Genomic DNA, 72089 nt, shown 5'->3' on the forward strand with positions numbered 1-72089 from the left:
CTGCGATCAAGGATCGCCTAAGTACAAACTTTCTACGAGTGTGCACTAAACGTCGCACTCGGGGACTTAGCTGCGATCAAGAATCGCCTAAGTACAAACTTTCTCCGAGTGTGCACTAAACGTCGCACTGGGGGACTTAGCTGCGATCAAGAATCGCCTAAGTACAAACTTTCTCCGAGTGTGCACTAAACGTCGCACTCGGGGACTTAGCTGTGATCAAGAATCGCCTAAGTACAAACTTTCTCCGAGTGTGCAATAAACGTCGCACTCGGGGACTTAGCTGCGATCAAGAATCGCCTAAGTACAAACTTTCTCCGAGTGTGCACTAAACGTCGCACTCGGGGACTTAGCTGCGATCAAGAATCGCCTAAGCACAAACTTTCTCCGAGTGTGCACTAAACGTCGCACTCGGGGACTTAGCTGCGATCAAGAATCGCCTAAGTGCAAAAATTTTCCGAGTGTGCACCAAATGTCTCACTCGGGGACTTAACTGCGATCAAGAATCGCCTAAGTACAAACTTTCTCCGAGTGTGCACTAAACGTTGCACTCGGGGGCTTAGCTGCGATCAAGAATCGCCTAAGTACAAACTTTCTTTGAGTGTGCACTAAACGTCGCACTCGGGGACTTAGACGTGATCCAGAATCACCTAAGTGCTAACTTTCTCCGAATGTACACTAAACGTCGCACTCGGAGACTTGTCTACGATCAAGAATCGCCTAAATAGAAAGCTTCCTTCGAGTGTATCTTACAGATCCACTCGGAGGCTTAGCAGACCCTCATTGAGGCTCATGTAGATGTCAAGACAACTGACAATTACATGAGTAGCAGAACCTCATTGAAGCTCATGTAGATGTCAAGACAACTGACAATTACATGAGTAACAACTCGCTCCGAGTACGACCTTACAGTCGCACTCGAAGACTTAGCCGCGATCACGAATCGCCTAAGTACACAATCGCATTCGAGTGTATCCTACAGATCCACTCGGAGACTCAGCAGACCCTCATTGAGACTCATGTAGATGTCAAGACAACTCACAAATACATGAGTACCAGAACCTCATTGAGCCTCACGTAGATGTCAATACAACTGACAATTACATGAGTAACAACTCGCTCAGAGTACGACCTTACAGTCGCACTCGAAGACTTAGCCGCGATCACGAATCGCCTAAGTACACAATTGCCTTTGAGTGTATCCTACAGATTCACGCGGAGACTCAGCAGACCCTCAGTGAGGCTCATGCAGATGTCAAGACAACTGACAATTACATGCTCTGCATGTTTGCCATTGGCTTCACCAAGAAACGCCAAACAAAAACCACGAGCCAAAATCGTGTCAACAACTCTTTGGCAAAGGATGAGCAAAAGATTCGATTAAAATTCGAAGTTCGTCTAAAGGTAGTTGGTTCGGTGTAGATCCAGCTTATCCACACCGAACCACGAATTTGATGGCCAACAACAGTGCCAAAGTTTGATACAACTACCACTCGGCATACCGAGGTAAAAGTTTTCTCAAGCGTCATCAGGACTGGCACTGGGACTGGCAGGCTCCACGAAAGTGTCCAGGTCGATCCCGTCTGCGATGCGAGTGGTGCTCTCAAGGAAGGTCTCCATGAAATCTTCGAATCGAAGCTTTTTGGTGTTGGCGACTTGCAACGCCTTCAGCTTCTCTTCGTGAGCCTCCTTGCAGTGCACTCGGACCAGCGAGAGCGCCACGTCCGCACCACAGCAAGCCGCAGAGTTCTTCCACGCCTGCACTCGGTTCGGGACCTCCTTGAGCCGAGTCATCAATCCTTCCATCTCTTGCCGAGATTCGTCTTCGGGCCACAGCTCCTTGTCGATTCAGCCGATGACCACTCTTAGTCGACCGATGAAAGTTACCACTTTGCCTAGGCGAATGTGCGCTCGGAGCATGTCTCGATTGGCGTCCTCGCCGAGTGGAACGTTCGGAAGAATCGACCGCTCAACGTCAGCTGCTTCAGCCTCAGCGTCCATGCAAAAATATGCAAAGACACGACGAGCAAAAAGTAAGCACAGAATGAAATACACAATCAAGAAGCACTCGGAAAAGTACAGAATTTACCACCAAGAAGCGCAATCATCTTCCTTGCCCAGTCACTCACGTAATTCTCCTGTGCTATGCACCGCCTGTTCAACACCTGCATCTGTCCCATCAGCTCGGTTCTTTGTTTCCCCATTTTCTCCACTTCGGCCGCCAATGCCTTGTTTGCCTCACGGGACTCCTCCAAGGACTTCTCTCGTTCAGCCAGAACACCCTTCAGACCAGCCAACGCAAGCATTGCTGCATCCAGTTCCGCAGCAAACTGAATCTTTTCAGCCTTCAGAGTGTCATACGCTGCTCCCATCTCGCAGGTCTTCTGCAAGTCAGTGCCAAGAGACGATCAGCCACATTCAACAAGGACAATAATAAAAACTCAAAGTTCTTCAGACCGCTGCTGACGCAAGCAGTCGACAGCGGTCTCGGGGACTACACCCAGTAGGTTCACTGAGAGTGACCCCACTCGCATGAAGCTCAAACAGGTCCGCCCTATTGAGATACATAACAAAAAACAAGCCTATGAGGTTACTACTACCCGACCTCAGTAAAATTACTCTCGGGGACTCATCCAGTAGATGCACTCGGAGTGCCCCCACCGATAACATTCGAACAGATTAGTTTTGATCTGATCAAGTTAAAGAAAATGTATATAAAGACAACTGCCGGTGCAAGCACTCGACAGAAGTCTCGGGGACTACACCCACTAGGTTCACTAAGAGTGAACCCACTGCAAAATAATCATACTAGATCCGAGTACTTTGCTTAAACACCCAGTGGGTTACCAGAGGAAATTAAATACTTACTAGCTCACTTACTCGGATATCACCCCGGATTTCCAAGCTTCGCTTGTACACAGACAAGATGGAGTCGTACGCTCTCTTGGCATCACAAGCCATCAACTCCGCCTGCACCACGGCCCCCTTAGCAGCTCCCACCTGATCTTCCGGGAGGCGCTGGGCATCGTACTGGACGGTCGATGGACCTGGCACCACAAGAGACTCCTTGGGCATCCCAAGTCCTGCTCCAGTCGGTTCAGCAGCGATGAGCGCCGTTTCAGTCGACGGCATCGTCTCGGCTGGCGGCGCGTCCATGGCGGGAGTAGTAACAGACGGAACAGCCTCAAGGACAGGCGCCGTAGCTTGCTCGGACCTCTTCTGGTCGTCATCCTCCAGATGAATCTCCTTTGAAGGAAGCCCAACCAAACGACGTGAGACCACAGGAAAAAGGGCAAGATCAAAGACAGAATTCGTGAAACAATAGTGTAAACCCTCGGAGTCGCTACGACGTACCTTGCTGGGACGTGACAACGTTGTCTGTATCCATGGGATCGTCTTCCTGGCGCGGCGGAGAAGTGGCGGATGTGGCAGCTCTGTCGAGTAAAATTCACTCGACCAATAAGCATGAGTTCAATCAAATGCTGTAAGAAGATAGAAGAACAATGCACTTACGTTGAGGTGACGGGAACGGTGACCCTCATCCACGGCAAAGCCTTCCGAGGCTTGGATCCACTCGGTTTGGCCACCTTAGAGGGCTGGCCCGCGGGTTCAGCAATAGAGTCCCTAGTCCTGTTTGTGCTCTGAGCACTCGAAACCACATAGGTGGATGGCAAGGCAGTCGGAACCACAGGAGCAACTGGCGGGGAACTCGAGGCCGTTGGAGGAGCCGACAGACCCACGGGTTCGTGATGGCGTTTAGTTCGAGGCTCTGGTGGTGGGGGTGGCGAGCTCTGTTCCTCATCTTCCCCTTCTTCTTCTCCAGACTCCTCCTCCGTCTCCCCACTGTCGGAGACGTACTCGACGCTCTCCACGCGGCCCTCCTGGCTACCATCCTCTTCCTCTGCCGGATTCCCGTTCGAGACACGAGAAAACCAGTTGGTCCACGCCTGCACGAGATACAGTCGACAACATCAGACGTCAGACAGTGATACAAGAAAAAGTGATACATCTAAGACAATTGTGTGCACTCGACAAGTTATACTCACCTCATTCGGAGGAGGGTTGTCCGTGCGGAAGGGCTTCACTCGCCGGGCTCCTCTAGGGTTATCTCAAGCGCCTGTGATGTTGAGAACTCACGACGCCACCAGCTCCCCGGTCACGCACTCGGGGTTAGTCCAAGTGGAGTCCTCAGGCCCCATGTAGTGCCACATGGCGTGGTGTCGAGCTTGCAAAGGCTGGATACGCCGACCCAGAAAAATCTCCAGCAAATCTATGCCAGTGACTCCCTTGCGGACGACCTCTACCAGCGCATCGACGAGAGGCTGGATCTCGATCTTCTCCGCCTTCGTCAACGCAAGTTGCCTAGGCGGGGGCGGTCGGTCTAGGCTGAAGGGTGGCAGTCCAGTCGCGACATTCGGGCAAGCAACATCCTGGCAGTAGAACCAAGTCGACTGCCAGTTCCTAACGGATTCAGACAACTGGAGAGCGGGATAGCTACTTTTACCTTTCTTTTGGAAGCCTAAGCCTCCGTAGAGCAGGAGGAGGTGAGTTTTGTCATCCGACTGGCTATGTCTTTTGATAGTTTGAGATCTAGCAGAGAAGATGTGCTTAAAAAGCCCCCAATGGGGAGGACAGCCGATAAAACACTCGCACAGCACGACGAAGGCAGAGAGATGAGCTATTGCGTTGGGAGGAAAATGGTGGAGCTGCGCCCCGAAGTGGTTCATTATACCTCTGAAGAAGGGATGAGGAGGCAGAGAGAAGCCTCGGTGCACATGACTGAGCAGCAAGACACGCTCCCCCTCCTGGGGCGCCGGCTCGGTCTCGCCCTCCGCCGGCAACCTCCACGTCTTGTGCTCGATCATGCCGTGCTCCACCAACTCCACCATGTCCTCCTCCGTCACCGTGGAGGGGAGGAAATCCCCTTGGATCCAAACCCGCCGGTAGTGCTCGCTGCCGCTGCTGAGCAGGAGCCGCCGCCTTCCCCTTCTTCTTCCGCGCCTCGAGCTTGCTAGTCTGCACCTTTGTCATGGCGGAGGCTGCAGATCCGCGAGGGAGAAGGAGAAGGAAGGAGCTTGAGATGCGCAGGAGGTGACGAGAGAAGCGGGGCAAGTGCGAGCTATCAGGCGAGTGCAACGAAAAACCCTCGCTGTAGAGGTTTAAATAAGGTTCCGACTGGGTCACTAGCAGGTGGCCCCAAAATCTTATCCCCCGACCGGTTGCTGCGGTATTAGTGGAGAAGATGAAGGCGCAGAAATCGAGGCAGCAGATACTACTCAATTACGATGTCGTCACTCCCGCTGAGCGCGCGGCAACCGAAATTTGAGGATCCCGGAAAATCCGTCATTGTCAGTTGACTGGTCACGTCAAAAGATACCACGGAAGCACTCGGTCCCTGACGGTTCGTTTCACAAATACATCCACTCGGATCACTGGTCAAGAGGATAAAATGGATCGAGGCAAACAACGCCAAAGTCGCATCTGTACCAGTCGGATCTGTACTCCAAGCATCGCTTTGTCATTCCAAACCCAATCCATTCGGGGACTAACGATGGGGTTATAGTCCTAGGGTAGGGTCATAGGCCTGCCCTATGGGTCCTACCCAAGGACTACCCTTCATAAGGGATAAGTCCCTTAGTTAGTTCCGACTGAATTAAGGACTTCCCATCATCCAGTCGGTGACGATTCCTCCATCATCCAGTCGGAGATGAGCATTCGGAGCGTATCAAACTTACCGACTGGATTCCACTCTGTGCATCGTAACCCCCTGGAGGGCAACGGTCATACGTTTCCATGTACCTTTATTAGCATTTAAGACATATGTTACCTGTAACGTACGCATTTATTCGCCACTACTCCACCCCTGTGCACCGAACCGTTGTGAAGGGCAGCGCACTCTATATAAGCCGCCCTTCCCCACTGGTGCAGGGGTTAGCAATTCACTGTAATCCATATTCCACTCGACAACAAGCTCCCAAGAGCACTGAGACGTAGGGCTTTTACCTCCACCGTAGAGGGGCCTGAACTCATACAACTTCGTTGTAGCTAAGGCTCTGCCCATCCTTTTGTACCCTACACATCTACTGTCAGACTTATACCCACGACAACAGTGGAAATCATCAACACATAATATGAGGAATATAAAGAGTTGAGGAATTAGAACCCGTTTCACAGCGAAGACAGTAGTCGATGACCCAGTTCCAACTGTTGTGACAGTTGTAAATCTGGTTTGGAGCGGCTTGGTATTGAAAACAAATGACACACAGTCCCTACCGTATTATCCTTGGGCTAAGAACACACAGTCCTCGCCCAATACTCGTGGTACGTCTTCAGGGCAGACTTCCAAACCCTCTCAGACTTGGTCACCCGGCGATCCACAATTGACTGGTGGATTGCTCTAGACCATGATGCCTAACCGTCTAGAGGATGGACAGTCCTCAAAGGTAAAAGGCTTCAGTCCCACTACAGGAACAACTTCTTCAGTGATGCTCAATCACTTGGTTCTCGGTTTGTGGTTTGGTGTTTGGGGTATTTCCTCACTGAAGAATTACTCTCAAAGACTCTGAGGAATTGGGTTGCTCTTATGACAAGTGTCAGTTTCTAACTGAGCAGCCAACCCGCTAATGGTTGTGGGGGGCGGCTATTTGTAGCCTGGGACCATCCAAACATGATTTGACACTAATGCCCTTAAATAATATGACCGTTGGTGTGGATAAGACCAATGATGTGGCGTGGCTATCGAAACGGTCGAAACCCTCAACTGTGAGAGTCCTCATGTCACTCATATTCCTCGCTTGAGGCTTTTGGTAGGATTAGGCTTGGGTTGAGCATCGTGAGGAAATTCATTCCAAAGTGCAACTTCGACCCCCTTTAACAGTACGGTGTTCCTATTACTCAAGTGTGAAGAAAACAAAACAGAACGAGTAAATCTTCATGCTTCAAAGTCTTCAGAATGATTTTCTTCAGGACACACCGAATTCTTCAATTTCAATATCTTCATGAGGAATATCAATTTCATCGCAGATTCTTCGCGATTCAATTCTTCAGCTTGAGACCAATTTCTTCAACCGAAGATATACATTTTTAGGCGTCGATATTCATCAAATATTTCAAACTCCTCAGCGACTTATAGATCATGTGTACACTCGGGAACACATTAGATACTTATCCTATAAGTCTTCAAACCACCAAAATCACTAAGGAGCACTTGATGCACTTACAAGTTTCCATAGTGACAAGTGACAATAAATTTCAGCACAGTATAAAAATGTTTCCTTACCAATTTCCACTTACCAAAGGCGCTTCACTCCCCGACAACGGCGCTAGAAAAGATCTTGATGACCCACAAGTATAGGGGAACAATCGTAGTCCTTTTGATAAGTAAGAGTGTCGAACCCAACAAGGAGCAGAAGGCTCTGATAAATGGTTGTCAGCAAGGTAATAACTGCAAGCACTGAAAGTAGCGGTAACAAGTGATGGTGTAGCGAGATGAAACGTAGCAAGCAAAGAGTAACAAGTAACAAGTAGTAGAAACGGTGCAGCAAGTGGCCCAATCCCTTTTGCAGCAAGGGACAAGCCCGAACAAAGTCTTATAGGAGGAAAAACGCTCCCGAGGACACACGGGAATTTCCGTCATGCTAGTTTCATCATGTTCATATGATTCGCGTTCGTTACTTTGATAGTTTGATATGTGGGTGGACCGGCGCTTGGTTACTGCCCTTACTTGGACAAGCATCCCACTTATGATTAACCCCTCTCGCAAGCATCCGCAACTACAAAAGAAGAATTAAGACAACGTCTAACCATAGCATTAATCTAGTGGATCCAAATCAGCCCCTTACGAAGCAACGCATAGACTAGGGTTTAAGCTTCTGTCACTCCAGCAACCCATCATCTACTTACTACTCCCCAATGTCTTCCACTAGGCCCAATTATGGTGAAGTGTTATGTAGTCGACGTTCACATAACACCACTAGAGGAAAAACAACATAAAACATATCAAAATACCGAACGGATATCAAATTCACATGACTATTATTAACATGACTTATCCCATGTCCTCATGAACAAAAGTAACTAATCACAAAGCATAATCATAATCATGATCAGATGTGTAATGAATAACATCAAGGATCTGAACATAAACTCTTCCACCAAGTAATCCAACTAGCATCAACTACAAAGAGTAATGAACACTACTAGCAACCTTACAAGTACCAATAGGAGTCGTGAGACGGAGATTGTTTACAAGAGATGAACTAGGGATTGGAGAGGAGATCGTGCTGATGAAGATGTTCATGAACATGCCTCCCCTCCGACGAGAGGAGTGTTGGTGATGAGGATGGCGAGGATTTCCCCCTCCGAGAGGGAAGTTTCCCCGGCAGGATCGTCCTATCAGAGCTCTAGATTGGATCTGCTCAAGTTCCGCCTCGTGGCGGCGGCGAAACCACGAAAAAGCTCCCGACTGATTTTTTCTAGAACGAAACCCTTCATATAGCAAAAGAGGGGGGCTAGTGGGTTGTCAGGGAGCCCACAAGCTTGCCCTCCACCACTAGGGGGGTGGCGGTGGCAGGGCTTGTGGCGCCCTGGCGGCCCCCTCTGGTACTTCTTTCACCCAATTTTTTTATATAATCCCAAAAAATTCCACGTAACTTTTCAGGGCATTTGGAGATGTGCAGAATAGTGGACTAAGATTTGCTCCTTTTCCAGTCCAGAATTCCAGCTGCCTGAATTCTCCCTCTTCAATTAAACCTTGCAAAATAAGAGAGAAAAGGCATAAATATGGTAACACAAAGTAATATAACATCCCATAAATCAATAAATATCAACATGAAAGCATGATGCAAAATGGACGTATCAGTGTCAACTTATCCAGTTCAAGCCTATGATAAAGAGAGAGAGGCATAACACTAACTCCGGCTCCAAGGTCACATAAGGCAGTTCTTACGTAGTTTCCTTTAATGGAGCAAGGTATAGTGGGCACTCTGGGATCACCAAGTTTCTTAGGAGTTCCACCTTTGAAAGTGTAATTGGCAAGCATGGTGGAGATCTAAAGATCTGGTATCTTCCGTTTATTGGTCACGATATCTTTCATGTACTTGGAATATGGAGACATTTTGAGCATATCAACTGACCGCATCTGCAGAAAGACGGGTCTTATCATTTCAATAAAGCACTCAAAACCCTCATCATCCTTTTTCTTGGATGGCTTAGGAGGAAAGGGCATAGGTCTCTGAAGCCATGGCTCTCTTTCTTTACCATGCTTCCTAGCAGTGAAGTCATTCTTATCGTATCTCTTAGGCTCTGGGTTATCAGGATTAACAGTAGGTTCAATCTCCACATCCTTATCATTGCTAGGTTGAGCATCATTATGAACATCGCTGTCCATATTGTCACCAGGTTCATGTTCATCACCAAATTGTGTTTTTTGCATCAGACGCAGAAATATCATTTGGTTCTTCAGGTGTGACAGTATTTGGTGAACTAACATGCAGGTTTCTATCATCCTTCTTCTTCTCCTTAGGATGACTGGGTGCATCTACATTAATTCGTTGAGAATCTTGATCAATTCTCTTAGGATGACCTTCAGGATACAAAGTTTCCTGAGTCATTTTGCCTCCTCTAGTAATGACTCTGACAGAGTTGTCATTTAATTCATTGAGCAAGTCATTCTGAGCTTTAAGTACTTGTTCTACCTGCGTAGTAATCATAGAGGCATGTTTACTCAGAATCTTCAGATCATTGACATTTCTGTCTACGCAAGCACTTAAATGATTAAGCATACGAGTAATTTGTTCCAAATGTTTGCTAACATAATCATTGAAACTCTGTTGTTTGGCAACAAAGTTGTCAAATTCATCAAAGCATAGGGTAGCAGGTCTATCAAAAGGAATATCACTCTCATCAAACCTACACATAGAATTTATTTCCACTACGTGTATCGGGTTATCGAGACCGTGGATCTCTTTGATAGGTGGCGGATTTTTGACATCTTCAGATCTAATGCCTTTCTCTTGCATAGATTTCTTGGCTTCTTGCATATCTTTGGGACTGAGGAATAGAATACCTATTTTCTTCGGAGTTGGCTTAGGAGGTGGTTCGGGAATAGTCCAAGCATTTTCGCTAATCAAGATGTTATTCAGTAGAGTCTCAGCTTGTTCTACAGTTCGTTCCCTAAAAACACAACGGGCACAACTATCTAGGTGGTCTTTAGAAGCATCAGTTAGTCCGTTATAGAAGATATTGAGTATCTTGTTCTTCTTAAGAGGGTGATCAGGCAAAGCATTCTGTAGCTGGACGAGCCTCCCCCAAGCTTGTGGGAGACTCTCTTCTTTGGGTTGAGCAAAGTTGTATATTTCCTGCAAGGCAGCTTGCTTCTTATGGGCAGGGAAATATTTCTCACAGAAGTAATATACCATATCCTGGGGACTACTCACACATCCAGGAATAAGAGAAGTGAACCAGGCTTTAGCGTCATCCTTTAGAGAGAAAGGAAACAGCTTAAGGATATAGTAGTGGCGGATCTTCTCCTCACTAGTGAAAAGGGTGGCTATATCGTGTAGTTTGGTAAGATGGGCTACGACCGTCTCAGACTCATAATCGTGGAAAGGATCAGATTCGACTAGAGAGATTATCTCAGGATCGATAGAGAATTCATAATCCTTATCGGTGATAACGATAGGTGAAGTGGCAAACTTCGGGTCGTATTTCATCCTAGCTTTCAGAGATTTTTCCTTCCACTTGAGAAATAATTTCTCAGCGTCATAGGCATCCTTACACGTAAGAAAATCCTCAGCTATCTCTCCCTCCATAACATAACCCTCGGGTATATCACGCAATTCATATCTAGGAGAGCTAGATCTAGCAGGAGCAAAAGCAGGTTCTATCTCAATAGTATCGGCAGTTTCAGAAGCATCACGAGCATTGGCAGTAACTCTAGCAATATGAGCATCAAGGAATACCCCTAGTGGCATATCAGATTAGTATCTTTAGCAGTATCAAGCATAGTATCATCAGGCATAGCATCTGTAGCATCATCAGGCAAAGCAATATCAAGCATAGCATCTCTAGTAGTATCAGGCATACAATCATCAGGCATAGTATCAAGCATAGCATCTCTAGCAGTATCAGGCATAGTAGCATCATAAGCATCATGGAGCACAGGCGACATATCAAGATTTCTACCAGGAGGTGATGTCGTAGACTTACTCATAACGGAAGGTGAATCAAGTGCAGAGCTAGATGACAGTTCCTTACCTCCCCTCGTAGTTGAGGGCAATACTTTGGTTTTTGGATCTTTTAGATTCTTCATAGTGATCAGCAGATATAAATCCCACGTGACTCAGAGAATATAGCAATACCTCCCTGGCAACGGCGCCAGAAAAAATGCTGCTAGCAGTCCCCAGCAACGGCACTAGAAGAATGTTGTTGTCGAGTCCCTGACTTGATGCCTTCACGACAACAGAGCCATAACTGCTCCTAGTTGCTCAACAATTAGCAATTGTCTTGCAATGGCCCACCAGCGCGTGGATTCGCGGCAGTTTTCGAGGGTAGAGTATGCGACCCAAATTTGTTGATTCGCTAGTCAGGAGGTGAGAGAATATTCTTGAGTATTAGCAGCTGAATGTATCAGATTCAACCACACCTGAAAGATTAGTATCTGCAAGCAAAGTATCAGCAGCAAAGTAATATGATAACAACGGTGTCAGAAACGATCTGTTGATGGCAGACTATTCCTAACTGTCGTATCAATGGCGCTAGAAGTTGCCCGTTGACGGAAATTGTCTTTTCCCGTCAACACCGAGCGAACCAGAATTGTAGCAGGTAGCAGCAGTGTAACAAGTAACAACAGTGGCAAGGAACAACAGTAGTGACAACGGTAGCAAGTAGCAACAATAGCAAGTAACAGCGGTAGCAAGTAACAGCAGCAGCAAAAGTAGTAACAACAGTAGCAGCAGAGCAAGACAAGTACCAACAGAAGTGGGACAACTCGTAGGCAATGGGTCGGTGATTCGTTTGGATGATATTCATCATGCAACAATTATAACATGGAGAGATATGTGGCTAGCTCCCGTTCGTCAATGTGATGTAGGCATGCATTCCGTGTGTAGTCATACGTGCTTAGGGAAAAGAACTTGCATGACATCTATTGTCCATCCCTCCCGTGGCAGCGGGGTCCAAAAGGATACTACGGGATATTAAGGTTCTCCTTTTAATAAAGAACCGGAACAACGCATTAGCACTTGGTGAACACATGAACTCCTCAAACTATGGTCATCACCGGGAGTTGTTCCGGTTATTGTCACTCCGGGGTTGCCGGGTCATAACACATAGTAGGTAACTACAACTTGCAAGATTGGATCTAAAACACACATATATTGGTGACCACATAATAATTTCAGATCTGAAATCATGACACTCGGGCCCTAGTGACAAGCATTAAGCATGGCAATGTAGTAGCAACATCAATCTCAGAACATAGTAGATACTAGGGATCAATCCCCATCAAAACTAATTCGATTACATGATAGATCTCATCCTACTCATCACCGCCCAGCGAGCCTATGAATAGATTACTCACGAACGATGAAGAGCTTCATGGAACAGGAGAGGGAAGAAGGTTGATGATGATGATGATGGCGACGATTTCCCCTCTTCGGAGCCCAAAACGGACTCCAGATCTGTCCTCCAGATGAAGAACAGGATGTGGCGGCGCCTCCGTATCGCAAACGCGACGAAATCTTCTTTTCTCATTTTTTTCTGGGCGAAAGTGAATTTATAGAGCTGAGTTTGGGGGCGGCAGAGCCACGTGGGCCCCACAAGCTTGGTTGCTGTGGCCAGGGGGGTGGCCGCAGCAACAGGGCTTGTGGCCCACTGGCCCATCCCCTCCGGTGGATCTTTGCGTAGGTATTTTTCATATTTTCCAGAAAAATTCTCCGTAAATTTTCAGGACGTTCCGAGATCTTTCATTTCTGCACAAAAACAACACCATGGCAATTCTGCTGAAAACAGCGTCAGTCCGGGTTAGTTCCATTCAAATCATGCAAATTAGAGTCCAAAACAAGGGCAAAAGAGTTTGGAAAAGTAGATACGACGGAGACGTATCAGTATCCTGAGTAAGCGTCCAAGAAGCATAGACGTTCGCAACCCGCCGTCGAATCAATGATTTGATCAATGCGAGGAAGGGCGAACGGATCCTTTGGGCATGCTCTATTAAGGCCCGTATAGTCGATGAACATACGGAAAGTGCCGTTCTTCTTGAGTACCAAGACCGGGTTATCCAGCCACTCTGGGTGAAAAACCTCGATGATGAACCCAGCGGCAAGGAGTCGGGCCACTTCTTCTCCAATCGACTTATGGCGCTGTTCGTTAAACCGGCGGAGGTACTGCCGCACCGGCTTAACCTTGGGGTCAGTATTGAGATGGTGCTCAGGGAATTCTCTCGGCACACCCGGCATGTCAGAAGGTTTCCATGCAAAGATGTCCCGATTCTCACGGATGAATTAGATGAGCGTGCTTTCCTATTTGCGGTCAAGACCCACCCAATAGTGAACTGCTTGGTTGAGTCGCCCGGCGTAAAATCAATGACCTTGGTGTCGTCTGCTGGTTTGAACTTGAGGGGCGGCTCAGAATCGATAGTCGGCTTTTTGAGCGGCGTCATGTCTGCCGGGTCAACGCGGGATTGGTGAAACTTAAGCTCCTCGGCCGCGCAAGCTGACTCGGTATAGGTGGTATCTCCTTCCTCGCATTCTTGGGTTATTTTTCTGTCGCCGTGGACGGTGATGGGACCCTTGTGTCCAGGCATCTTGAGCTTGAGATAAACATAACATCGGCGGGCCATGAACTTGGCGTAAGCCGGTCTTCTGAATAGTGCATGGTAGGGGCTTTTGATCTTGACCACCTCGAACAAGAGAGACTCGCTCATGTAGTTTGACTCCCTGCCAAAAGCCACATTAAGTTTGATCCGCCCAATGGGCTATGCCGACTTACCAGGCACAATATCGTGGAAGACCGTGGATGATGGCATCAGGTCCTTCTCGAGGAGGTTCATCCGCCGGAAAGTGTCGAAGTATAAGATGTTGATGCTGCTGCCCCCATCCATAAGGACTTTGGAGAGGGTGTATCCTCCGACTTGAGGAGCCATGACCAGGGCTAAGTCGCCAGGGTTGTCGACCCGGGGCGGATGGTCCTCCCGGCTCCAGGTTATGGATTGTTCTGACCAATGAAGGTATCGAGGAAGCGCCGGCTCAGCTACGAAAATTTTGTGCTTTACCTTGCGATCCCATTTACAAGTGTTAGTGGTGAACACGTGGTACTGCCCGCTATTCAACTGCTTGGGGTTGTTTTGGAACCCGCCCCGGTCCTCCTGTCGCTGGGGGTCTCCTTGCGGGTGAGGTTGTTGGAATATTCCCGGTGGGTGATATTGCTGGTTATGAACTTGGTATTGACCGGCATTATGTTGTGACCCGCCATGTGGTCCTTGGTTGGGGAAACCCCCGAAGGTGGCCTGTCGTGACCCGGACGGGCCGGGTTGCTCCTGCCGCTGACCCTGCTCGCCGCCTTGGCTTCTTTTGAGCGCCTCAGCCCGGAACTCTTGCATCACATAGCAATCCTCCCATGAGTGACTCGACGGTCCATCAGCTTTTGCGTGCTGCGGGCAAGGGACCTTAAGCATTTCATGGTAGTTACGCGGTTTCTTCCCACTGAAGCCCTGTTTCTTCTGACACGGGTTTGAATTGCCAGTATTAGTATTTGCTACAAACTCTACAGGACCCCCCCCCTGCTGCCGCTTCTTGCCATGCTCGCCATGATGGTTATTCCCCCGGTTCTGGAACTGGGATTGGCCCTTTTGGAACTCACCCTTGCGGGTAGCCCAGGCTTGGCCCTTTTGCAACCCGCCCTTGCGGGTAGCCCCGGCTTTGTCGTCGCCCTCCCCGGGATCCTTATTGTCATCCGACTCAGCATATCTGGTAAGGGCGTCCATCAGGTCGCCCATGACCTGTACCTTTCACTTGAGTCTCCCAAGTTTTAGTACCAGAGGTTCGTAGTGGCCATTTTTCTCCAGGATCAACACCGCCTGAGCCGCCGAAATGCCTTCCTACGAATGAATAACTTCCGCAACTCGTCGGGTCCAGTGGTGGGCCGACTCATCCGGCCGCTGAACGCAGTGATGTAAGTCGATGATGGTCATCGGGCGTTTGCAGGTCCCTGTGAAGTTCTTGATGAAGCAATCCTTCAGTTCCGCACAGGTGTTGATAGAGTTAGGAGGCAGATTTTTCAACCAAGTGTGTGCCGTCCCTTCGAGCATCATGGTGAAGTACTTAGCGCAGACCGCCTGGCTAACGTCCAGCATATCCATCACGAGCTCATAGCTCTCGATCCATGACCCGAGATCGAGATCTGGCGAGTAATTGGGAACCTTCCTGGGTCCTTTGAAGTCCTTTGGCATGCGCTCGTTGCGCAAAGCCGGCGCGAGACACGACACTCCAATGTGCTTGCCTCGACCATCTAGGGGCGTCGGTGGTACGCAGGCTGGATAGACCTGACCCGCCATGGCCGTTGGCTCCATGTGCCGCGCGGCTCATGCTGCGTCCACAATGTCTTGGGCTCGTGTGTCAGGCATCCCAAGCAGATCATGTTGGGGGAGCCGTCGCGGCCCGCTGGTCACTACGGGGGAATCCTCATGGCGACTTCTGGTGTGATTCGCCTGAGGCGTAGAGTGGAGACGGTCAAGGCTATGGGAATACTGCGCGTGCTGGACCATGGCTGTTTTTAGCATCTCGATGGCGTTTCTAGCTTCTATCTCGGCCGGGGTGTTTCCGTAAATTGGAAGAGACTCTAGGTGGCGGGTTGCGGCCAGCACGTTATCGACGGGGTTTGAGAAGTGACCCCGCGGGGTCCGGAATCGTGTTGCGTGAACGTCCATAGGCTTATCCGGCGGCAGATTGGATGGTGGAATCGTTCCTCCCCTCACTGCGGCTTGCAACGGGCGATCTGGACCTGCCCCAGGGGTGCAAGGGGTGTCGAAGAGGCGAGTCGAGTGTAAGTCGGCCGGGACGCGCCCGCCGTGTCTTCTTTGGTGGACGGCGTCGGACGCGCGTTGCTTTATCCCGAGCCGCCAGCCTTCGGTGTTCAGCCGATCGGTCTCTGCAGCGACTGCAGCCCGCTGTGTCTCGATCCTGGTGGCTTCTGCTTCCATGTCGCGATGTTCTTTGTTCATTGCCTCCCGCAGCTTGGCCAACTCAACGTTGACCGACTCCTGATTCTCAGACGTGATCGGGGTTGCCATAAGGTTGGCTATCTTCGCTGCCAGTTCTGTCATGGTCTACGCGGGAGGTTTGGACGTTCCTCGAGTCTCGTTGTTACCAGCCGGGTTCTGAGGAGGTTGTGCTGATCCCGCCATGTAGATGGCGATTTGCCGGTGAGATCTCTCGAGGACTCCGGGATCCAACGCCAGTGATAGCCCCCCGAGGTACCCTTCCTCAAGGGGGTGGATCGACGCCGTCTCGCCCATGGAAGACTTGCCATCAGAATTGACGGGGGTGACGTCCTGGCCTGCCCCTTCGTCTTGCGAGCCGCTTCCCTGCGTAAAGCCGACAAAAACCTGGCGGCTCTTGTTCCGCCGTGTGACGGGGAGGACGTACCTGGCCGGCTCGACAATGTCGATGGAGGTGTCCGGCTCAGGAACAGGGGTCTCGATCATGCCAATGACGATGTTGATCTTGCTGAAGGGGACTCGGTAGCCAGATTTGACGGAATTGGCCTCCGATTCCCATTGTGAGTTGTCGATGTAGTACTTCCCATGGAGACTCTTGGTCATGATGCCGACAGCCTAGCTTTCTAACCCTGATAGGGCTCCCTTCGAAAACTCAACTCCACCGTGCGCATGCCCCACGGTGGGCCCAACTTTCGTGGTTTTGTCACGGCAGATGTCCTCGTGAAAGGAGATAAAGATGGAGCCATCGCACCTTGGTAGCGACTCAAAGGGGGTGAGCGAAAGCGAGACTCAGATTTACCCAGGTTCGGCCCCTCGTGAGGAGGTAAAAGCCTACGCCCTGCTTTGTGTAGATTGATGATGGTTTCGATTACAAGGAGGGCATAAGTCGCCTGATCTAGCTCTCGATTCCCTCTAACTCGCGTGACCTTTCCCTGGGACTCACCTTTATATACAAGTCGAGGCCCTCGGGTTTTACAAAGTCCTACTGTCCTACACTTGGTAACTTTCCTTATCTCTAAGTCGTTGTGCTCCTCACGACTCAAAGCTTCCTCGACGTTCCATCATCTGTATGGTCTTCTTGAACCACCCTACAACTCCTGGGCCACTGGACACATGGCCGAAGGTGAGTCGCCCCTTTGGTGACCCGGCCCATTAAGGGCGGGTTACCAACAGGTAACATCCCCAACAGAAAGCAAGCGAAAGAAAATGGCGAAGGAAAAAAGGCAAATATTTTTGTAAATTTTTGTTTTTCAGAAGTGGGGGAGAGGAAATCGTGAGGAAAAAAAGTAAATGCAAGAGATGATTTTGCGACACTTACTTGGATAAGCTTCACTTGATGCTCCCCGGCAACGGCGCTAGAAATTGGCACGTTGATGGGAGACTATTCTTGACTTGATCATCCTCACCGGCAACAGCGCTAGAAATTCTTCTTGTTACCTCTTGAGCTTGCGTTGGATTTTACCCTTGAAGAGGAAAGGGTGATGCAACAGAGTAGCAGTAAGTATTTCCCTCAGTTTTGAGAACCAAGGTATCAATCCAGTAGGAGTATCAAGATGAAGCACCGATGTACCTGCGCAAAAACAGCAAACTTACACCCAACGCTACAAAGGGGTTGTCAATCCCTTCACGATTGATTGCAAGGTGAGATATGAAGGCAGAAAGTGCAACAAAGTAAAAGTGTAGGGCGGAAAATATGATGTGAAGTAGACTCGGGGGCCATAGTGTTCACTACAGGCTTCTCTCAAAATAGCAAATTTTACGGTGGTTGCACGAATTACTGTCGAGCAATTGATAGAACCGCGCAAATTCATGACGACATCTAAGACAATGATCATACATATAGGCATCACGTCTGAGACAAGTAGACCGATACTTTCTACATCTACTACTATTACTCCACACATCGACCGCTATCCAGCATGCATCTAGTGTATTGAGTTCATGACGAACAAATTAACGCCTTAAGCAAGATGACATGATGTAGAGGGATAAATACATGCAACAGATATAAACCCCATCTATTTACCCTTGGTGGAACACTATGCGTGCCTCACTACCCCTTCTGTCACTGGGTGAGGTCACCGCAGGGTATGAACCCAAAACCAAACACTTCTCCCATTCCAAGAATCATAGGTCAAGTTGTCCAAACAAAACCCACAACTCAAAGAGAATTACAAGGATATGAAATCATGCAAATAAGATTACAAGAGAGAAAATCATAAATCCACAATTCATCGGATCTCGACAAACACACCGCAAAAGAAGATTACATCGGATAGATCTCCATGAAGATCATGGAGAACTTTGTATTGAAGATCGAACAAAGAGAATAAGCCATCTAGCTACTAGCTATGGACCCGAAGGTCTATGGTGAACTACTCACACATCATCGGAGAGGCAATGGTGTTGATGAAGAAGACCTTCATATCCGAATCCCCCCTCCGGTAGGGCACGAGAACGTGCCCCAGATGGGATCTTGCGGAGACAGAAGCTTGCGGCGGCGGAAAAGTATTTTCGTGGATCTCTCTCGTGGTTTTGGATTTTTCGGGGATTTATAGGCGGAAGAAGTAGGGAAGACGAGCCACATGGGGCCCACAAGCCTGCTAGGCGCGGGCCCCCCTGGCTGCGCCTACGGGGCTTGTGGCCTCCCGTGGTGGCATGTGCCTTGGTTCTCACGCCCCCTGCGTATCTTCTGTTCCGAAAAAAAATCTTTTCGGAGGTTTTATTCCGTTTGGACTCCGTTTAATATTCTCCCCTGAAAAGGGTCAAAAACACGGAAAAAACAGGAACTCACACTTGGCACTGAGTTAATAAGTTAGTCCCAAAAAAGATAAAGAAGGCATACAAAACATCCAAAGTTTGACAAGATAATAGCATGGAACCATCAAAAATTATAGATACGTTGGAGACGTATCAGGCATCAGAAACTATGATCTCTAAGTTGTCATTGCAAATATGTTTTTCTCATAACAATGCTGAATTAGGAATGATGAGCTAGTCATATTTACAAAAACAAAATAGGTCGAGTTCGTACCAGCTTTTCCAGGCTCAGTCACTTCATCATATATCATCATTATTGCCTTTCACTTGCACGACCGAATGATGTGAATAATAATGAGAGTGTTCATGCATTGGACTAAGCTGGAATCTGCAAGCAAACACAGAGTAGAAGACAAAGTAATATGAGCTCTGTGACGGATAAACAATAATGCATATGAGAGCCACTAAACATTTTAATCATGGTCTTCTGCCTTGACCCAAAGGAAAAGAAAACTATTTACACGGGAAAGCTCCCATCAAGCAAACGAAGAACGAGAAATCTTTTTGGGTTTTCCTTTTAATTACCACTAAGCAAGCTAGAAAGTAAACTTACAACAAATATTTTTTGTTTTTCTCAATTTAAACAAACACACGAGAATAAAGCGAGAAAAATAAATAAACTAGCATGGATGATACAATGGCAAAGTGTGAACACCGACTATCAAAGTGAATGTGTGAGCATGAATATAAAGTCGGCGAGAAACACGTACTCCCCCAAGCTTAGGCTTTTGGCCTAAGTCGGTGAGAAACATGTACTCTGACGGCTCATCCGGGCTATATCGAAAATCATAATGGGGATTGTACAGGAACGCGGCAGTTACCGCCTGAATAGCTGCCTCAAGGAGGCGAGCAGCCTTCGCCTCCCTCTCATACTCCTCTGCCTCTCCTCTAGTTATGTAATATCTCCATTTTACCTGAAAGTCAAAGAAGGCAGGAGCGGGAAGGGTAATATGGAAAACACGCTGTCGGTTAAATATTAACCAGTATAGGAGGGATTCATTATCCCTCTCAAGCAACTGATAACGTGTCATAGCGGCGCGATCAAGGAATGCTATATGGAGCGGGGGATCTTTTGTGCGGATGGGTATTCCAAGAAAATTTGCTATGTGAGTGGCATAGATCCCACCAAAGAAATCCCCTTCATTAGCATTATTATTTAGCCTCCTCGCAATTATAGCTCCCATGTTGAAACTTCTATCACCCGTTACTGCACTCTTAAGAATACTAAGGTCAGGAGCGCAGATTTTATTCTTGTCGTTCATGCATCTACCTATGAAGAGGGCAAAATAATGTAAGGCAGGGAAATGAATGCTCCCCATGGTAGCCTGCGTAATATCTCTAGTTTCTCCAACAGTTATACTAGAAATAAAATCTCTAACCGAAGACTTAGGAGGATCACTAGAACTACCCCAATCAGGTATCTTGCAAATTCTATTAAAATCCTCTAAATCCATGGTATACGATTTGTCATAAAGATAAGATCAAACAGTATGCATGTGTCACGACCAACTGAAAATTTGAATCTACGAACAAAAGAGGCACTGAGTGTAGTATATTGTTCGCATTTATAGGAGATGAATTCTTCGAGCTCGGCATCGTGAACAAATGTATCAAACTCGTCCTTGAAACTTGCATCAATCATGAATTCATCGGAAGGCCATTCACATGGTTGTACCTGTGCGTTCCTCGGTTGATAAGGATCGGGCTCCCGAATCGCGAGACGGGGACCCCTTTTGCTTGAGGAACCACCATGATAGGTTTTCCTGAACATCTTCTTTTTCTGAAATTTTTAGTGACTCAAAAGAAAAGTGAACAAGGCTCAACAAAACTCATAGCAACTACTCCTACAAGTGCCTAAAGGCCATAGCATGCATCAAAACTACTTGGGACCAACTAAAATTATTATGCAAAGCTCAAGAACAGGGTCACCAAGGCAGCAAAAATATGCAACGAATAAAGCACTAGAGCAAAAACTAATTGGACCAATGGAGGAGTCACATACCATGGAACAATTCCCCAAAATAGTTTGGTGAATGGGGCTTTGCACAAGGAGATCGAAAAATGCAGCAAGAAGAGCAAGAACGCGGGTTTGAGCTGTGGAATAATTTTTTCTAGAGGTGGAAAAAGGAGATGGGAGCTGGAATAAATGGAGGGGGGCCACGTGGAACCCACAAGCCTGCCAGGCGCGTGCCCGCGCCTCCTGGGCTTGTGGCCCACTAGTGCATCCCCCTGACTAGCGTTCTATCTCAGAAATTTTCAAAAATTCCAGAAAAAGCATACTTGAATTTCAAGGCATTTGAAGAACTTTTATTTTTGGGTCACTTTTCTAAGGGACGGAAAAAGTAGAAAACAGGAAAGAAATAAAGCTAAACTTATCATTTTTCTTCTAAACAACAGCAATTAAAAGTTGGGAGTAGAAGGTTGTGACTTCTAAATTCATCCATCTCATGGTCATCAAAAGAAATCCATCAATGAGGTTGATCAAGTCTCCTTGACAAACTTTTTCCAAATCACATAAAAACAAAGAATTTTCGAATAATCGCTAGGTTACCTCAACGGGAATGTGCATATCCCCAACAAGTAAATCATACTTCATCTTGACAGTAGGTATAGGGCATTCAAAGCTTCCAATAAGAATTGATGAAGATTTCTCAATAGCATTGATGCAATGAACTCGATATTGTTTCTAAGGAAAGTGCATCGTATGCTCATTACCATTAACATGGAAAGTGACATTGCCTTTGTTGCAATCAATAATAGCCCCTGAAGTGTTTAAAAAGGGTCTTCCAAGGATGACCGCCATGGCATCATCCTCGGGAATATCCAGAATAACAATGTCCGTTAAGATAGTAATGTTCGCAACCACAATAGGCACATCCTCGCAAATGCCGATAGGAAAAGCAGTTGATTTGTCGGCCATTTGCAAAGACATTTTAGTAGGTGTCAACTTATCCAATTCAAGTCTATGATATAAAGAGAGAGGCATAACACTAACACCAGCTCCAAGATTGCATAAAGCAGTTCTAACATAATTTCCTTTAATGGAGCAAGGTATAGTGGGCACTCCGGGATGACCTAGTTTCTTAGGAGTCCCACCCTTGAAGGTGTAATTAGCAAGCATGGTGGAAATCTCAACCTCAGGTATCTTCCTTTTATTAGTCACAATATCTTTCATGTACTTAGCATAAGGAGACATTTTAAGCATATCAGTCAAACGCATTTGCAAAAAGAAAGGCTAATCATTTCAACAAAGCGCTCAAAATCCTCATCATCCTTTTTCTTGGATGGTTTGGGAGGAAAGGGCATGGGTTTCTGTACCCATGGTTCTCTTTCTTTACCATGCTTCCTAGCAATAAAATCATTCTTATCATATCTCCTGTTCTTAGGTTGTGGGTTATCAAGATCAACAACAGGTTCAATCTCCACATCCTTATCATTACTAGGTTGACCATCAACATGAACACCACTATCAATATTATCACTAGGCTCATGTTCATCACCAGATTGTGTTTCAGCATCAGAAATAGAGACATCATTTGGATTCTCGGGTGTAACAACAACAGGTTTGCTAGCATGCAAGTTCCTATCATCTTTCTTTTTCTTCCTATTACCAGGATGACTAGGTGCATCAGTGTTAACTCCTTGAGAATCATGTTCAATTCTCTTAGGATGGCCCTCAGGATACAAAGGTTCCTGAGTCATTCTACCACCTCTAGTGACAACTCTAACAGAATTTTCATTCAACTCTTTGAGCAAGTCATTTTGAGCCTTAAGTACTTGTTCTACTTGAGTAGTGACCATAGAAGCATGTTTACTCAAAAGCCTAAGATCATTGACATTTCTATCCACACAAGAACTTATATGATTAATCATACGAGCATTTTCTTCCAATTGTCTGCTAACATAATCATTGAAACTTTTTTGTTTGGCAACAAAGTTATCAAATTCATCTAAGCATAAGCTAGCAGGTTTATCATAAGGAATATCACTCTCATTGAATCTAAGAAGAGAATTTACCTCTACTACATGTGTTGGGTTATCAAGACCATGTATTTCTTCAATAGGTGGTAGATTCTTAACATCTTCAGATTTAATACCTTTCTCTTGCATAGATTTCTTGGCTTCTTGCATATCTTCAGGACTGAGGAATAGAATACCTCTTTTCTTCGGAGTTGGCTCGGAGGTGGTTCGGGAATAGTCCAAGCATTAAATTTGCTCAAGATATTATTCAATAGAATTTCAGCTTGTTCCATAGTTCTTTCCCTGAAAACACAACCAGCACAACTATCTAGGTGGTCCCTAAAAGCATCGGTTAGTCCATTATAAAAGATATCAAGTATTTCATTCTTCTCAAGAGGGTGATCAGGCAAAGCATTAAGTAACTGGACAAGCCTCCCCCAAGCTTGTGGGAGACTCTCTTCTTCAACTTGCACAAAGTTATATATATCCTGCAAGGCAGCTTGTTTCTTATGGGCAGGAAAATATTTCTCAGAGAAGTGGTAAATCATATCCTGGGGACTATGCACAAAACCAGGAGCAAGAGAAGTAAATCAAGTCTTAGCATCACACTTTATTGAGAAAGGAAACAACTTAAGGATATAGTAATGGCGAATTTTTTCCTCATTCGTGAATAGGGTGGCTATATCGTGTAGTATGGCAAGATGGGCTACGACCGTCTCAGACTCATAGCCGTGAAAAGGATCATATTCGACCAGAGAGATTATCTCATGATCGACAGAGAATTCATAATCCTCATCGGTAACAAAGATGGGCGAAGTAGCAAACTTAGGATCATATTTCATTCTAGCATTCAGAGATTTTTCTTTCCACTTGCGCAATAAATTCTCAAGATCATAGCTATCCTTACAAGCAAGAAAGTCTTCAGCTACCTCTCCCTCCATAACATAACCCTTAGGTATATCAGGCAATTCATATCTAGGAGAGCAAGGTCTAACAGGTGTAACAGCAGGTTCCACTTCAATAATTTCATCAGTTTCAGAAGTATCATCACATTCAGCAGTAACTCTAGCAATTTGTGCATCAAGAAATGCACCCAGTGGCATATCATTATCAAGCAAAGCATCATCATAAGCATCATGGATAGTAGATGTAGCATCATCAAGCAAAGGCGACATATCAGAATTACCAATAGGTGGTGGTGTCGCAAATTTACTCATAACTGAAGGTGAATGAAGTGCAGAGCTAGATGGTAGTTCCTTACCTGTCCTCGTAGTTGAGGGCAAGACTTTAGTTTTTGGATCTCTCGGATTCCTCATAGTGATCAACAGACGTAAATCCCAAGTGACTCAGAGAATAGAGTTATGCCTCCCCGGCAATGGCGCCACAAAAAGGTCTTGATAACCCACAAGTATAGGGGATCGCAACAGTGTTCGAGGGTAGAGTATTCAACCCAAATTTATTGATTTGACACAAGGGGAAGACAAAGAATATTCTCGAGTATTAGCAATTGAGTTCTCAATTTAACCACACTTGAAAGACTTAGTATCTGCAGCAAAGTTTCAGTAGCAAAGTAGTGTGATAGTAACGGTAGTAGTGGTAACAGTAGCAGTAGTGACAGCAGTAGCCTAGAATGGACTCCAGATCTGCCCTCCCGAGGAAGAACACGTGGTGGTAGCGGCTGCGTGTCGTGAAACGCGATGAACTCTTCTCTCCTAATTTTTTCTGGGCGAGAGAGAATATATAGAGCTGGAGTTGGATGCTGCGGAGCCACGAGGGCCTCACAAGCCTGCCAGGCGTGACCTAGGGGGGGCGAGCCTCCTAGGCTTGTGGGATCCTCGCTCCGTGCCTCCAGGTAATTCTTGCACCAGTATTTTTTATATATTCCACAAAAAATCCTCGTAAATTTCTAGGTCATTCTGAGAACTTTTATTTCTACGCAAAAACAACACCATGGCAATTCTGCTGAAAACTGCGTCTGTCTGGGTTAGTTCCATTCAAATCATGCAAATTAGAGTCCAAAATAAGGGCAAAAGAGTTTGGAAAAGTAGATACGATGGAGACGTATCACGATAGTTCATGAAATGGCAAACCAGTTGCTGCTCTAGTGAAGAAACCCAAGGTTGAAACCAACCCGAGACTGAGTGCTTTTGTAATGAGGGGAACAGACACTGAAGAGGAACTACCCTAGATAGTTGGTAGATGAGAAGGCTGGCAAAGTCGACAAAAGTATATTGGATATACATGATATTGATGTGTAGTTTACTAGTACTCCTAGTAGCACCAGGGTATTAGATACCTGGTCGGTTGCTAAGTGTTAGTAACTTGAAATAAAAGCTACAGAATAAATCGAGACTAGGTAAAGGCGAGGTGACAATATGCGTTGGAAGTGTTTCCAAGGTTGATGTGATCAAACATCACACGCTCCCTATGTCACCGGGATTAGTGCTAAACCTAAATAATTGTTATTTGGTGTTTGCGTTGAGCATAGACATAATTATATTGTGTTTATCGCAACACGGTTATTCATTTAAAGAGAATAATGGTTACTCTATTTATTTGAATAATACCTTCAATGGTCTTGCACCTAAAATGAATGGTTTGTTGAATCTGGATCGTAGTGATACACATGTTCATAATATTGATGCCAAAAGATACAAATTAGTAATGATAGTACCACTTACTTGTGGCACTACCGCTTGAGTCATATTTGTGTAAAACGCATGAAGAAGCTCTAGACTGATGTCTCTTTGGACTCACTCGTTTTTGAAACGTTTGAGACATGCGGACCATGCATATTGGTATAAACGCATGAAGAAACTCCATGCAGATGGATCGTTTGGACTCACTTTATTTTAAATCACTTCAGACATGCAAATCATACCACATGGGCAAGATGATTGAAGACCTCGTTTTCAAGTGAGATGGAACAAGAAAGTAACTTGTTGGAAGTAATACATTTTGATGTGTGCAGTTCAATGAGTGCTGAGGCACGCAGTGGATATCGTTATGTTCTTACTTCATGAATGATTTGAGAAGATACTAGTATATTTACTTGATGAAACACAATTATGAATTATTGAAAGGTTCAAGTTATTTCAGAGTGAAGTTGAAGATCGTCGTGACAAGAAGATAAAATGTCTATGATATTATCATAGAGATGAATGTGTGAGTTGCGAGTTTGGTATACAATTAAGACATTGTGGAAATTGTTTCACAACTAATGCCACCTGGAACACCATAATGTGATGGTGTGTCCGAACATGGTAGCCGCGCCCTATTGGATATGGTGCATACTATGATGTCTCTTATCGAATTACCACTATCGTTTTGGGTTATGCATTAGAGAGAACCGCATTCGCTTTTAATAGGGCACCACGTAATTCCGTTGATATGGCACCGTATGAACTATGGTTTGGAGAAACCTAAGTTGTCGTTTCTTAAAAGATTGGGGCTGCGACCCTTATGTGAAAAAGTTTCATCCTGATAAGCTCGAACCCATAACAGATAAATGCATCTTCATAGATATCTTAGATCCAGAAGCAAAGTGTTTATTTCTAGAAATGGGTCCTTTCTCGAGGAAAAGTTTCGCTCGAAAGAATTGAATGGGAGGATGGTGGAAACTTGATGAGGTTATGGAACCGTCACTTCAACCAGTGTGTAGCAGGGTGCATGAAATTGTTCCTTTGGCTCCTACACCAATTGAAGTGGAAGCTTGTGATAGTGATCATGAAGCTTCGGATCAATTTACTACAAACCTAGTAGGTCTACAAGGTCGCGTACTGCTCCAGAGTGGTATAGTTACCCTGTCTTGGAGGTCATGTTGTTGGACAACAACGAACCTACAAACTTTGGAGAAAGCGATGGTGGGCCCGGATTGTTGGGAACGTCGCATGGGAAACAAAAAATTTCCTACGCGCACGAAGACCTATCATGGTGATGTACATCTACGAGAGGGGATTTCCGATCTACGTACCCTTGTAGATCGCACAGCAGAAGCGTTAGTGAACGCGGTTGATGTAGTGGAACGTCCTCACGTCCCTCGATCCGCCCCGCGAACCGTCCCACGATCCGTCCCACGATCTAGTGCCGAACGGACGGCACCTCCGCGTTCAGCACACGTACAGCTCGACGATGATCTCGGCCTTCTTGATCCAGCAAGAGAGACGGAGAGGTAGATGAGTTCTCCGGCAGCGTGACGGTGCTCCGGAGGTTGGTGGTGATCTGATCTCGGCAGGGCTCCGCCCGAGCTCCGCAGAAACGCGATCTAGAGGAAAAACCGTGGAGGTATGTGGTCGGGCTGCCGTGGCAAAGTTGTCTCAAATCAGCCCTAAAAGCTCTGTATATATAGGTGGGAGAGGGGGGGCCTTGCCTTGAGGCTCAAGGAGCCCCAAGGGGGTCGGCCGAGCCACAGGGGGAAGTCCTCCCCTTCCAAACCGAATCCAACTAGGTTTGGAAGGTGGAGTCCTTCTCTCTTTTCCCACCTCCCCTTTTTTCTCTTTCTCTTTGATTTCTTATCCTTTGGTGCATAGGGCCTTCTTGGTGCGCCACCCCCAAGGCCTACGGGCTTCCCCGGGGTGCCCCCCCCCCTCAGTGAACACCCGGAACCCATTCGTCATTCCCGGTAACTCCAAAAACCCTCCGGTAATCAAATGAGGTCATCCTATATATCAATCTTCGTTTCCGGACCATTCTGGAAACCCTCTTGACGTCCGTGATCTCATCCGGGACTCCGAACAACATTTGGTATGTTGGAATTTTGCCCTAGAGGCAATAATAAATATAGTTATTATTATAATTCCTGTATGAAGATAATCGTTTATTATCCATCCTATAATTGTATTGAATGAAGACTTATATACATGTGTGGATACATAGAAAAAACACTGTCCCTAGCAAGCCTCTAGTTGGCTAGCCAGTTGATCAAAGATAGTCAGGGTCTTCTGATTATGAACAAGGTGTTGTTGCTTGATGACTGGATCACGTCATTAGGAGAATCACGTGATGGACTAGACCCAAACTAATAGACGTAGCATGTTGATCGTGTCATTTTGTTGCTACTGTTTTCTGCGTGTCAAGTATTTGTTCCTATGACCATGAGATCATATAACTCACTGACACCGAAGGAACACTTTGTGTGTATCAAATGTTGCAACGTAACTGGTGACTATAAAGATGCTCTAGAGGTATCTCCGAAGGTGTTCGTTGAGTTAGTATGGATCGAGACTGGGATTTGTCACTCCGTGTGACGGAGAGGTATCTCGGGGCCCACTCGGTAATACAACATCACACACAAGCCTTGCAAACAATGTGACTTAGTGTAAGTTGCGGGATCTTGTATTACGGAACGAGTAAGGAGACTTGCCGGTAAACGAGATTGAAATAGGTATGCGGATACTGACGATCGAATCTCGGGCAAGTAACATACCGAAGGACAAAGGGAATGACATACGGGATTATATGAATCCTTGGCACTGAGGTTCAAACGATAAGATCTTCGTAGAATATGTAGGATCCAATATGGGCATCCAGGTCCCGCTATTGGATATTGACCGAGGAGTTTCTCGGTTCATGTCTACATAGTTCTCGAACCCGCAGGGTCTGCACACTTAAGGTTCGACGTTGTTTTATGCGTATTTGAGTTATATGGTTGGTTACCGAATGTTGTTCCGAGTCCCGGATGAGATCATGGACGTCACAAGGGTTTCCGGAATGGTCCGGAAACGAAGATTGATATATAGGATGACCTCATTTGATTACCGGAAGGTTTTCGGAGTTACCGGGAATGTACCGGGAATGACGAATGGGTTCCGGGTGTTCACCGGGGGGCAACCCACCCCGGGGAAGCCCATAGGCCTTGGGGGTGGCGCACCAGCCCTTAGTGGGCTGGTGGGACAGCCCAAGAAGGCCCTATGCGCCATAGGAAGAAAATGAAAGAGAAAAAAAAAGAGGAGGTGGGAAAAGGGGGAAGGACTCCTCCTTCCAAACCTAGTTGGACTCGGTTTGGAACGGGAGGGTTCCGCCCTTGGCGCGGCCGAACCCCTTGGGGTTCCTTGGACCCCAAGGCAAGGCTCCCCCTCTTCCCCCTATATATACGGAGGTTTTAGGGCTGATTTGACACAACTTTGCCACGGCAGCCCGACCACATATCTCCACGGTTTTACCTCTAGATCGCGTTTCTGCGGAGCTCGGGCGGAACCCTGCTGAGATAAGATCATCACCAACCTCCGGAGCACCGTCACGCTGCAGGAGAACTCATCTACCTCTCCGTCTCTCTTGCTGGATCAAGAAGGCCGAGATCATCGTCGAGCTGTACGTGTGCTGAACGCGGAGGTGCCGTCCGTTTGGCACTAGATCGTGGGACTGATCGCGGGACGGTTCACGGGGCGGATCGAGGGACGTGAGGACGTTCCACTACATCAACCGTGTTTATTAACGCTTCTGCTGTGCGGTCTACAAGGGTACATAGATCGAATATCCCCTCTCGTAGATGGACATCACCATGATAGGTCTTCGTGCGCATAGGAAATTTTTTGTTTCCCATGCAACGTTCCCCAACAGTGGCATCATGAGCCAGGTTCACGCATAGATGTCTTCTCGAGTAGAACACAAAAGTTTTTGTGGGCGGTGATGTGCGTTTTGCTGCCCTCCTTAGTCTTTTCTTGATTCCGCGGTATTGTTGGATTGATGCGGCTTGGACCGACATTACTCATATGCTTACGAGAGACTAGTTTCGTCGCTACGAGTAACCCCGTTGCTCAAAGATGACTGGCAAGTGTCAGTTTCTCCAACTTTAGTTGAATCGGATTTGACCGAGGAGGTCCTTGGATGAGGTTAAATAGCAACTCATATATCTCCGTTGTGGTGTTTTCGTAAGTAAGATGCGATCCAACTAGATACCCATGGTCACCACGTAAAACATGCAACAACAAAATTAGAGGACGTCTAACTTGTTTTTGCGGGGTATGCTTGTGATGTGATATGGCCAACGATGTGATGTGATCTATTGGATGTATGAGATGATCTTGTTGTAATAGATAATATCGACTTGCACGTCGATGGTACGGCAACCAGCAGGAGCCATAGGGTTGTCTTTATACTAACGTTTGTGCTTGCAGATGCGTTTACTATTTTGCTAGGATGTAGCTTTAGTAGTAATAGCATGAGTAGCACGACAACCCCGATGGCGACACGTTGATGGAGATCATGGTGCGGCGTCGGTGACAAGAAGATCGTGCCGGTGCTTTGGTGATGGAGATCAAGGAGCACATGATGATGGCCATATCATGTCACTTATGAATTGCATGTGATGTTAATCCTTTTATGCACCTTATTTTGCTTAGAACGACGGTAGCATTATGAGGTGATCTCTCACTAAAATTTCAAGACGAAATTGTGTTCTCCCCGACTGTGCACCGTTGCTACAGTTCGTCGTTTCGAGACACCACGTGATGATCGGGTGTGATAGACTCAACATTCACATACAACGGGTGCAAAACAGTTGCGCACGCGGAACACTCGGGTTAAGCTTGACGAGCCTAGCATGTGCAGACATGGCCTCGGAATACATGAGACCGAAAGGTCGATCATGAATCATATAGATGATATGATTAGCATAGGGATGCTTACCACTGAAACTATACTCAACTCACGTGATGATCGGACTTGAGCTAGTGTAAGTGGATCATGAACCACTCAAATGACTAGAGAGATGTACTTTTTGAGTGGGATTTTAGCAAGTAATTTGATTAAGTTAAACTCTAATTATCTTGAACATAGTCTAAGTCCACTTTGAATATATTTGTGTTGTAGATCATGGCTCACGCGACAGTCACCCTAAATTTTAATACGTTCCTAGAGAAAGCTAAGTTGAAAGATGATGGAAGCAACTTTGTAGACTGGGCTCGTAATCTTAAGCTAATCTTACAAGCTGGGAAGAAGGATTATGTCCTTAATGCTGCGCTAGGAGATGAACTACCCGCTACGGCTGACCAAGATGTTAAGAACGCTTGGTTAACACGTAAGGAGGACTACTCAGTAGTTCAATGTGTAGTCTTGTATGGCTTAGAACCGGGACTTCAACGTCGCTTTGAGCGTCATGGAGCATTTGAGATGTTCCAGGAGTTGAAGTTCATCTTTCAGAAGAACGCCCGGATCAAGAGGTATGAGACCTCCGATAAATTCTATGCTTGCAAGATGGAGGAGAACTCGTCTGTCAGTGAACATGTGCTCAAAATGTCTGGGTACTCAAACCGTCTAGCTGAGCTGGGGATTAAACTCCCGCAAGAGGCTATCACTGACAGAATCCTTCAATCACTGCCACCAAGCTATAAAGGCTTTGTGTTGAACTACAACATGCAAGGGATGAACAAGTCACCCGGCGAGTTGTTTGCGATGCTGAAATTCGCAGAGTCTGAACTCCGTAAAGAGCATCAAGTGTTGATGGTGAATAAGACCACTAGTTTCAAGAGAAACAGCAAAGGCAAGAAGGGTAATTCAAAGAAGAGCGGCAAGCCTGTTGCCAATCCGACGAAGAAACCCAAAGCTGGACCTAAGCCTGAAACAGAGTGTTACTATTGCAAGGGTATGGGTCACTGGAAGCGCAACTGCCCCAAGTATCTGGCTGATAAGAAGGCGGCCAAAGAAAAATCAGGTATATTTGATATACATGTTATTGATGTGTACTTAACCGGCTCTCGTAGTAGTGCCTGGGTATTCGATACCGGTTCTGTTGCTCATATTTGCAACTCGAAACAGGAACTGCAGAATAGACGAAGGCTAGCGAAAGATGAAGTGACGATGCGCGTAGGAAATGGTTCCAAGGTTGATGCAATCGCCGTCGGCACAGTTTCACTTCAGTTACCATCAGGATTAGTTATGAACTTGAATCATTGTTATTTAGTGCCTGCGTTGAGCATGAACATTATATCTGGATCTTGTTTATTGCGAGACGGTTACTCTTTTAAGTCACAGAATAATGGTTGTTCTTTTTCTATGAGTAACATCATTTATGGTCATGCACCCAATGTGAGAGGATTGTTCATATTGAATCTTGATAGTGATACACACATACATAACATTGAGACCAAAAGAGTTAGAGTTAACAATGATAGCGCCATATTTTTGTGGAACTGTCGCTTAGGTCATATTGGTGTAAAGCGCATGAAGAAACTCCATGCCGATGGACTTTTGGAGTCACTTGACTTTGATTCACTTGACACGTGCGAACCATGCCTCATGGGCAAGATGACTAAACCTCCGTTCTCCGGAACAATGGAGCGTGCAAGTGACTTGTTGGAAATCATACATACCGATGTGTGTGGTCCGATGAGCGTAGAGGCACGCGGCGGATATCGTTATTTTCTCACCTTCACTGACGATTTGAGTAGATATGGTTATGTCTACTTAATGAAGCACAAGTCTGAAACATTTGATAAGTTCAAGCAATTTCAGAGTGAAGTTGAAAATCATCGTAACAAGAAGATCAAGTTCCTACGGTCTGATCGTGGGCGTGAATATCTGAGTTTCGAGTTTGGTGCTCACTTAAGACAATGTGGAATTGTTTCACATTTGACACCGCCTGGAACACCACAGCGTAATGGTGTGTCCGAACGTCGTAATCGTACTTTATTAGAGATGGTGCGATCTATGATGTCTCTTACCGATTTGCCATTATCATTTTGGGGTTATGCATTAGACACAGCTGCATTCACTTTAAATAGGGCACCATCAAAATCCGTTGAGACGACACCATACGTACTGTGGTATGGCAAAAGGCCAAAGTTGTCGTTTCTTAAAGTTTGGGGATGTGATGCTTATGTCAAAAAGCTTCAGCGTGAAAAGCTGGAACCCAAAGCGAAAAAGTGCATCTTCATAGGTTACCCAAAAGAGACAGTTGGGTACACCTTCTATCTCAAATCCGAGGGCAAAGTGTTTGTTGCTAAAAACGGAGCTTTTCTCGAGAAGGAGTTTCTCTCGAGAGAATTTAGTGGGAGGAAGATAGAACTTGATGAGGTTGTCGAACCTCTCATCCCTCTAGATGGTGGCACAGGGCAAGGGGAAACCTCTGTCGTTGCGACGCCGGTTGAGGAGGAAGTTAATGATGATGATCATGAAACTCCGGTTCAAGTTCCTGTCGAACCACGCAGGTCGACGAGACCACGTGCTGCTCCAGAGTGGTACGATAATCCCGTTTTGTCAATCATGTTGTTAGACAACAATGAACTTGCATGTTATGAAGAAGCAATGGTGGGCCCAGATTCCAACAAATGTCTAGAAGCCATGAAGTTCGAGATAGGATCCATGTATGAGAACAAAGTGTGGACTTTGGAAGTACTACCTGAGGGCCGCAAGGCTATTAAGAACAAATGGATCTTTAAGAGGAAGACGGACGCTGACGGCAATGTGACCGTTTATAAAGCTCGACTTGTGGCAAAGGGTTTTTCACAAGTTCAAGGAGTTGACTACGATGAGACATTCTCACCTGTAGAGATGCTTAAGTCCGTCAGAATCATGTTAGCAATAGCTGCATTTTTCGATTATGAAATCTGGCAGATGGATGTCAAAACGGCGTTCCTTAACGGTTTCCTTAAGGAAGAGTTGTATATGATGCAGCCCGAAGGTTTTGTCGATCCTAAGAACGCTAACAAGGTGTGCAAGCTCCAGCGATCCTATGGGCTTCCCCGGGGTGGGTTGCCCCCCCCCCCCCCCCGGTGAACACCCGGAACCCATTGGTCATTCCCGGTACATTCCCGGTAACTCCGAAAACCTTCCGGTAATCAAATGAGGTCATCCTATATATCAATCTTCGTTTCCGGACCAGTCCAGAAATCCTCGTGACGTCCGTGATCTCATCCGGGACTCCGAACAACATTCGGTAACCAACCATATAACTCAAATACGCATAAAACAACGTCGAACCTTAAGTGTGCACACCGTGCGGGTTCGAGAACTATGCAGACATGACCCGAGTGACTCCTCGGTGAATATCCAATAGCGGGACCTGGATGCCCATATTGGATCCCACATATTCTACGAAGATCTTATCGTTTGAACCTCAGTGCCAAGGATTCATATAATCCCGTATGTCATTCCCTTTGTCCTTCGGTATGTTACTTGCCCGAGATTCGATCGTCAGTATCCGCGTACCTATTTCAATCTCGTTTACCAGCAAGTCTCTTTACTCGTTCCGTAATACAAGATCCCGCAACTTACACTAAGTCACATTGCTTGCAAGGCTTGTGTGTGATGTTGTATTATCGAGTGGGCCCCGAGATACCTCTCCGTCACACGGAGTGACAAATCCCAGTCTCGATCCAAACTAACTCAACGAACACCTTCGAAGATACCTGTAGAGCATCTTTATAGTCACCCAGTTACGTTGCGACGTTTGATACACACAAAGCATTCCTCTGGTGTCGGTGAGTTATATGATCTCATGGTCATAGGAACAAATACTTGACACGCAGAAAACAGTAGCAACAAAATGACACGATCAACATGCTACGTCTATTAATTTGGGTCTAGTCCATCACGTGATTCTCCTAATGACGTGATCCGGTTATCAAGCAACAACACCTTGTTCATAATCAGAAGACCCTGACTATCTTTGATCAACTGGCTAGCCAACTAGAGGCTTGCTAGTCACAATGTTTTGTCTATGTATCCACACATGTATATAAGTCTTCATTCAATACAATTATAGCATGGATAATAAACGATTATCTTGATACAGGAATTATAATAATAACTATATTTATTATTGCCTCTAGGGCATAATTCCAACACGGATTCCAACAAATGGCTAGAGGCCATGAAATCCAAGAGAGGATCCATGTATGAAAACAAAGTGTAGACTTCGGAAGAACTACTTGATGGTTGTAAGACTGTTAATTACAGAAGGATATTTAAAAGTAAGACAAACGAGGATGGTGAGAAGTCACCATTAAGAAAGTTTGACTTGTCGCAAAGATATTTCAGACAAGTTCAATGAGTTGACTATGATGAGACTTTATCACTCGTGGCGATGCTAAAAGTCTATCGGAATTATGTTAGCAGCTGGTGCATTATTTATGAAATCTTGCAGATAGGATGTCAAAACATTGTTTCCTCGACGGTTTCCTTGAGGAAAGGTTGTATGTGATACAACCAGAAGGTTTTGTCGATCATAAGGATGCTAACAGGTATGCAAGCCCCAGCGATCCTTCTATGGACTAGAGCAAGCATCTCGAAGTTGGAATATATGCTATGATGAGATGATCAATGTTTTTGGGTTTATACAAGGTTTGTGAGAAACTTGTATTTCCAAAGAAGTGAGTGGGAGCACTATAGACTTTCTGATTAGAATATGTGATTGACATATTGTTGATCGGAAATAATGTATAATTTTTGGAAAGCATAAAGGGTTGTTTGAAAGGAGCTTTTCAATGGAAAACCTGGATAGAGCTACTTGAACATTGAGCATCAAGATCTATAGAGATAGATCAAAACGCTTAATAGAATTTCCAATAAAATGCATGCCTTGACAAGATTTTGAAGGAGTTCAAACTAGATCAGCAAAGAAGGAGTTCCTAGCTGTGTTGTAAGGTGTGAATTTGAGTAATACTCAAAGCCCGACCACGGCAGAAGAAAGAGAAAGGACGAAGGTCGTACCCTACGCATTAGCTGTAGGCTCTGTAGTATGTTATGCTGTGTACCGCACCTGATGTGTGCCTTGCCATGAATCTATCAAGGGGTACGAAAGTGATCCAGAAGTGGATTACTGGACAGTTGTCAAAGGTTATCCTTAGTAACTAGTGGACTAAGGATTTTTTTTCTCTCGATTATGGAGGTGATAAATGAGTTCGTCGCAAAGGGTTACGTTGATGCAAGCTTTGACACTAATCTGGATGACTCTGATTAGTAAACCGGATTCGTATAGTGGAGCGGTCATTTGGAATAGTTCCAAATGGCGCCTGGTAGCAACATCTATAGGATGACATAGAGATTTGTAAAGCACACACGGATCTGAAAGGTTCAGACCCGTTGACTAAAACCTCTCTCACAAGCAAGACATGATCAAGCCTCATAATTGTATGGGTGTTAGATTCATTACAATCACATAGTGTTGTGAACTAGATTATTGACTCTAGTACAAGTGGGAGACTATTGGAAATATGCCCTAGAGGCAATAATAAATTTGTTATTACTATATTTCCTTGTTCATGATAATCGTTTATTATTCATGCTAGAATTATATTGATTGGAAACTTAAATACATGTGTGGATACATAGACAACACACTGCCCCTAGTGAGCCTCTAGTTGACTAGCTCATTGATCAAAGATGGTCAAAGTTTCCTGGCCATAGACAAGTGTTGTCACTTGATAACGGGATCACACCATTGGGAGAATGATGTGATGGACAATACCCAAACTATGAACGTAGCATATGATCGTGTCAGTTTATTGGTACTCTTTTCTGCATGTCAATGTATTTGTTCCTATGACCATGAGATTATGCAACTCCCGGACACCGGTGGAATACCTTGTGTGTATCAAACATCACAATGTAACAGGATGACTATAAAGGTGCTCTACAGGTATCTCCAAAGGTGTCTCTTCGGTTAGCATAGATCAAGACTGGGATTTGTCACTCCGTGTGACGGAGAGGTATCTCGGGGCCCACTTGGTAATACAACGTCACAACAAGCCTTTTAAACAATGTGACTAGGGAGTTTGTTATGGGATCTTGTATTACGGAACGAGTAAAGAGACTTTCCAGTAACGAGATTGAAATAGGCATAGAGATACCGACGATCGAATCTCGGGCAAGTAACATACCGAAGGACAAAGGGAACAACATACGGTATTAACTGAATCCTTGACATAGAGGTTCGGCCGATAGATATCTTCGTAGAATATGTAGGAGCCAATATGGACATCCAGGTTCCGCTATTGGTTATTTACCGGGGAGTGTCTTAGGTCATGTGTGCATAGTTCTCGAACTCGGAGGGTCTACACACTTAAGGTTCACTAACGTTTCGATATAGTTGAGTTATAGCTATTGGGGACCGAAGGTTGTTCGGGATCCCGGATGAGATCCTGGATGTCACGAGGAGCTTTGGAATGGTCCGGAGCTAAAGACTGATATATAGGAAGTCCTATTTTAGTCACGGAAAAGTTTGTGCTCATCGGTAGTGTATCGGGAGTGTCAGGAGGGTAACGGGGGACCACCGGGAGGGGTGTGATGACCCAAAGGCTTCATGAGCTGTGAGAGGAGGTAGACCAGCCCCTAGTGGGCTGGGCAAAGCCTCCCCTATGGGCCATGCGGTTGCAATGGAGGAATAAGGCAAAAAGCCAAACGGTGCAAAGGGTTTCTAAATTCGGAAGGAATCCTAATAGGATTCCACCTCCCTTGTGGGAGGTGGATTCCTCCCTTGTTGGTTCGGCCGAACCTATCCTTGGAGGAGGGGCCAAGGAAGCCTCCCCTCCTTTCCCTCCTATATATACTAGAGGTTTTAGAGGTGAGGGCTAACCCTAATTGCCACGTGCTCCCTCTACTTCTCTCTAGATATGTTTCTCCTCTAGTCTAGTTCGGCGGTGCTTAGGCGAATCCATGTTGGATTAGTTCACCACCACGCCGTCATGCTAGACAACCCATCTACATCTCCGCCACTCTTGCCGGATCAAGAAGGCGGGGATCGTCATCGAGCTATACATGTGCTGAACGCAGAGGTGTCGTCGCTTCGGCACTAGATCAGGATGGATCGTGATGGGATCGCGGAATGGATCGTGATGAGATCGCGAGACGGGCTGCGATTTGGATCGTGAAGATGTTCCACAACATCAACCGCGTTATATACGCTTCCGCTTAGCTATCTACAAGGGTATGTAGATTCACTCTCCCCTCTCGTTTGCGTAGGTATTGCATGTGCGTAGGAAAAATTTTGTAGGTATTGCGTGTGTTTAGATGATCATCACCATGGATAGGTATTGCATGTGCATAGGAAATTTTTTGTTTCGATGCAACGTTCCCCAACAGTCAACATTCTTTGGATCGACAAAACCTTCCAGTTGCATCATATACAACTCTTCCTTAAGGAAACCATTAAGGAACGCTGTTTTGACATCCATCTGCCAAATTTCATAATAAAAAAAGCAACAATTGCTAAGATGATTGTGAAAGACTTAAGCCTCATTGCGAGTGACAAAGTCTCATCATAGTCAAGTCCTTGAACTTGTGAAAACCCCTTTGCAAGAAGTCGAGCTTTACAGATGTTAACATTACCGTCCGCGTCCCTCCTCCTTTAAAGACCCGTTTGTTCTGAATAGCCTTTCGACCTTCAGGAAATACTTACAAAGTCCATAGTTTGTTTTCATACATGGATACTATCTCGGATTTCATTGCCTCTAGCCATTTGTTGGAATCCAAGACCACCATCGCTTCTCCAAAGCTCGTAGGTTATTCGTTGTCCAACAACGTGACTTCTAAGACACGATTACTATTACTTCTAAGACATGTCCTTGTCGACCTACGAGGTTCAGCAGTAACTTGATCTCAAGCTTCATGATCACCATCACCAGCTTCGTCTTCAGGTGGTCTAGGTGCCACATGAACACTTTCCTGTGCCCTGCTACTCTGTGGTTGAAGTGACTGTTCTAAGATAGAAGGTATACCCAACTATTTCCTTTGGGTATCCTATGAAGATTCACTTATCCACTTTGGGTTTGAGCTTGTCAGAAAGAAGCCTTTTGACATAAGCATCGCAGCCCCAAACTTTAAGAAACGACAATTTAGGTCTCTTGCCAAACCATAATTCATACGGTGTCATCTCGACGGGTTTCGATGGTGCCCTATTTAAAGATAATGCGGATTACTCCAATGCATAACCACAAAATGATAGTGGCAAATTGGTAAAATACATCACAGAACGCACCATATCTAATATAGTATGATTACCACATTCGAACACACCATTATGCTGTGGTGGCGTGAGTTGTGAAACTATTCCAAACTGTCTTAACTGCATGCCAAACTCATAACTTAGATATTCTCCTCCTCGATCAGATCGTAGGAACTTAATCTTCTTGTTATCATGATTCTCAACTTCACTTTGAAATTTCTCGAACTTTGCAAACGTTTCGGACTTATGCTTCATCAAGTAAATATATCCATATCTACTCAAATCACAGATGGAGGTGAGAAAGTAATGATATCCACTTCATGCATCAATACTCATTGGACCACGCACATAAGTATGTATGATCTCCAACAAGTCACTTGCCCGTTCCATTGTTCCGAAAAACGGGATTTTAGTCACCTTTCCCATGAGGCATGGTTCGCATGTGTCAAGTGATTCAAAATCAAGTGACTCCAAAAGTCCATTAGCATGGAGCTTCTTCATGCATTTTACACCAATATGATCTAAGCAGTACTGCCACAAGAAAGTGGTATTATCATTACAATCTACATATTTTGGCATTAATGTTATAAATATGTGTCTCATCACTATCGAGATTCAACAAGAATAAACCATTCAAATTGGGTGCATGACTATGTAAGATATTTCTCATATAAATATAACAACCATTATTCTCTGATTTAAATGAGTAACCCTTTCACATTAAAAAAGATCTAGATATAATGTTCATGCTCAACGCACGCACCAGAAAATAATTGTTTAGGTTCATAACTAATCCACATGGTAATCGAAGAGCGAGCATACGGACGACGATCACACCAACCTTGGAACCATTTCCCATGCGCATCATCATTTCGTCCTTTGCCAGCCTCGTTTGTTTCATAGTTCCTGTTTCGAGTTACAAATATGAGCAACTGAACCGGTATCAAATACCCAAGCACTACTACGAGAGCTAGTAAGGTACACATCAATAACATGTATATCAAATATACCTTGGTTAACATTGCCAGCCTTCTTATCGGCCAGATACTTGGGGAAATTCCGCTTCAAGTGGCCAGTTCCCTTGGAACACAAGCACTTAGTCTCAGGCTTGGGGCCAGCCATGGGTCTCTTCACGAGAGCAGCAACTGACTTGCAGTTCTTCTTGAAGTTTCCCTTCTTCTTGCCCTTCCCTTTCGTCAAACTAGTGGTTTTATTTACCATCAATACTTGATGCTCCTTTTTGATTTCTACTTCCGCGACTTTCAAGTTCGCCAATAGCTGAGAGATTGACTTGTTCATTCCTTGCATATCATAGTTCATCACGAAGCTCTTGTAGATACATGGAAGTGATTAAATAACTCTGTCAGTGACCGTCTCGGGAGGAAGCTCAACTCCCAGCTGAGTCAAACAGTTGTAGCACCCAGATATTCTAAGTATGTGTTCACTGACAAAATTGTTCTCCTCCATCTTGGAGGCAAATAATTTATCGGAGGTCTCATACCTCTTGATTCGGGCATTAGCTTCAAAAACTAACTTCAACTCCTGGAACACCTCATATACTCCATGGCATTTAAAACGCCTCTCAAGCCCCGCTTCCAAGCCATACAACATGGTGCACTAAACTATAGAGTAATCATCCGCGTGCGCTTGCCTGATGTTCACAACATCTGCATACACTGCTAGAAGGGTCTCCGCCTCAAGCGGTGCATCAAGGACATAAGCCTTTTGCGAACCCGTGAGGATAATCCACAGATTATGAACCCGGTCCGCATAGTTGCTTCCGTCATATTTCAGCTTAGCTTTCTCTAGGAACACACTAAAATTCAGGGGAACAACTACGCGAGCCATTGATCTCCAACATAATTTGCAAAGACAACTTAGACTATGTTCATGATAATAGGTTCAATTAATCATATTACTTAAGAACTCCCACTCAAATTGACATCCCTCAGGTTGTTTGAGTGTGACATGATCCAAATTCACCAAGTCAAGTCCGATCATCACCTGAGATGAGGTGGTTTCAATGGTGAACATCTCCATGTTCATCATATCTACTATATTACTCATGTTCGACCTCTGAGTCTCCTATGTTCCGAGGCCATGTCTGTACAAGCTAGGATCATCAAGTTTAACCCAAGTGTCATGCATGTGCAAAACTGGCTTACACTCGTTGTATGCGAACGTAGAGTCTATCACACCCGATCATCACGTGGTGCGTCAAAACGACGAACCTTCTCAACGGTGCACACTTGGGAGAACACAATTTTATCTTGAAATTTTAGTGAGGGGTCATCTTATAGTGCTACCGTCGTTCTAAGAAAAATAAGATGCATAAAAAGGATTAACATTCCATGCAAATCATAATAGTGACATGATATAGCCATCATCATCTTGTGCGTGTGATCTCCATCTCCAAAGCACGGCATGATCTCCATCGTCACCGGCATGACACCATGATCCCCATCATCATGATCTCCATCATCATGTCGTCATCGGTGTTGTTGCACCAACTATGCTTCTACCACTATTGCTAACTCATAGCGATCAAGTAAAGAAAAAACACACTATAATTAAAGACAACCCTATGGCTCCTGTCGGTTGCCGTACTCACTGACATGCAAGTCGTGATAATTCTATACAAAACATGATCATATCATACATCGCATTTATCTCATCATGTCATTGGCCATATCATATCACAACATGCCCTGCAACGACAAGTTAGACGTCCTCTACTTGTTGTTGCATGTTTTACGTGGCTGCTATGGGTAACTAGCAATAACCGTTCTTACCTACGCAAAGCCACAACGGTGACATTCAAGTTCCTTTCTAATCTTCTACAAGAACCGCCTCTGTCTAATCTCATTCAACTAAAGTGGGAGAGACACACACCCGCCAGCCATATTTATGCAACAAGTTGCATGTCAGTCGATGGAACCGGTCTCTCATATGTGGGCAAGTAAGGTTGGTCCTGTTCGCTCCATCCCACGATACCGTTGAATCAAAATAAGACTAAGGAAGTAACTAATCTGAATATCAACGCCCACAGACTCTTTTGTGTTCTACACGTGCATGTTATCTACGCATAGACCTTGCTCATGATGCCACTATTGGGGAACGTCGTATGGGAAACGAATAATTTCGTACGCTCACCAAGATCAATCTATGTAGAGAAACATCTATGAGAGGGGGGAGTGAATTTATATACACTTGTAGATTGCTAAGAGGAAGCATTGAGAAACGTGGTTTATGTAGTCGAACGTCTTCGTGATCCAATCATTATCCGTCACGTGATCCAATAACGAACGTCCCGATCAAGTGCCGAACGGATGGCACCTCCATGTTTAGCACACGTTGATGAGTTGTCCGGCAGCACAATGGCATGGTGGCGGGGGTGGTGGTGTGATCTCAGTAGGGCTTCGCCAAGCGCTGCCACAAACACGTTTCGGAGGAGAAATTGATCTAGGGAGAGAGGTACGGCTGCACCTATGGCTTGGGTGGTGCTTCTCTCTCTCTCACCCTCTCTATATATAGGAGGAGGGGTAGGTTGGGTGCAGCCTTGGCCCCTCCTCCAAGGAGAGCTGGCTGGCCAAAGAGGGGAAGAGTCCACCTCTAACAAGGGAGGTGGACCCCCTAGGGAGGACTCCTCCTCCACCCTTGGGCGCATGGGCCCTATAGGGGTCGGCTAACCAGCCCACTAGGGGCTGGTGCACCACGTCTTAGGCCCACGTGCCCCCCTCGGGTGGGTGGGACCCTCCTAGTGGACCCTTGGAACCCTTTCGGCACTCCTAGTACAATACCGAAGACACCCGAAACGTTTCCAGAACCCGAATACCACTTTCCTATATATAAACATTTATCTCGAAACTATTTCGGAGCTCCTCGTGACGTCTGTGTTCTCATCCGGGACTCCAAACAACTTCCGGTCACCAACATATATAACTCAAGAATACCAAATCATCACCGAACGTTAAGTGTGTAGACCCTCCGAGGTTCGAGAACTATGCAGACATGACCGAGACACCTCTATAGTCAATAACCAATAGCGGGACCTGGATGCCCATATTGGTTCTCACATATTCTATGAATACCTATATCAGTTGAACCAACGATGTCAAGGATTTAGCTAATCCCGTGTGTAGTTCCTTTTGTCCATCGGTACATTACTTGCCCGAGATTCGATTGTCTCTATCTCCATACCTAGTTCAATCTCGTTACCGGCAAATATCTTTCCTCATTCAGTAATACAAGATACCATGACTAACTCCTTAGTTACATTGCTTGCACACTTGTTATGATGTTGTATTACCGAGTGGGCCCCCAGATACCTCGCCGTCATACGGAGTGACAAATCCCAGTCTTGATCCATGCCAACTCCACACACAACCTCAAAGATACCTATAGAGCATCTTTATAGCCACCTAGTTATGCTGCGACGTTTGATACACATAAGGCATTCCTCCGGTGTTAGTGAGTTGGATGATCTCATGGCCATAGGACCATATACATTGACATGCAAAAAGCTATAGCAGTAAACTGAATACGATCCAGAGCTATGCTTAAGGTTTGGGTCTTGTCCATCACATCATTCTCCTAATTTGTGATCCCGTTATCAAATAACAACTCATGTCCATGGCTAGGAAACTATAGCCATCTTTGATCAACGAGCTAGTCCAGCGGAGGCATACTAGGGATAATTTTTTGTCTATGTAAGCACACATATATTTGAGTACCCAATCAATAGAATTATAGCATGGATAATAGACGATTATCGTGAACAAGGAAATATGATAATAACTACTTTATTATTGCCTCTTGTCTTCTAATGATGTTCAAGTCTCCCCAACCAGAATGGGAAGCCTTTCATCTCCACATATGCTCACTAAATCTGCCACAAAATCAGATTTGAGTTCAAGTTGTGCCGCCCCATATAAGACCACCAAAGCCTATCTCAAGCCAGCCACTTCCGATATGCCACGGAAGTTGACAGTATATATAGTCTCCATAGACCACATTCAACATCTCTAGTGTTTCACACTTAACCCCAAGTAAAATCCCTCCAGATCTACCTCTTGGATGTAAACAATGCCAATCAAACTCTATTCCTCCTGAAATGGTGTTTAGAAATTGTGGCATAAAGTTATCTCTACCCGTCTCTTGTAGAGCCGTAAAATCAAGCTTATGCTCTAAAGATGTATCTCTAAGGAATCTCCTTTTAGCCAAGTCCGCTGCACCTCTGCTATTCCAAAAGGTTCCTTTCATACATCATCATAGAATTTATTTTTTTGTTTTACTCTTGCATTTCTACATACTGCCGATGTAGGATAAACCTTCCTCTTCCAGGTTCGCTTTAGTTTATCCTTCATCACCTATGTGTCCTCATGACGAGTGGTAGTGTTATACATGACAATTGGTTGCAAAGGAGCCATATACCCCTCTGAAACTACATCCTTATCCTCATTCTGTAAGTTCTCCATGGGAACAAGATCCTCACATAGACTTTCTAAATATGTACCCCCAAGTTTATTAATATCGGAATCATTCATAGGTTTCAGGGCCACAATATTTTATGATTAAGTCCAAAGTTCTATCTGCTTATAAGTCTAACACGTCATTGATGGATTTGGCTATTTCTTTGCCATTACCACCAAGAAAATTCCCTAGGTTGGAGGCTTTATCAATAATTTCATGTTCAGAAAAGCGAAGAATGGAACGACTGGTATTAACTCACATACATGTAGTTTCTTAGACATCTCGAAGCTTGGCATCCCTCATAGCATGCCGCATTTGTATGTCGTCAGCATCCGGCTGAGCCTGGATCCGGTGACTAAAACATTTGTCATCGGACATAGGATCTGGAATCTCTCCGAAAGTGATGACGTCCTCCATGCAAACGGTTCCCGAGCTGTGGCCATCTGCCATATGCCCGTACTGAGCTACCGGTGCACTGTCCATCATGGCGGCTAGTGTGGGAGTCTGAATATAAGGGACCTTTTCCCTGGATGTCTCCTGTGATGTAATGATAAGCTGTGGTGAGGTAGGTCGAGGGGAGGCGATCGGCTAGGAGACGGCCTCTGTCGGCCCTCGCTCCGGCTCTGCCAATTGCCCCTCCTCTCCCGGCAAGGATGATACCTCAGGATTACATGCAATCGGACTAGAAAGTGAATACTGTCGAAGTATCGGGTGTTGGAAATATGCCCTAGAGGAAATAATAAATTGGTTATTATTATATTCCCTTGTTCAAGATTATCGCTATTATCCATGCTAGAATTGTATTGATTGGAAACTCAGATACATGTGTGGATACATAGAAAACACACAGTCCCTAGTGAGCCTCTAGTTGACTAGCTCGTTGATCAAAGATGGTCAAGGTTTCCTGGACATAGACAAGGGTTGTCACTTGATAACAGGATCACATCATTAGGAGAATGATGTGATGGACAAGACCCAAACTATGAACGTAGCATATGATCGTGTGAGTTTATTGCTATTGTTTTCTGCATGTCAATGAATTTGTTCATATGACCATGAGATCATGCCACTCCTGGACACCGGAGAATACCTTGTGGGTTATCAAACGTCGCAACATAACTAGGTGACTATAAAGGTGCTCTACAGGTATCTCCAAAGGTGTCTATTGGGTTGGCATGGCTCAAGACTAGGATTTGTCACTCCGTGTGACGGAGAGGTATCTCGGGGCCCACTTGGTAATACAACATCACAATAAGCGTTGCAAGCAATGTGACTAGGAAGTTAGTCATGGGATCTTGTATTATGGAATGACTAAAGAGATTTGCCAGTAACGAGAATGAACTAAGTATAGAGATACCAACGATCGAATCTCGGGCAAGTAACATACCGAAGGACAAAGGGAAATGCATACGGGATTATCTGAATCCTTGACATAGAGGTTCAACCGATAGAGATCTTCGTAGAATATGTAGGAGCCAATATGTACATCTAGGTCCCGCTATTGGTTATTGACCGGCGAGTGTCTCAGGTCATGTCTTCATAGTTCTCGAACCCGCAGGGTCTGCACACTTAAGGTTCGATGACGTTTTGGTATAATTGAGTTATAGGTGTTGGTGACCGAAAGTTGTTTGAAATCCCGGATGAGATCCGGGACGTCACAAGGAGCTCCGGAATGGTCTAGAGGTAAATATTGATATATAGAAAGTCATGTTTGGTCATCGAAAAGGTTTCAGGCTCATTGGTAGTGTAACAGGAGTGTCGGGAGGGTACCGGGGGCCATCTGGAGGGGTGTCTCGACCCAAAAGGCCTCATGGTCTGTGGGAGGAGTCAAACCAACCCCTAGAAGGCTTGCAGAACCAACCACTAAGGCCCATTTGGCTAGAGGTGTGAAAAATCCAAAGGAAAGGAAGGGAAGGAGTCCAAGTAGGAAAGGAATCTACTTGGAGTAGGATTGGAGGTGGACTCTTCCACCTCCTCCAAGTTTGGTTTTTTGGCTGCCTCCTCCCCTCCCTCCCTCCTATATATACTAGAGGATTTAGAGTGAAAATCTATCCCTAATTGCCACGTGTTCCCTCTACTTCTATCTAGATCTGTTTCTCCTTTAGTCTAGTTCGGTAGTGCTTAGGCGAAGCCCTGCTGGATTACTTCACCGCCACCACCATGACATTGCCGTGCTGGAGAACTCATCTACCTCTCCGCCCATCTTGTTGGATCAAGAAGGCAGAGATCGTCATCATGCTGTATGTGTGCTGAATGCGGAGGTTCCGTCCGTTCAGCAGTAGATCGGGATGGATCGTGATGGGATCGCGGGACGGATCATGATGAGATCGCGGGACGGGCTGCGATTTGAATCGCGAAGATGTTCCACTACATCAACCGCGTCATATACGATTCCGCTTAGCGATCTACAAGCGTATGTAGATTCACTCTCCCCTCTCGTAGATGATCATCACCATGGATAGGTATTGCATGTTGATACGTCCATTTTGCATCATGCTTTTATGTTGATATTTATTCCTTTATGGGCTGTTATTACACTTTACGGTACAATACTTATGCCTTTTCTCTCTTATTTTATAAGGTTTACATGAAGAGGGAGAATGCCGACACCTGGAATTCTGGTCTGAAAAAGTAGGAAGTTTGAGATACCTATTCTACGCAACCTCAAAAGCTGTGAAAATAAACGAGGAATTATTATGGATTTTACAAAAAATACTGGGCGGAAGAAGTACCGGAGGGTAGCCACCAGGAGGCCACAAGCCTGCCAAGCGCGGCCTACCCCCCTGGCCACACCTGGGTGGCTTGTGGACCCCCTATTGCCCCTCTGGCTCCCACCTTTTGCTATAAGGAGGGTTTCGTCCCAGAAAAAATCAGGAGGAGGCTTTCGGGAAGATACGTCGCCGCCACGAGGCGGAACTTGAGCAGAACCAATCTAGAGCTCCGGCAGGGCCGTCCTACTAGGGAAACTTCCCTCCCGGAGGGGGAAATCGTCTCCATCGTCATCACCAACTCTCCTCTCATCGGAGGAGACTCATTTCCATCAACATCTTCATCAGCACCATCTCATCTCCAAACCCTAGTTCATCTTTTGTAACCAATCTCCATCTCGCGACTCCGGTTGGTACTGGTAAGGTTGCTAGTAGTGTTAATTACTCTTTGTAGTTGATGCTAGTTGGATTACTTGGTGGAAGATCATATGTTAAGATTCTTAATGCTATTCAATACCTCTCTCGTCATGAACATAATTATGCTTTGTGAGTAGTCGCTTTTGTTCCTGAGGATATGGGATAAGTCTTGCTATAAGTAGTCGTGTTAATTTGGTATTCGTTCGATATTTTGATGCGTTCTATGTTGTCTTTCCTCTAGTGGTGTTATGTGAACATCGACTACATAACACTTCACCATTATCTGAGCCTAGAGTAAGGCATTGGGAAGTAATAAGTAGATGATGGGTTGCTAGAGTGACAGAAGCTTAAACCCTAGTTTATGCGTTGCTTCATAAGGGGCTGATTTGGATCCACTAGTTTAATGATATGGTTAGAGTTAGTCTTAATTCTTCTTTCGTAGTTGCGGATGCTTGCGAGAGGGGTTAATCATAAGTGGGATGTTTGTCCAAGTAAGGGCAGAACCCAAGCACCGGTCCACCCACATATCAAAATATCAAAGTAGCAAATGCGAATCATATGAACATGATGAAAACTAGCTTGACAGAAATTCCCATGTGTCCTCGTGAGCGATTTACCTCATATAAGAGTTTGTCCAGGCTTGTCCCTTGCTACAAAAGGGATTGGGCCATCTTGCTGCACCTTTGTTACTATTGTTTCTTGCTACTCGCTATGAATTATCTTATCACACAACTATATGTTACTAATAATTTGAGTGCCTGGAGAGAATACCTTGCTGAAAACCACTTGTCAGTTCCTTCTGCTCCTCATTGGGTTCGACACTCTTACTTATCGAAAGGACTACGATAGATCCCCTACACTTGTGGGTCATCACATGTGCGTAGGAAATTTTTTATTTCCCATGTAATGTTCCCCAACAGTGGCATCATGATCTAGGTTCATGCATAGATGATATCTCGAGTAAAACACAAAAGAGTTTGTGGTCGTTTATGTTCAATTTGCTACCCTCCTTAGTATTTTCTTGCTTCGGCGGTATTGTTGGATTGAGACGGCCCAGACCAACTTTACTCGTACGCTTATGTGAGACCAGTTTCATCGACTCACATGCAACTTGTTGCATAAATATGACTGGCGGGTGTCTGTTTCTTCAACTTTAGTTGAATCAGATTTTACCAAGGCAGTCCTTGGAGAAAGTTAAATAGAAATTTGTATATCACTTTTGTGGCTTTCCGTAAGTAATATCCAATCATACTAGATACCCATACCAGCCACATAAAACATGCAACAACAAATTAGAGGACGTCTAACTTATTTTTGCAGGGTATGCATGTGATGTGATATGGCCAAAGACATGATATGATATATTGGACGTATGAGATGGTCATGTTGCAATAGTTAAATAGTGACTTGCACGTCGATGCTACGGCAACCGACAGGAGCCATAGGGTTGTCTATAAACTAATGTTTCTGCTTGCAGATGCTTTTACTATATCACTAGGTTGTAGCTTTAAGTAGTAATAGCATAGATAGCGTGACAAACTCGATGGCGGAACGATGATGGAGATCATGGTGGAGCACCAGTGACGATGGAGATCATGTCGGTGCTTTGGTGATTGAGATCAAGAAGCACAACTTCATGGCCATATCATGTCACTTATGATTTGTATGTGATGTTAATCCTTTTGTGCACCTTATTTTTCTTAGAATGGCGGTAGCATTATAAGGTGATCCCTCACTAAAATTTCAATATAAAATTGTGTTCTCCCCGACTGTGCACCATTGCGACAGTTCATCGTTTCGAGACACCACATGATGATCGGGTGTGATAGACTCAACGTTCACATACAACGGGTGCAAAACGGTTGCACACGCGGAACACTCGGGTTAAACTTGACGAGCCTAGGATGTACAGACATGGCCTTGGAACACAAGAGATCGAAAGGTCGAGCATGAATCATGTAGTTCATATGATCAACATGGAGATGTTCACCATTGAAACTATACTCAACTCACGTGATGATCGAACTTGAGTTAGTCGATTTGGATCATGCGCCACTCGAATGACTAGAGGGATGTCTATTTGAATGGGAGTTCTTAAGTAATATGATTAACTGAACTCATTATCATGAACATAGTCAAAAGGTCTTTGCAAATTATGTTGTAGCTTGTTCTGTAGCTCTGCTATTTTAGATATGTTCCTAGAGAAATTTTAGTTGAAAGTTGATATTAGCAATTATGCAAACTAGGTCCGTAAACAGAGGATTATCCTCATTGCTGCGCAGAAGGCTTGTGTCCTTCATGCACCGCTTATTTTGCTAAACGTGGAGCATCGTATTTGGATGTTGGGAACATATGACATACATGTTTTTATGACTACTTGATAGTTCAGTGCGTAATGCTTAACGACTTAAAATTGAGGCACCGGAGACATTTTGAACGTCACGGAACATATAAGATGTTCCAAGATATGAAATTGGGATTTCATGCCCGTGCCCTTGTTAAGGGGTATGAGACCTCCGACAAGTTTCTTTGTCTACAAAGTAAGGGAGAAAATCTCAATCGTTGAGCATGTGCTCAGATTGTCTGGGTGCTACAATCGCTAGAATTGAGTGGGAGTTGATCTTCCAGATAAGATAGTGTTTGACCTGGTTCTCGAAAGTCACTGCCACCAAGCTACTAGAGCTTCGTGATGAACTATAACATATCAAGGATAGATATGATGATCCTTGAGCTATTCGCGATGTTTGACACCGCGAAAGTAGAAATCAAGTAGGAGCATCAATTGTTGATGGCTAGTAAGACCAGTGGTTTCAAGAAGGGCAACGGCAAGAAGGGATACTTCATGAAACGGCAAACCAGTTGTGGCTCTAGTGAAGAGACCCAAGGTTGAACCCAAACCCGAGACTAAGTGCTTCTGTAATGAGGGGAACAGTCACTAAAGAGGTACTACCCTAGATACCTGGTAGATGAGAAGGCTGGCAAAGTCGACAAATGTATATCGGATATACATGATATTGATGTGTACTTTACTAGTACTCCTAGTAGCATTAGGGTATTACATACCGGTTCGGTTGCTAAGTGTTAGTAACTCGAAATAAAAGCTACAGAATAAACGGAGACTAGCTAAAGGCGAGGTGACGATATGTGTTGGAAGTGTTTCCAAGGTTGATGTGATCAAAATCGCACGCTCATCGGGATTAGTGTTGAACCTAAATAAATGTTATTTGGTGTTTGCATTTAGCATGAACATGATTAGATCATGTTCATTGCAATTAGATTATTCACTTAAAGAGAATAATGGTTATTCTATTTGCTTGAATAAATACCTTCAATGGTTTATTGAATCTCGATCGTAGTGATACACATGTTCATGATATTGTTGCCAAAAGATACAAAGTAGTAATGATAGTACCGCTTACTTGTGGCACTGCCGCTTGAGTCATGTCGGTGTAAAATACATGAGGAAACTCCATGAAGATGGATTGTTTAGGCTCACTTGATTTTGAATCACTTGAGACATGCAAATCATACCACATGATTAAGATGACTAAGGCCTCATTTTCAAGTGAGATGGAACAAAGATAGTAACTTATTGGAAGTAATACATTTTGATATATGCAGTCCAATGAGTGTTGAGGCACGCAGTGGATATCGTTATGTTCTTACTTCGTAGATGATTTGAGTAGATACTAGTGTATTTGCTTGATTAAATACACCTCTTAATTATTGAAAGGTTCAAGTAATTTCAGAGTCAAGTTGAAGATCATTGTGACAAGAGGATAAAATGTCTACGATATGATCATAGAGATGAATATCTGAGTTTCAAGTTTGGTACACAATTAAGACAATGTGAAAATTGTTTCACATCTCATGCCACCTAGAACATGATAGTGTGATGGTGTGTCCGAATGTCATAGCCACGCCCCATTTGATATGGTGCATACTATGATGTCTCTTATCGAATTACCACTACCGTTTATGGGTTATGCATTAGAGACAATCACATTCACTTTAAATAGGGCATCACGTAATTCCATTGAGATGACACTTTATCAATTATGGTTTGGAGAAACATAAGCTGTCGTTTCTTAAAAGTTTGGGGCTGCGACGCTTATGTGAAAAAGTTTTAGCGTGATAAGCTTGAACCCAAAGCGGATAAATGCATCTTCATAGATCAACCAAAACAGTTGGGTATATCTCCTATCTCAGATCCGGAAGCAACGTGTTTGTTTCTAGAAATAGGTACTTTCTCGAGGAAAAGTTTCTCTCCAAAGAATTGAGTGGGGGGTGGTGGAAAATTGATGAGGCAATTGAACCGTCACTTCAACCAGAGTGTAGCAGGGTAAAGGAAGTTGTTCCTGTGGAGCCTATACCAATTGAAGTGGAAGCTAATGGTAGTGATCATGAAGCTTCGGATCAAGTAACTACAAAACTCATAGGTCGACAAGGTCACGTACTCCACCGGAGTGGTACGGTAACCCTATTTTGGAGGTCATGTTGTTGGACAACAACGAACCTACGAACTATGGAGAAGCGATGGTGGGCCCGAATTCCGACAAATGGCTGGAGGCCTTGAAATCCGAGAGAGGATCCATGTATGAAAACACAGTGTAGACTTTGGAAGAACTACTTGATGGTCGTAAGACTATTAAGTTTAGATGGATCTTTAAAAGGAAGACAAACGATGATGGTGAAAACATTAACAAAGCTCGAATTGTCGCAAAGATGTTTCCGACAAGTTCAAAGAGTTGACTATGATGAGACTTTCTCAGTCGTAGCGATGCTAAAAGTCTGTTGGAATTATGTTAGCAGTTGCTGAATTATTTATGAAATCTTGTAGATAGGATGTCAAAACATTGTTTCCTCAACGGTTTCCTTGAGGAAAGCATGTATGTGATATAATCAGAAGGTTTTTTCGATCCTATAGGATGCTAACAAGTATGCAAGCTCTAGTGATCCTTCTATGGACTGGAGCAAGCATCTCGGAGTTGGAATATACGCTTTGATAAGATGATCAAAGTTTTTGGGTTTATAAAAGGTTTGTGAGAAACTTGTATTTCCAAGGAAGTGAGTGGGAGCACTATAGAATTTCTAATAAGTATATGTGGTTGACATATTGTCGATCGGAAATATTGTAGAATTTTTGGAAAACAAAAGGGTTTTTTGAAAGGAGTTTTTCAAAGCAAAACCTAGATTGAGCTACTTGAACATTGAGCATCAAGATCTATGGAGGTAGATCAGAACGCTTAATAGAACTTTCAATGAAATGCATGCCTTGACAAGTTTCGAAGGAGTTCGAAATAGATCGGCGAACAAGGAGTTCTTGGCTGTGTTGCAAGGTGTGATTTTGAGTAAGACTCACAAGCCTGACCACGGTAGAAGAAAGTGAAAGGTCGAAGGTCGTCCCCTATGCCTTAGATGTAGGCTCTAAAGTATGCTATGCTATGTACCGCACCTGATGTGTGCCTTGCCATGAATCTGTTAAGGGGTACAAAAGTGATCCAGGAATGGGTTACTGGACAACGGTCAAAAGTTATCCTTAGTAACTAGTGTACTAAGGAATTTTCTCGATTATGGAGGTGATTGAAGAGTTCGTCGTAATGATTTACGTCGATGCAAGCTTTGACACTAATATGAATAACTCTGAGTAGTAAACCGGATTCGTATAGTGGAGCAGTCATTTGGAATAGTTCCAAGTGGCGCATGGTAGCAGCATCTATGGGATGATATAGATATTTGTAAAGCAAAGACGGATCTGAAAGGTTCAGACCCACTAACTAAAACCTCTCTCACAAGCAAGACATGATCAAGCCCCAAAACTGTATGGGTGTTAGATTCATTACAATCACATAGTGATGTGAACTAGATTATTGACTCCAGTGCAAGTGGGAGACTGTTAGAAATTTGCCCTAGAAGCAATAATAAATTGGTTATTATTATATTCTCTTGTTCATGATAATCGTTTATTATCCATGCTAGAATTGTATTGATTGGAAACTTAGATACATGTGTGGATATATAGACAACACACAGTCCCTAGTGAGCCTCTAGTTGACTAGCTCGTTGATCAAAGATGGTCAAGCTTTCCTGGCCATAGACAAGATAACGGGATCACATCATTAGGAGAATGATGTGATGGACAAGGCCCAAACTATGAACGTAGCATATGATCGTGTCAATTTATTGCTACTGTTTTCTGCATGTCAATGTATCTGTTCCTATGACCATGAGATCATGCAACTGCCGGACACCGGAGGAATACCTTGTGGGTTATCAAATGTCGCAACATAACTGGGTGACTATAAAGGTGCTCTACAGGTATCTCCAAAGGTGTCTTTTTGGTTCGCATGGATCAAGACTGGGATTTGTCAGTCCGTGTGACGGAGAGATATCTCGGGGCCTACTCGATAATACAACATCACAATAAGCCTTGCAAGCAATGTGACTAAGAAGTTAGTCACGGATCTTGTATTACGGAACGAGTAAAGAGACTTGTCGGTAACGAGATTGAACTAGGTATAGAAATAGCAACGATCAAATCTCGGGCAAGTAACATACCGAAGGACAAAAGGAACTGCATATGGGATTATCTGAATCCTTGACATAGAGGTTCAACCGATGGAGATCTTCGTAGAATATTTAGGAGCCAATATCGACATCCAGGTCCCGCTATTGGTTATTGACCGGGGAGTGTCTCAGGTCATGTCTACATAGTTCTCGAACCCACAGGGTCTGCACACTTAAAGTTCGGTGACGTCTTGGTATAGTTGAGTTATAGGTGTTGGTGACCGAAAGTTGTTTGCGGTCGTGAATGAGATCCCGGATGTCACGAGGAGCTCATGAATGGTCCGGAGGTAAAGGTTGATATATAGGAAGTCCTGTTTTGGTCACCAGAAAGGTTTCGGGCTCATCGGTAGTGTACCGGGAGTAGCAGGACGGTACCGGGGGCCATCGGGAGGGGTGTCTCAACCCAAAAGTCCTCATGGTTTGTGGGAGGAGTCAAACCAGCCCCTAGTGGGCTGGCCGAACCAACCACTAAGGCCCATGCGGCTAGAGGTGGGAAAAACCCAAAGGAAAGGAAGGGAAGGAGTCCAAGCAGGAAAGAAATCCTACTTGGAGTCGGATTGGAGGTGGACTCTTCCACCTCCTCCAAGTTCGGCCGAACCCCTAGAGAGTTTTTTGGATGCATCCTCCCCTCCCTCCCTCCTATATATACTAGAGGACTTTGAGCGAAAAGCTAACCCTAATTGCCACGTGTTCCCTCTACTTCTCTCTAGATATGTTTCTCCTCTAGTCTAGTTCGGCGGTGCTTAGGCGAAGCCCTGCTAGATTAGTTCACTACCACCAGCACGACGCGGCCGTGCTGGAGAACTCATCTACCTCTCCACCCCTCTTGCTGGATCAAGAAGACGGGGATCGTCATCGAGCTATACTTGTGCTAAACGTGGAGGTGTCGTCCGTTCAGCACTAGATTAGGATGGATCGTGATGGGATCGCGGGACGGATCGTGATGAGATTGCGGGACGGGCTACGATTTGAATCGCGAAGATGTTCCACTACATCAACCGCGTTATATACGCTTTCCTTAGCGATCTACAAGGGTATGTATATTCACTCTCCCTCTCATAGATGATCATCACCATTGATAGGTATTGCATGTGCGTATGAATTTTTTTGCTTCCCATGCAACGTTCCCCAATATCGGGGATGCCCGTCGAACCTCCTTCCCTAAGTCGGTCGCTGCCTCCTCCATCAGAGGAGACCACAACCACTGCGACGCCAGTTGTGGGGGATCTCCTACTCCCTCCTGTCTCTGATGCTCCTCCATCGCATGCGATATAATGCTATCATGTCCGTCCGAGTCCTCAAACTCAACTCGGTCACCCCATAGTCTGCTTAGAGGAAACACCACCTAGAAAGATCCAAAACAAAGAGAACCCATTGGTGTGGTCGAGGGGGCGTCCCGTTATCTCACTGTGGCTCTGCAGGCTGAGCAGGTTGACCCATGTGTCTCGAATTATCAGAATGTTCACCAGGTTTCCCATAAGTCCCCTGGTTTCTGCTCGCATCTCCGTCCATAGACATATCAACATCTTTATTACCTGCGTTATTTTCCTCCTGAGGTGCTTCCTCCACCTCCACCTCGATATCATAAGTCATATCATCATAAGACCATGGTACAAAGTCCCGCACATATTCGACATCAAGTACACCAACAAACAACCTTGCCATACCATGCATACGAGTAAATGGCATGTCAACCTTCTCTGTCTTACCTATCACAGATGTGAGACTCAAAACTAAAAGAAAGTCCTTAAGCAAAGACTCTAGAGCACTTGAGAGCCTGATCTAAACCTTCTCCAACGGTGTTCCTTTTGTCCGAGTTAATTTCCACTCATCAAACTCAGAGATGCATTGACTCCAAATTACATTACTGAACCTGAAGCTGAGGAGGCGATCAAGATCCTCCCTCCTAGGGAACTCCACTTTTTAAACGTGATCCTACACTCTGACCTGTGCCGAGTGGAAAGAATTAAAAACAGGCCTCCTGCGTTGCTGAGATACTCGATCCTCACTCAACTTCCCCTCTAGTAACCTTTACCAAACCAGTCCTCGAATGCTCCTGCCGAGGAGTTATCGCAATAGTATGCGGAGTCTCAAAGAACATCAACTTGTTGTTACTGAGACCATATATGTTCAACACCATTTTAGGAGCCAAGAGTAGTGGGCAATTATCCGACGGGTGGCTAGACTTGAGGCATATGTCGCAAAGCTCAGTCTTGCAATCAATCGCAAAATGGCCTGGATCACCACACCTATAGCAGCGCATTTTCTCTTTCTTACGGGCCGCCTTATTAGCCCTCACATTGTCCACTTTGTCTCTCCCTTTCTCACTCATCGTATCTCGATCATCAGTCGAGTCCGCGCCTGGTAAAGATACCGCTGCTAGCGTCGTAACCGCAACCACCGCCACTGCCGAGAAAGCTGTGGTAGAAGTTGAAGTTGTGAGAGCAGCCATGTTATGCACCCCTTTGCCTGCGACCGCATTCGCTGGCTGCTTAGGACCAGATGGGTGGTGTGGAGGATGGTTCCGACCAAAAATATGACCACCCCCACCGCGACCCCCTCATTATCGATAATGAGATCCGGATGCACCTTTGACAAACTTGCTCGTCGGAGGGTTGAAGTTGCGGAGCCATTGATTTCCGCCATAACCTCATCCAACCCCGTCGTGCCACTCATTATACCGGTTCCGCTGGCCCGAATAGCTAGCATAGCCATTGCGGCCAGCTCCATAGCCACCGTTACCCGCACCATAATTACCACGCCCGCTATCGAAGCCAGCGCGACCCACAGCAGCTGCACCACATCCGCCGCCGAAGCCACCGCGACCCAAGGCTACCACACCGTGTTCGATGACCGGTCCGTGCACCACGTTCCGTGGGGACGTGGTGGTGCTATCTGATTTCGAGTTCCCCGGTCGACCATCACCGCCGACGTAATCTGCTTCATCGAGGGAATTCAAGGGGCCTTCCCCCGACACGCAGAGAACCCGGGAAGCGTCCGCTGTCGAACCCTAGGTTTTTCCATGGCAATCTCATGCATGCTCGCGAAAAGCTTCTGTCGATCGAAGCAGCCTTTGCGATCAGAAATGAATCGTCTATCCCAACCACCGAGACCAACTCGGCCTTAGATACCGTATGGGCAGCCTGGGGTCCGCACTAGGCCATATAACCAGTGCCCGTAGAGCCCATCTCCATGTTGGTTGTTTGTGGCCCATCTCGGCCCAAGAGCAAGTTCAACCGTGAGTTCTATTTTCTCGGATCGAAGCGGCCAGGTCGCTCACCGGCGCCATCGCCGGCCACCTCTTGTTCTTATGTTTTTGCACCACACTCCATGAATTGGGATTGAAGAAATCAAGCATCGTAAGTTTGGGTAAACTAACCTTAGGTAGGGGACCCCACCATGGCTGAACCGCCGTCGTTGTCGTTCTACGGTGAACAACTCGTCGCCTACCTTGATCCTGTCTACCTCCTTCAATCCCAGCCTCGCCGGATTCTCCTGTGGAATCACCGCGTCCACCAGACCGGTGACGGTCTCCTATGACTAGCCCACCTAATATGCCTCGCAAATTACATGAGAGGGTATCGATGATGCCACGTCCAGCTGCATCGCGGGAGGAAGGTCGTCGTCCTCCTCATCTTCATCATCGGATCCCTGTGCTAAAGCTCACAACCGGCCGACCACTCGTCGGTGGCCATCGCGGTGGGAACGAGAATGAGCAGTCGCCTCGCCCATCGCCCCCAGGCATTGCATTGCTTACGCTAGGTGACCCCGTGATTGTGGTCGTTCCGTACAAAACATATATTTGGAAAAATCAAAGCACCTTTAAGCACAAGGGCTTTTATGTGCTTTATTCAAAGGGAGGTGATCCTCATCAAAGATAATTTGGCAAAATGGAATTGGAATGGATGTAACAAGTGTTGTGTTTCGTGATTCGAACGAAACAATTCAATATCTTTTTATTTCTTGCCCTTTTGCTCACGGTCCATGCTACATATAATCAGTGATCCCCAACAAGTATCCCAAATTTGTTTGAAAACTGGTTGGTTGGTACTAACAAAAAGCTTAAAGGCCATATCCGTGTAGGCATTTGCGCCTTACATTGGGAAATTTGAAATTGCCAATAACCGTGTTTTTAACACGTCTCGCTCTATTAACTTTTTACATGATATCTTCACGGCCACCACATCGATTTGTGTGTGATCAGCAATTCAGCGTGGGGAAGCCGGGGAGCTCATGGACTTTCAGTGCAACTACATGGAGAAGGTTGCATGTGCGTTATTCAACCGGTTTGGTTGGCATGTCATTGATAGGTTATATGGTTAAGTCATGTAATCTTTCTATTATACCCAGCAGTTGTGTTATTCACTTTTTATTTTTTGTCGAGCTAGTTGATATTATGCGCACTTTAACATATTTCTTTTTTGTAATAAAGATGAATGTGTGCATCATGATGATACGGGCCGGGATATTTCCCTTTTTGAAAAAAAATCATTATCATGTGGAACGGACAACGTGATAGTATGCATTGGTCTTTGGGTTTCTCGCCTTGTTAGAGAGTGATGGGGTTATAGTCCTAGGGTAGGGTCATAGGCCTGCCCTATAGGTCTTACCCAAAGACTACCCTTCATAAGGGACAAGGCCCTTAGTCAGTTCCGACTAAATTAAGGACTTCCCATCATCCAGTCGGTGACGATTCCTCCATCATCCAGTCGGTGACGATTCCTCCATCATCCAGTCGGAGATGAGCATTCAGAGCGTATCAAACTTACCGACTGGATTCCACTCTGTACATCGTAACCCCCCTCGAGGGCAATGGTCATACGTTTTCATGTACCTTTATTAGCATTTAAGACATACGTTACCTATAACATAGGCATTTATTCGCCACTACTCCACCCCTGCGCATCAAACCGTTGTGAAGGGCAGCACACTCTATATGAGCCGCCCTTCCCCACTGGTGCAGGGGTTAGCAATTCACTGTAATCCGTATTCCACTCGACATCAAGCTCCCAAGAGCACTGAGACGTAGGGCTTTTACCTCCACCGTAGAGGGGCCTGAACTCATACAACCTCGCCGCAGCTAAGGCTCTGCCCATCCTTTCGTACCCTACACATCTACTGTCAGACTTATACCCACGACAGTTGGCGCCCACCTTGGGGCAGGCGTCTAAGCGACTTCCGGCGAGTTTGCGACTACATCTTTTCATCATGTCATCCGGTGGAAATTTGTGCATGGGTCATGAGATCCTCTTCGGCGCTCTTTCCTTCATCCTCGACGATTCGACATGGCTTCAGGATGCCCCTCTCGACGTCGAGGCGCTCCCCAGTCGCGGGGCTATGCACTTCCGTGCCGGCGTCCGCGGCATCCTTCTTCTCCAGCAGTCGGCTCCGGTGTCGATCTACACCCCCATCGCGCTCCGCAACAAGCGGTCCCGCCGTCCGCGGCTCCAGCGTTGGGTGCAACACGCCCAGGCGCGCCAGAACGCGTCTTCACAAGTGGCGGTCCTCGAGTCGGTTGTAGTTGCGCTGCCGTCCCAGCGCTCGGACTCAGTTCTGACTGAGTTTCCTTCCGAGTATTTGGGTCGCGGGCCTGCAACCGAAGTGCACATGGCCAACTCCCATGAAAGTCCCCGCCAAACCGGCCGGAACAAGCACGAGCCCCGCCGTTCTGCCAGTCGGCGCACTCGTCAGAGCAACGTGGAGGTGTTCCGCACACCCGTCCTCAACCTGGTTGCCGCCGCCAAGATAGCTAATTCCCTCCAGCCGACTAATTCAGAGGCTGGCAGAGGGATCGAGCAAATCCGTGCCCTGCTGCACACGGCGCAGCAGCAAAATTCGGCGGTCTCCCAGTCGCACAACAGGATCCACAATAGTTCTGTTCACGCGAACAAGCATCGGTCAGTTCACAGCCCCGATTCTCATCAGCGACACAGGGGAGGCAGCCGTTCCATGAATCCCGAAGATCGTCGCCGTTCACGCACCCCTCCGCGGGGTGGGCCCTACGGGCCCCGACATCATGATGATCGGCGTTCGGTCGGTGACACTTATGATCAAAGGCCCGACGCAAGAGGATATATCACCCAAAGGAGGGTCGACAGGGGCCGGGCCTACCGCGATGGTCACAATACAGACCGTCCGAGTGGAAGCAGGACCATCATCTCTGGCCCCGAGTGTTTCTGTCGAGCCATCCGTTCGGCTGACATCCCTCCCAACTTCCGATTGGCGACGGGGATCAGCAAGTTTACAGGAGAATCCAAGCCAAAAACATGGCTGGACGACTACCGAGTGGCAGTCCAGATCGGCGGTGGAGACGACCAGGTCGCCATGAAACACCTCCCCCTGATGCTCGACGGCTCGGCACGAGCTTGGCTGAACCAGTTGGCTCCTTCGAGCATCTACAGCTAGGCAGATCTGGCCCGAGTCTTCATCAGGACCTTCGAGGGGACGTGCAAACGCCCTGCTGGTCTCGTGGAGCTCCAGCACTGTGTCCAGAAGCAGAATGAGCCCCTGCACGATTTCATCCTGCGTTGGACAACCCTCTACCACATGGTGGAGAACGTCACAGAGCACCAAGCAGTCTGCGCCTTCAAGGCAGGCGTGCGGTACAGAGATCTGTACCTGAAGTTCGGTCGGACTGGCGACATCTCCATGAGCAAGTTGATGGAGATAGCGGCACGCTATGCAAATGGCGAAGAAGAGGACCGCATTCGTAGCGGCAAGCACAAGGCAACCGCTGATGGAGATGGGAACAGCACTCGGAAGCAGAAGCAGAAAGCTCCGTCCACTCCGTAGGCAGAGGCCGCAGCCGTTACCAATGCCAAGTTCAAGGGCAAGGGGAAGGCTCAGTTCACCCCCAAGAAGAAGCAGTTCGGAAACCACATCCTGGACCAGCCATGTCCAATCCACACGAAGATGGATGAAGAGGGCAACGCCATATTTCCGAAGCATACCACTCGGCAATGTCGCCTCCTGATCCAAGGGTTATGCGAAGGGCAGCCGAGTGAAAAGGACAATGAACAGGATGAGGAGGACAAGGAGGATCCGTTCCCCCAAGTCCATGCAACACTGATGATTTTTGCTGACGTTGAAAGCAAGAGTCGACTGAAGCTGGTGAACAGGGAGATGAACATGGCCACCCCGACCAACCCCACGTTCCTCAAATGGTCTTAGACTGCGATCACTTTTGACCAGTCGGATCATCCAGCACACATACCCACCCCAGGGAGGCAGGCCCTGGTCGTCAACCCGGTGGTGGAAGGAGTCCGACTGCGCAAAGTCCTCATGGACGGCGGCAGCGGCTTGAACATCATGTACGCTGACACTCTCAAGGGGATGGGCATTCCGATGTCCAAACTTAGCGAGAGCAGCATGCAGTTCCATGGAGTCGTCCCCGGACGAAAGGCCATGTCACTCGGCCAGATCGCGTTGGACGTCGTCTTTGGCTCCGACAAGAACTTCCGCAAGGAAAAGCTGACGTTCGAGTTGGTGGACTTCCCTAGTGCATACCACGCAATTCTCGACCGTCCGACGTATGCGCGTTTCATCGCCCGTCCATGTTACATATACCTGAAGATGAAGATGCCAGGTCCCAAAGGTGTGATCACTATCACAGGCAATCGGCAGCGGGCCGAGGAGTGTCTGCAGCAGGGATCGAGGATCGCCGATCAGCAGATGGCTGTCCTCGAGCTCGACGGGTACAAGAAGACAGTCGACCCCGCTGACTTGATGCGTTCGAAGAAGCCAGCTTCGGAGTCCGCATTCCAGTCGGCGGGAGAGACGAAGAAGGTCAACATCCACTCGACGGACGACACCGCTGCCCTGACGAACATCTCCACCACCCTCGATCCTAAATAGGAAGCCGAGCTCATCCAATTCCTCCGTGAGAACTGGGACATTTTCGCATGGAAGCCCGCTGACATGCCAAGTGTACCCAGGGAGTTGGCTGAGCACCGACTGCATGTGGATCCTGCTGCTCGACCTGTCCGAGAACGCCTGCGTCGGTCTGCCGCGCACAAGAGGAAGGCAATCGGAGAAGAGGTGGCTAAGCTTTTGGCAGCCAACTTCATTCGCGAGGTACACCACTCCAAGTGGCTCGCCAATGTTGTCATGGTGCCCAAGAAGGACAAGTCTCTCCGAATGTGCATCGACTTCAAGCATCTCAATAAGGTCTGCCCGAAAGACCATTTCCCGCTCCCCCGCATCGCTCAAATTGTCAATTCGACTGCGGGTTGCGAGCGTTTGTCATTCCTTGATGCCTACTCGGGCTATCATCAGATCCGTCTGTATGGCCCCGATGAATTAAAAACAGCCTTCATCACCCCATTCGGGTGATTCTGCTACATCACTATGCCATTTGGTTTGAAGAATGCAGGAGCAACCTTTATGCGCATGATCCAAAAATGCCTCCTTGACCAGATCGGTCAAAATGTGGAGGCGTATATGGATGATATCGTAGTCAAGTCACGCAAAGGTTCCGACCTACTGACTGACTTGGCAGAAACATTCGCCAACCTTCGTAGGTACGATATCAAGCTCAACCCAGCCAAGTGTTCATTCGGTGTTCCCAGCGGAAAGTTACTCGGTTTCTTCGTTTCTGAACGAGGGATCGATGTCAACCCCGAAAAGATAAGGACCATCGGCCGAATGGACCGGCCGGTCAGAATACATGATGTTCAAAGGCTCATAGGTTGCCTAGCGGCTTTGAGCAGGTTTATCAGTCGACTCGGCGAAAAGGCGCTACCTCTGTACCGACTCATGAAGAAATCATATACTTTCGAGTGGACAGACGAAGCCCAAATCGCATTCGACGACCATAAAGTCCTACTTTCCACCCAGCCGGTTCTTACGGCTCCGCTCAGTATAGAACCCCTTCTTCTGTACATCGCGTCTACAAATCAATTCGTCAGCACTGTTCTCACAGTCGAACGTGAAGAAGAAGGCAAAGCATACAAGGTTCAGCGGCTAGTGTATTATGTCTCCGAAGTCCTGACTCCTTCCAAGCAGAGGTATCCCCACTATCAAAAACTTATCTACGGGATTTACATGACTGCGAAGAAGGTGGCTCATTATTTCCAAGACCACTCGGTGTCTGTCGTTTCTGATGCTCCGTTGTCGGAAATCCTCCACAATCGGGACGCATCGGGCCGAGTGGCAAACTGGGCAATGGAGATGTTATACTGCGACATCAAGTTCGAGGCCAAGAAAGCTATAAAGTCTCAAGCTCTCGCTTACTTCATAGCAGAATGGGTAGAACAATAGCAACCGACCCACATCTACTCGACTCATTGGACAATGTTCTTCGATGGGTCCAAGATGTTGAATGGATCCGGCGCTGGCGTTGTGATCATATCGCCAAAGGGTGACAAACTCAAGTATGTGTTGCAGATACACTTTGATTCCTCCAACAACAAGGGAGAGTATGAAGCTCTCCTTTATGGACTGCGCATGGCCATCGCACTCGGCGTCCGTCGCCTAATGGTCTATGGCGATTCGGATTTGGTGGTTAATCAAGTGATGAAGGAGTGGGACGTCAGGAACCCCACCATGACCACATACTGCAATGTGGTGAGGAAGCTCGAGAAAAAGTTTGAAGGTCTGGAACTCCACCATGTTTCGCGACTGAAAAACCAAGCAGCTGATGAATTGGCGAAACTTGGATCCACTCGGAGACCAGTCCCGAGTAACATCTGCCTCGAGCACCTTCACCTTCCCTCAGTTAAAGAAGATCCTTTCACAGAGGAACCAGTACAACCAAAGAGCTCGACTGATCCGACGGAAGTCGAAGTCCCTGCTGTGGTTGATTTGATCATGGAGATTCTTGCTATCATCCCCGATTGGACTGTGTCGTTCATTGCATACATCCCGAGGCAAGAATTACTAGAAGACGAAGTCCAAGCCAGACAGATCGTCCGTAGGTCAAAGTCGGTCACTGTCATTGATGGCCAGTTGTACAAGGAAAGCGTTTCAGGCGTCCTTCAACGATGCATCTCCCCTGAGGAGGGATAGTTAATCCTGGAAGAAATTCACTCGGGAACCTGCGGTCATCACGCCTCCTCAAGGGCAATCGTCGCCAAAGCATTCAGAGCTGGCTTCTTCTGGTTGCAGGCAAATGAAATGGCGAAGGATATGGTCGGCCGATGCGAAGGCTGTCAGTTCTACTCTAACAAGTCCCACAAGCCAACATCTGCGTTGAAGACAATCCCTCTTGTTTGGCCGTTTGCGGTGTGGGGACTAGATACAGTCGGTCCATTCAGGACAGGCCAAGGGGGATTCACACATCTGTTGGTGGCAGTTGACAAGTTCACAAAGTGGATTGAAGCCAAGCCCATCAAGAAGCTCGACGCCCTTACGGCCATCAAGTTTGTCAGGGACATCATCTCCAGATTCGGGGTACCGCACAGCATAATCACTGACAATGGCACAAACTTTTACTCGGACAGATTCAAAGGTTTATGTACAAGCCAAGGTATCCGAGTGGATTTTGCATCTGTGGCGCATCCCCAAACTAACGGGCAAGCAGAGCGGGCGAATGGACTTATTCTGCAAGGTTTGAAGCCTCGACTCCCGCGAGAAGTGGGACATGCTGCCGACGCATGGGTCACCGAGCTGCCTTCGGTGTTGTGGGGTCTCCGCACAACCCCAAATAGATCTACAGGGCAATCCCCGTTCTTCCTCGTTTACGGAGCAGAGGCGTTCCTTCCGAGTGACTTGCTTCACAACGCTCCACGAGTTGAACTCTTCTCCGAAGCCGAAGCAGAGCAAGCAAGGCGAGACGGAGTGGATCTTCTAGAGGAGGAGCGCGAGATGGCACTGACTCAACCATTTATCAACAAGATCTGCGGCGTTTTCACGCGCGACACGTCAGGAGTCGTACATTCCAAGCAGGCGACCTGGTGCTCCGAGTGGATCAGCAGAGACCTCACAAGTTGGCTCCCGCCTGGGACGGACCCTTCATCATCTCCAAGGTGTTGAACAACGGAGCATATCGACTCTACAACCTCGACAGGGAAACGGACGAGCCGCGAGCATGGAACGGAGATCTCTTGAAACGCTTCTACATGTGACCGTCGACTGAAGCAATGTAAAGAACAAGTATCGTTGAAGTAATACAAAGCAGATTGAGTTTTCGCAGATTCAAAATTCTTCCACGTTCGCACACTCTGGTCTCAAAAAAAACTTAGCTGCGATCCAGAATCGCCTAAGTACTAACTTTCTCCGAGTGTGCACTAAACATCGCACTCGGGGACTTAGCTGCGATCCAGAATCGCCTAAGTACTAACTTTCTCCGAGTGTGCACTAAACGTCGCACTCGGGGACTTAGCTGCGATCCAGAATCGCCTAAGTACTAACTTTCTCCGAGTGTGCACTAAACGTCGCACTCGGGGACTTAGCTGCGATCCAGTATCGCCTAAGTACAAACTTTCTCCGAGTGTGCACTAAACGTCGCACTCAGGGACTTAGCTGCGATCAAGAATCGCCTAAGCACAAACTTTCTCCGAGTGTGCTCTAAACGTCGCACTCGGGGACTTAGCTGCGATCAAGAATCGCCTAAGTACTAATTTTCTCCGAGTGTGCACTAAACGTCGCACTCGGGGACTTAGCTACGATCAAGAATCGCCTAAGTACAAACTTTTTCCGAGCGTGCACTAAAACATCACACTCGGCGACTTAGCTGCGATCCAGAATCGCCTAAGCAACAACTTTCTTCGAGTGTGCTCTAAACGTCGCACTCGGGGACTTGTCTGCGATCAAGAATCGCCTAAGTAAAAAGCTTCCTTCGAGTGTATCTTAGAGATCCACTCGGAGGCTTAGCAGACCCTCATTGAGGCTCATGTAGATGTCAAGACAACTCACAATTAGATGAGTAGTAGACCCTCATTGAGGCTCATGTAGATGTCAAGACAACTGACAATTACATGAGTAGCAACTCGCTCCCAGTGCGACCTTACAGTCGTGCTTTAAGACTTAGCTGCGATAACGAATCGCCTAAGTAAAGAACTCCCTTCGAGTGTATCCAAATGATCCACTCGGAGGCTTAGCAGACCCTCATTGAGGCTCATGCAGATGTCAAGACAACTGACAATTACATGCTCCGCATGTTTGCCACTGGCTTCACCAAGAAACGCCAAACAGAAACCACGAGCCAAAATCGTGTCAACAATTCTTTGGCAAAGGAAGAGAAAAATATTCGGTTCAATTTCAAAGTTGGTTTAAAGATAGTCGGTTCGGTGAAGATCAAGCTTATCCACACCGAACCACGAATGTGACGACAAACTGCAGTGGCCAAAGTTTGATACAACTACCACTCGGCATACCGAGGTATAGTTTTTTCAAGTGTCGTCAGGACTGGCACTGGGACTGGCAGGCTCCACGAAAGGGTCGAGGTCGATCCCGTCTGTGATGCGAGTGGCGCTCTCAAGGAAGGTCTCCATGAAATCTTTGAATCGAAGCTTCTTGGTGTTGGCGACCTGCAGCGCCTTCAGCTTCTCTTCACGAGCCTCCTTGCAGTGCACTCGGACCAGCGACAGCGCCATGTCCGCACCACAGCGAGCAGCAGACTTCTTCCACGCATGCACTCGGTTCGGGACGTCCTCCAGCCGAGTCATCAACCCTTCCATCTCCCGCCGGGACTCGTCTTCGGGCCACAGCTCCTTGTCGATTCGGCCGACGACCTCTCTCAGGCGACCGATGAAAGGTCCCACTTTTCCTAGGCGAATGTGCGCTCGGAGCATGTCTCGATTGGCGTCGTCGCCGAGTGGAACGTTCGGAATAACCGACCGCTAAACGTTAGCTGCTTCAGCCTCAGCGTCCATACAAAAATCTGCAAAGACAAGACGAGCAGAAAGTAAGCGCAGAATGAAATACACAGTCAAGAAGCACTCGGAATAAACTTACTACCGAGCAGTGCAATCATCTTCCTAGCCCAGTCACTGACGTACTTCTCTTGCGATATGCAACGACTATTCAACGACCTCATCTGACCCATCAGCTCAGTTCTTTGTTTCTCCATTTTCTCCATTTCGGCCACCAATGCCTTGTTTGACTCACGGGACTCCTCCAAGGACTTCTCTCGTTCAGCCAGAGTGCCCTTCACACCAGCCAAGTCATGCACAGCTGCCTCCAGTTCTGCAACAAGCTGAATCTTTTCAGCCTTCAGAGTGTTGTACGCTGATCCCATCTCGCAAGTCTTCTGCAAATCAGCGCGAAGAGAAGATCAGACAAATTCAACAAGGAAAACAATAAAAGCTCGAAGTTCTTCAGACCCCTGCCGACGCAAGCAGTCGACAGCGGTCTCGGGGACTACACTCAGTGGGTTCACTAAGAGTGACCCCACTGGCATGAAGCTCAAACAGGTCCGCCCTATTGAGCTACATAACAAAAAACAAGCCTATGAGGCTACTACTACCCGACCTGAGTAAAATTACTCTCGGGGACTACTTCCAGTAGGTGCACTCGGAGTGCCCCCACCGGTAACATTCGAACAGATTAGTTCTGATTTGATCAAGTTAAAGAAAATGTGCATAAAGACAACTGTCGATGCAAGCACTCGACAGAAGTCTCGGGGACTACACCCACTGGGTTCACTAAGAGTGAACCCACTACAAAATAATCATATTGTATCCAAGTATATTGCTTAAACACCCACTGGGTTACAAGAGGAAAGTAAATACTTACTAGCCCACTTACTCGGATATCGTCCCGGAGTTCCAAGCTTCGCTTGTACACAGACGCGATGGAGTCGTACGCACTCTTGGCATCACCCGCCATCAACTCTGCCTGCACCATGGCCCCCTTGGCAGCTCCCACCTGATCTTCCGGGAGGCGCTGGGCGTCGTACTGGACGGTCGACAGACCTGGCACCACAAGAGACTCCTTGGGCATCCCAAGTCCTGCTCGAGTCGGTTCAACAGCGATGAGCGCCGTTTCAGTCGACGGCATCGTCTCGGTTGGCGGCGCGTCCATGGCAGGAGTAGTAGCAGATGGAACAGCCTCAAGGACAGGCACCGCAGCTTTCTCGGACCTCTTCTGGTCGTCCTCATCCACATGAATCACCTCTGAAGGAAGCCCGACCGAACGACGTGAGACCACAGGAAAAAGAGACAAGATCAAAGACAGAATTCGTGAAACAATAATGTAAGCTCTCGGAGTCGCCAGGACGTACCTTGCTGGGATGTGGCAACATTGTCCGTATCCATGGGATCGTCTTCCTGGCGTGGCAGAGAAGTGGCGGAGGTGGCAGCTCTGTCGAGTAAAATTCACTCGACCAATAAGCATGAGTTCAATAAAATACTGGAAGAAGATAGAAGAACAATACACTTACGCTGAGGCAACGGGAACGGCGATCCTCATCCGCGGCAAAGCCTTCCGAGGCTTGGATCCACTCGGTTTGGCCACCTTAGAAGGCTGGCCCGCAGGCTCAGCAGCAGAGTCCCTGGTCCTCTTTGTGCTCCGAGAACTCGGAACCACGGGAGTAGCTGGCAAGGCACTCGGAACCACAGGAGGAGCTGGCGGGGCACTCGAGGCCGCTGGAGGAGCCGACGGGGTCACGGGTTCGTGACGGCGCTTAGTTCGAGGCTCTGGTGGTGGGGGTGGCGAGTTCTGTTCCTCATATTCCCCCTCTTGCTCTTCGGACTCCTCCTCCGTCTCCCCACTATCGGAGACGTACTCGACACTCTCCACGCTGCCCTCCTGGCTGCCTTCCTCTTCCTCAGCCGGATTCCCGTTCTAGATGGGAGAAAACCAGTTGGTCCACGCCTGCACGAGATACAGTCGACATCAGACGTCAGACAGTGATACAAGAAAAAGCGATAAATCTAAGACAATTGTGAGCACTCGACAAGTTATACTCACCTCATTCGGAGGAGGGTTGTCCGCGCGGAAGGGCTTCACTCGCCGGGCTCCTCTGGGGTTATCGCAGGCGCCTGTGATGCTGCGAACCCACGCCGTCACAACCTCCCCGGTCACGCAATCGGGGTGAGTCCAAGTGGAGTCCTCAGGCCCCGTGTAGTGCCACATGGCGTGGTGTCGAGCTTGCAAAGGCTGGATACGCCGACCCAGAAAAATCTCCAGCAAATCTATGCCGGTGACTCCCTTGCGGACGACATCTACCAGCGCGTCGACCAGAGGCTGGATCTGTATTTTTAATCTTCGTGAGCGCAAGCTGCCTAGGCGGAGCCGGTCGGTCTAGGCTAAAAGGTGGCAGTCCAGTTGCGGCATTCGGACAAGCGACGTCCTGGCAGTAGAACCAAGTCGACTACCAGTTCCTAACGGATTCAGACAACTGAAGAGCGGGATAGCTACTTTTGCTTTTCTTCTGGAAGCCTAAGCCTCCGCAGAGCTGGAGGAGATGAGCTTTGTTGTCCGACTGGCTAAGTCTTTTCATGGTTTGGGATCTAGCGGAGAAGATGTGCTTAAAGAGCCCCCAATGGGGAGGACAACCGATAAAACACTCGCAAAGCACGACGAAGGCACAAAGATGAGCTATTGCGTTGGGAGGAAAATGGTGGAGCTGCGCCCTGAAGTGGTTCATTATACCTCTGAAGAAGGGATGAGGAGGCAGAGAGAAACCTCGGTACACGTGACTGAGCAGCAAGACGCGCTCCCCCTCCTGGAGCGCCGGCTCCGTCTCGCCCTCCACCGGCAGCCTCCACGTCTTGTTCTCGATCATGCCTTGCTCCACCAGCTCCAGCATGTCTGCCACCGTCATCGTGGAGGGGAGGAAATCCCCCTGGATCCAACCCACCAGCAGTGCCCGCTGTCGCCGGTGAGCAGGAGCCGCCGCCTTCTTCTTCTTCCGCGCCTCGAGCTTGCTCGACTGCCCCTTCGTCATGGTGGAGGCTGCAGATCCGCGGGGGAGGAGAGGAAGGAAGAAGCTTGGGGTGCGAAGGAAGCCACGGGAGAAGCGGGGCGAGTGCGAGTTAGCAGGCGAGTGCAACGAGAAACCCTCGCTGGAGAGGTTTAAATAAGGTTCCGACTGGGTCACTAGTAGATGGCCCCGAAATCTTATCCCCCGACCGGTTGCTGCGATATTAGTGGAGGAGATGAAGGTGCGGAAATCGAGGCGGCAGATACTACTCGATGACGATGTCGTCATCCCCGCTGAGCGCACGGCAACCGAAATTTGAGGATCCCAGAAAATCCGCGGCTGTCAGTTGACCGGTCACGTCAAAAGATTCCACGAAAGCACTCGGTCTCTGACGGTTCGTTTCACAGATATATCCACTCGGATCAATGGTCAAGAGGATAAAATGGATCGAGGCAAACAACGCCAAAGTCGCATCCATACCAGTCGGATCCGTACTCCAAGCATCGCTTCATCGTTCCAACCCCGATCCATTCGGGGACTAATGATGGGGTTATAGTCCTAGGGTAGGGTCATAGACCTGCCCTATAGGTCCTACCCAAGGACTACCCTTCATAAGGGACAAGGCCCTTAGTCAGTTCCGACTGAATTAAGGACTTCCCATCATCCAGTCGGTGACGATTCCTCCATCATCCAGTCGGAGATGAGCATTCGGAGCGTATCAAACTTACCGACTGGATTCCACTCTGTACATCGTAACCCCCCTGGAGGGCAACGGTCATACGTTTTCATGTACCTTTATTAGCATTTAAGACATACGTTACCTGTAATGTAGGCATTTATTCGCCACTACTCCACCCCTGCGCACCGAACCGTTGTGAAGGGCAGCGCACTCTATATAAGCCGCCCTTCCCCACTGGTGCAGGGGTTAGCAATTCACTGTAATCCGTATTTCACTCGACATCAAGCTCCCAAGAGCACTGAGACGTAGGGCTTTTACCTCCACCGTAGAGGGGCCTAAACTCATCAACCTCGCCGTAGCTAAGGCTCTACCCATCCTTTCGTACCCTACACATCTACTGTCAGACTTATACCCACGACAGAGAGCACGTGAGATTCTTGTTCCCCAACTCCGTTTGCCTGAAATTGGGATGTATTAGATGGCATCTTTGTTGTTTCCTTGTTTGAGAGTATATATCCTTGTGTACATTAATGACTTTCCGATCGTTGCTTGTGCAAGCTCCTGGGTTTAAACAAATTTGCTTCGTTAATACAGAGGCTCGGAGGCAGCAACTAGCTTTGCTCAAGCCGCACCACTGGTGGATGCACGAGAAAGAAGAACGGATGCATCAGGAAGAAGAAAAAACCGGGTTCTAGAATACGTACGTTTAGACGGTATGAAGAAAACAAATACACGATTAAGATGCCACATGCCATGTTATGAAATGTAGTAACTCCCTGTAATTAACTCTTGTAAACATCATCCGGATGATTTGTAGTGGTGGCCATAAAGTTCGATTATAGATGCTTTAAGACCATCTACACTCGAACCTTGCAAATCCGGTCCCTCAAACGCCCGCGGACGCTTCCGTATGTGTCCGCAGACACTGACCGGTCACGCCTCAGATTTCGTTCTTCACATCCACGTATCTTGTATCTCATCCCCTACTTTCATACATAAGCATACAAAATGAAAGGTCTATGTACTACATAGTACTATACTATTGATTGTCGTCTTCGGAGATGGCCTGAGCCGCCTACGCTGCCCGCGCCGCCTCCATCAGCTGCTGACGAAGCTGTCTGGCCTCCGCAGCTGCCTCCGAGCGGATGGAGTTCACGATGTCCAGTTGCTCGGACCACAGATCTACGACTGCCGGCGCCTCCTCCTCCCCCACATTCAGTGGAGGCGCCTCCTCCGCCGGCTCCTGCTCCTCCTTCTTCACAGCTAGTGGCGTCGTTTCCTCCGCCGGCTTTTGCTGGTCCTCCCCCACAGCTAGCGGCGCTGCCTTCTTCGCCGGCTCTTGCACCTCCTCCTCTTCCACCCCCAGCTCCTTCTCCTCTTCGTTCTCCACCTTATGGAAATACTTCTCTCGATCCAGTGGTGGCCCTGCCTCCCTCCGGATCCAGGCCTTCTCAAGGATCCAGAGGCGGTGCTAGAATGTGTAGTGTCAGAGGCGTGGGGGCACGACTGGCGGGCTTGGTTAGCGCGTCCGAAGGGAGGAGGTGGATGTGCTAGGGATGGGGGACGTC

This window comes from Hordeum vulgare, chromosome 2H, assembly GCF_904849725.1.
Source record: "Hordeum vulgare subsp. vulgare chromosome 2H, MorexV3_pseudomolecules_assembly, whole genome shotgun sequence".
Taxonomy (NCBI): domain Eukaryota; kingdom Viridiplantae; phylum Streptophyta; class Magnoliopsida; order Poales; family Poaceae; genus Hordeum; species Hordeum vulgare.